Here is a 72,089-nt window from a genome sequence, read left to right as displayed (position 1 = left end):
AATGTAAATAAACACACCTTTTAAGCTATTTGTTATATGTACTATATAATATTATTAATACAAGAAACACCTTTACTTTATGATAGATAATTTACATTACTTCATGGTAGGTAACTTACAAAGAAACGAAAGGTAATAAACGCAACATTGTTCTCCAGGTTGTTTTGCTCCTTTTCATATCCTGTTTAAAAAAGAATTATGAGAAACTAGAAAACTGACCAGTCAGGAAGAGCCCCGCTATGACAATTAATTTAGATAATTGAAAAAAACTTTGAATTCCATCCTCTTTATATTTACAATGATGAAAAATAAATGCCCGGCATAAGATGTGAAGAACTGCAATAAATATAAGGTGGTAAAACAAAATATGAAAACTGTAAGTAACAACTGTATTTTTAAAATTTCAAGATAATTCCTGAATGTTCAAAAACTCTAAATAGTAACCTTGTATCTGCATAAAACAGGGATAACCTCATGTCTTATAAAAAAAACTAAATTAAATGTGTATTTAAAAAAGATTTAAACAGGTGTTTTATAAAATGCAAGCCTTCAGTGAATGCAAATACATTGTATCACCAAGGGTTGACCTCAACTTCAAAACAAACATCAGTTGCAGACAAAGGTGTTCATTAATCTTCATATGACAGATAGAGATAAGCCTCTAAATTTTCTGCAGCAGGCAAGATAATTAATCCCAGGGAATTAATTTTTCTGCTCTCTCATCCTTTTCTTCTAAATTTACAATAAGATTTTTTTCAGTAATGACAGAATGGGGTTATTATCTGATAACCTGTTAAATTAACAGCATAAAGGCATAAACAAATAAAAATAATAATTAAAAAATAAAAAAGTCCTCTTTTTCGCATGACGAAAAGCTTCCTCAAAAGTCTTTGGGTTTGAAAGTAGAACAAACCTTTTATTTCAGGTCTTAACCATTGAATGATATGTTCTTTGGAAAGAGTTTCTTGTTGTCGTCTTAGCATGTCCATGTACGCACGTGTGGCTAGCGTCGTTATATTTGCAGCAAAGTCGGCAACAGTGTGGATCTCTGCTTGTCTGTATCCAAAGAGGTTTGAGTAATACAATGAATGTACCTCTATTAGGATAAACCTTTCCCTGAGAGTCACAGACAGAGCAATAATCATCTTTTAAATCATCATCTAACGATTTGTAATAATCTGCTGCCTGGTCTCAGAGGAACGCCGGTATTGTGGCACACTTCCTTCCGTCACTCCATAGATTTGCTCTGGCGATCCGGTCAAAGTCTTTAATCCAAGAATCAACATCTTCGTCCAACTTTTCGTAAAAAGGAACGGGCCTAACTAATGTCAATGACTATGGCTCTGGTGTAACTTCATTCACAATTATTTCTTCGACAGGCTCTTGCTTTTTCTTTGGCATTTTGTTCCTTTGTCCTTTAGTTATCCCACCGCTGCCACCATAATATGTGACGGGGGTCCTCCCTGTCACCGGCACTGATTGATAACTATTGTTTATGTTTACAAGTTTATTTACATATTTACAACGAACATGAATTACACAATATATAGGAATCACAGGTTATATAAAAAAATGCGTCCTCACTCTTTGACATCCAAACTCATTCTATCCTGTCTCCCACGTGTTCCCTGGGTATGGCCATACCAATTATCTGTCACTTCTCTCACCCATAACTCAATCAACTGCTCACTTTCATCTCTCAGAACTTTATCATGCACAATAAACAAATGACAACTACAGATAATAACTCAGAAATTATAGACTCGTATGTTCGCTCTCTCTCTCACTTGCCTAAGGAGCTGAAATGATACTGGGTAGGGATAGTCTCCAAGCCATCTTCGCTAGCCAAGGGTTTTCGGTCCACTTTGCTCCCCATAAACCCTTGGCGGATTTCATTACGAAAACTCGGTGACAAGATCTGTTTTATGATTGGCTGCAGCTGCGAGTAGCTGATCCAATCGCAGTGCTTGTAAATATAAACTTTAAAAGAAAACACATGTGTGATCTTTGGTAAAACATTCGGTGCTTTTAACAAATTGAGACACAAGTTATCGAGTACAGTGCCTTCCCAACGATGATCTAACCAGATCGTTTTAAAAACCTATATATTTTACTGGGATTGACCATAGTTCTACAAACTTGTCAAGGCTCGCATGATAGCATGGGAAGTAAACATGGCGAATGTAGAAGTTGCCCATCCCGTTAGTATATACGTTCCTGCTTATGGTTATTGCTTTTAAAGGTTCAGTGAGCTCTGTTTTATTTAATTTCTTTGGTCCGCAATATTCACGACAACGATACCTGATTTTATGGCATGAAAGCTTTCATATAAATCGGCGACTTTTTCACTCTCGGTTCAGGTCCATACAAAACACTATGAATAAAACATTCCGTGCTTTCCCTAGGTTATAACTTAATTCGTATTTAATAGCATCGTTAATTATGTTCCGATATTCGGTAGTCAACATGTTTTCAAGTTGTATTAATGCCGTAGTGTGTATATAACATATTGTTTAATTCGATTAAAATGTAAATATGCAAGGGACGCAACTCAAGTTGCTCGCTAGATAGCGCCACTACATCACCGAGTTTTCGTAATGAAATCCGCCAAGGGTTTATGGGGAGCAAAGTGGACCGAAAACCCTTGGCTAGCGAAGATGGTCTCCAAGCCTTCTGCTATATTTACATATTTGGTAGACTTATAGAGTGGAATGGCTGGATCTAAAGTGTGCTAGTATCAGCATACCATTTGATGCCTTTTAGTAATAACTTTATTATGTAGAACAGAAAAAAAAAATCCCTTGGGCAGAAGTTTAAGGAAATTGTAAAAAAATGTGCAAAATTATTACATTTAAGGGAGTATGGGACTGACATCAAAGTAATTAAAAATATTTTAAAAATTGTTCAACAAATAGCATTGCATTTTTTCTAACAGAATATAACAATTTTTGATAGGTTAATATGGTTTCCATGGTAACGGTATCCATACATACCCTTGTTGGAAATACTTCCGTTCATCAAAATACACCACTTGCAACAGAAATGAAGCAATGCAACATAGTTGATAATCATTTTATTTCATTTTTCTTATATTCTATTTATAATACATTGACAGAAGAACAATTTATTTAAAAAAAAAATCTGACAGCATCCTCAGCATCATACAATGTGCGACCGAATTTCCTCTGCATGGTTCAAATTTGTTGTTTTTTGTGTTGACCTTCAATCCAAAATGGTCAAAAAATCTGTTTTGATATAATTAGAAGTTTTATTTTTGAACTTAAACAAACTATACAAATGTTATCCTTTCACTGGAAAAGGAGAAACTTATATGTCAATGACTTAGATAAAAAGATATTGCAGTCTGAATTTACTCTGGTCTGTTTTTACAATTTCGCGCCATTTTCACTTGATCACTATTCTAGTGTAGATAAAATAATCAATACCAACCTTTTGTTCAATAAACATTGAGTCAATTAATAATATCTTTACTACAATGCTAGTTCTTTATAAAATTCACCAAAAAAGTAAAAAATTATTCATTTAAATCCCAAATTTCCTCTGCTTAACTTGAAATTCCTCTTTTAAAATACAAATTTTTAAACCATTTGCACCTTATAACAATATACCAGGTAGGGAAAAAAATAATTCTAGTAGGTATGAACAAATAAATATTTAATTAATGATTTGCTACATGTATCTCATAATTATTTTTTTCAACTCTGAAACATAAAAAAGAATTGAAATCAGCATTACATCATACATGTACAAAATGCGCAGTAAAAATGCCGAATATAATTTTAAGCCATTTGGCAGAACAACATCCATTACTGTTACAACCATATATTATGGTATGAATTTTTTTTAATACTAATCAAGTATATATTGGACATTTAACTCCTCACATGTATATGTACAATGTAATAAATCAATAAAATACAAATAGTGCACCCAAATCAAAAGCCCTCTCAACATTATTACATGTACATATGTATTACCAATCTAGCATAAATAATGAAGCTGACAACTACCGCTCCAGAGCGAACGCTATCAACAATTTTATTATATATCTAACATAAATATTGAAGCGGACAAGAGCACATCCTTGGCTTATCCTTGCAACATCCGCTTTTATTTGGGAAAAGATGTAGTATTAAGTATTAACATCTTTTGAGATACTGTTTGACTTTGAAAGTTAAAGTTGTGTGTTATTTTTTCACAAAGTATACATGGTTCCTTAAGATTTCCTTCACATGATTAGCATCCAATGTTTTATTTGTGTCAATGTTTGTCCGAAGTTTGGAAATCATTGTGCTATCTTCATCACCAACTATTGTCTTTATACGAACAAACCCATCATTCACATCCTTGACCATCTCTTCTATCATGTCACTCTCCATGGCCTTCATAGATCTTTCCGTTCCAGTTGATACTGAAATCATGTGGAGGAGGTGTTGATTTGGAATTGAGAGACAAAGAACATGTGCGACAGGATTTCGATTTTGTTGAAAAGTTTTCTATTTTTCCAGAAAATGTCCCGACCATAGATGAATGACCTGATAGACAGGAAATAGCATCAACTTAAAAACTTATACATAGAGAAATATCTAAAAACTGTTGTGACATTCAAACACAAGGATTTCTTAGGATGTACAATTTATGGTTCACAAAGACTAGGGCTGGGACAATTCAGGGTCTTTCAACTACCATACATGTAGTTCGATTTCCATGGCATTCAAAATTATATAATTTAGAATTTACTGATATAATAAACAAACTTTGTTAAATAAATGAAAGACTTTCAATTGGCACACTCATGCTTAGAGTATTAAACAGAATAAAATAAATGACAAAAAATGAATTGCACAGTGATACTCTGGGACTAAGGATTCAGTCAAAAGATATATGGAATAATACATTAACTTTTACCTTACTGTATGGGGGTTTTAATTTCTTGATATGAAAGAGTATAACCTTGAAATCCATGAAAATTAAACCAATCACAGTGATACACTGTACCAAACCAAATTACCCAGTAGTTTTTGTACTAGTAATTTATCAAATACCTGATAAACTGTCATGACTTCACTCTCTCTATCTATTCTGCCAACCAGCATATTTCTATATATATAGCTATCTTCATTGGGAGATCAATACAGTCTAAAAATGGCCACGACCATCGAGCACTCTTAAATGCGTATCTGCTTACATCTCTAATTCCACCAAACTCACTTCTTCCTGGTCAACATCTGTAATATTAAGTTATATAATCAGGAATTTTGGCACCATGAGAGAATATTAAATGGAACACCAGTTGGTTGCAAAGTTGATCAGTAAAAAAAATATGCATATGTACTTGATATTATAAAGGCATAAACAGACTCTGAGGTTAACTCAGATTTAACAAAGTGAACATAATAATATTTACTAGGAGAGGGATAGTTAATATTAGACAATATTACACAATGACTTCTGAAATCTTTACTTTTAAATTAGATGTTCTCCAATCAGATAAATGCAAATATTTCAACATGAAGAAGGGCATGGGGCTGTGCAAAGTATATTTGAGGGAGCATTATTGTGAAAGACTGAAAGTCACACAAAAACTCCAGACACTGTTTTAACGAAAAAAAAGACACCATCTGAGGTTGACATTGTACTTGACATTTTTGTCACACCTATTTGATATTTATTTTGCTGTCAATATGTCAATTATGAGTTATTGGTATACCATAGTGTATATCATTACAAAAAGTGTTCAATCTGTCTTTCTATTTTAAAATACATCTCCTGACGTCATTGGTTTCCAATAGTCTAACTCTTAACGCCACACATAATGGCTGTCAGTTTACAATTTCTATCTAAACTAAATCATTTTTAACCTCATTCATATATAGCATCAGAAATTACTGATACAAAATCAAAGTCCTCATCATTTGCAGTTTCTACTTGTAGCTTATAGTCTGTCCTGAGTTATTGCTTCCATCACTTTTTGAATATTTTTTAATAAAAATACACATACCTGTGAAAGAAATGCTGTTGAAGTCGATAAAAGGGAACATATCCAACATATCTTAATTGACATATTATCATTTTTCACTCATAAAAGTTAACAGGAACGAAAACAAATTTCTTACGGAGATTTATAATGGGAAATGTTGACATCTTTTCTCCATTTGGAAGTACTCCGGACACCTTGCACAATTTTTCAACGTTATCATCCGGGCTTATTAATGGCTGATGCAAAATCTCAGTACACTTTTTATTTTGGGATGTGTATTGAAACCCGAAGCGGTAGAGGAGGCGTTTCAAAACATATAATCTGGACATTTTTCATAATAGTGGATGAACGTAGTTTGAACTCAAAGGTATTTATGATTATCGAAGTATCAAGCGAAAAGCAAAAACTCGGGACAGAGTATAAATATAAATTGAATGCACATAATTTGACTAATGAATGTGCATAGAGACGACAGGAGATTTCGTATGTGTGGTATGACATCATTTTAAATCATGCGTTGAAAATCGACTACTGGAAACATCTGATTATCTGAAACATTTACATGTGGAGACATGATACAAATTCTGATATATGTTAGAATTAAGTTTAACTATTAATAATGAGAGACATAAAGAATTCTACTGTGTTCTGATATGTGTATTGAACCATAGTGGCATACTGTCAAAAACTTGTATAAATGATTATAATTATTTTTTTTATTAAGAAATTACATCTCAGGTGCTTGGGGCTTTACTAACGAATACTTTGATATGCATAGGTATTGTACATACCAATGCTTGTGTATTACAACGCCATAGCATTTATATAAGAAAAATTCAATGATGTCCATACCAATTTTACTTAACTCTAGTCTCAGCAAGATTCGCCGAAACTGAAAATCTGAAGAAACGTCTATCAAAAACGTTCAGTCTCGACGAACATATGATAATCCTGCTGAGATTACCAAACACTTTTACTCTATCAATAAATGTAGGTCAGACCTGGACAAATCGCTTTTGCTGGCGTCGAGTCATCTTCCTCCATCTCTGATGAGAATTTTTCAGCTGTAATATCAAAATATGTGATTGGTCTGCCCAAGAGAGCGTCCACGTTCGCACTAGACCATCCTTTTTCTGAGCTTTAGTAACCTTTATGTGGCGATTGGCATTCTCAGCGTTCAAAATCAAATCCACGTTTCCTTCGCATTGCCGAAAATTATTTCAGCCTACAATAATGCTATTAATTTCACTACACTCTGCATAGTTAGAATAATTTGTGTCTCAAGACACAACAATTAAAATACCTCCCTTGTCCCATATACCTGTAATGAAGCAAAAAATTGCAGAATCGCTCCAAAACGATTTTCCAAAAGCTTAATAAAGCTGCATTGAAAATTTATAACAAACCATTTTGAGGCTGTAAATACCATTCATTTAAAATTTTATTATACCCCCCGCAAACGAAGTTTGGAGGGTATACAGGAATCACCTTGTCCGTCTGGCCGTCTGTCTGTCTGTGCAAAATTCGTGTCCGGTCAATATCTTTCTTATGGAGAAACATTGGAAGATTTTATTTCACACAAATCTTGCTTCTGATCTAAGGGTGTGCCATGACCTTGACCCAAGATTATTCGAGCAAGGCCAGGTCACTGGCAGAAATAGTTCAAAATTCCGTGTCTGGTCCATATCTTACTTGTTGAGAAAAATTGAATGTTCTTACTTCACACAAAAATTGTTTATGACCTAAGGGGTTTTAATGACTTTAAATAAGGCCATTTGGCAAGGTCACTGGCAGAAAAGTGTAAAATTCATCTCCGACCCATATCTTTCTTATGGACAAATATTTGAAGTTCTTAATTCACATAAAGATTGCTTCTGACCCAAGGGTGTGTCATGACCTTGACCCAAGGTCAATTGAGGAAATTAAAGGTCATTGTTTCAAAAATGCTTATTTTCTGTTCGTGTCATGTCTTGAATTAATGGAAATAATTAGAAGCTAAAATTCTAATTCACAAATTCACAAAGCTTGCATGTTTCATGCTACATAAAATCGTTTTAAGATTACCATGTCTCTCTGAAAATTGCCTGCCCCAATGTATATCTTTTTTTTGAAAAAAAGGTTTGGGAAAAATAAATTCAGAAAAAAATCAGTCTCAGTATACAAATAATTCAAAATGTTTATATTAAGTGGCTGCTTGACATGTGGATTTGATTCGAGTCATGTTTGTGAACATAAGGATGCAAATGTCTTCATGCATTAATAGTGAAATTGAAATAAAATGGAATTTTAAGAATAGAAATTGGTTTGTGTACTCATATTAGCATTAGAGCAGTTGTTATTGATAAAAAATGGACGACGCTCAACTGTCCGTAACTTCTCATCCCACCGTTCTTACACGTTTTCTCATATCTAGGTTGAAATGTGTATTTTTCCTGTGAGAGGTACATCTTTGGGAAATCAGGATACTCCACCAATTATAACTGCTGGATTTGTACCGTTTGGGGTATTTTCCGTCAGTATCGGGCGATTACTAGGGGAATTAGCTCAACATTCGCTGTACTTTCCACATTTATTCCATTTAATAACACAATCATATTAACAGTTACTCTCCACTCCGTATACATTAGAAAGGGGGAACTCGCTTATTAATAAATCTAATTTAATGTTAACCTACATATGACAGTGAGGGAAAACGTCTAAACGGATCAGACTGACAGACTTTTGACCTCTAACTATCGAACTTTAACTCTCTACTGTTCAACTAACTTAGAATCATCTATAAAACATATATACTGGCGTGAACATCTAAATAATTGACATGTATAAATCATCCAATCGGAGAATATTTCTTTATCTCTAAGCTGACCCTCGTCCAGGTAAACGCCCATTTATCCACCTGCGTTAATTCGCTAATTGTTATATAATTGCATTAACTCTATTAGAGTCAAACACACATTTGTTAGCTGAAACCATTGCCCATCAATCATGCATTTCTAATAAGTATATTTTCCCTAAAGCTACACTTAATTATTTTGATGTCCTATTTCTTTGTTACAGCTAAGACGTATGATAAACATTAATTTACATATATCACATTACAGTCAGAAGGAATTTCACGATAATTAAGAAGAGTAAATAACGTTAATTGACCAACAAGCTAAAACTATAGAAAATGTTCGCACCATGTAAAATTTACATTTCACAAGGTGATACTATCTTTATTTTTTTTGACTGTTTTTTGGATAAATGAAAATTGAATGTTTTTGTCTGTGCAAAGAACAGATATGAGTTGTGGCAGATTTAAAAAAAACGTAGCTGTATAAACGACACATTGAATGAAGTTGCTATCAACAAAAAATAGATAAGGTGACATGTTACTAGTGCCCCCAAACAAACGATTCTCTTATCTTAAATGGGTTACGACGTTGGATAGAAAAGACACTTTATTGATTACACGCACCCTTTAGCCGAGTCGTTGTAATCCTTTTTTATATTTTTCCGAACCAAAAGTGAATTCAGTTATCAGTTTTCAACAAGGACAAACAAGTGGTCCGGTTTATCTTGGCGCAGAAGTAGTTCAGGAGTGTATTTGTATCATGTGATATATTTTCAAAGGTTAAATAGAATATATACTTTATTTAAAAATAGGAATGGTTCCAAACTTAAAATGACATGTTGTTTTAACTAACATATGTTCTGACTGAATTATTGAACTAAAGCTTATTATTATTAAAATCATATCTCTTCTTAGATCTGTTAAATTCTCTTGATTGTCTCTTTGCTTAATGTAGCCCATAAGTAACATTGTTTCTCAGAATATTTTCTTTAATAAATTTTAATATGAGTTGTATTCAGTTATTTATTTTACTGGTGAATGCAGGTAAAAAAGGCGGTTCCATTAGACTATCGGTCCCAGGATCATGAAGCAAACTTAAACTTGTGTCAATAAGTGTACATTGGTTTAACGTTCCTTGATTAAAAACACTGGGATAATTGAAATGATAATAAATTTTTAAGGATATGCCGTTGTTACATACAAATTTAAACTTCATTTAATAATAAACAATCTATTTTAACTCAAGTCTGAAATCGCTTTGCGATCCTTACGTCTTGTATGCTTTCCCGGAAAGGTTACTCACACCTACCTACAATATCGCTTCATGTTTTCCGTTAAGATTGTCTTGTGTTTTCTTTCCACATAATCGCAAGTTTCCGCGAAAAAGAAATGATTCCAAGAATTAAGATAAGTTTGGTCTTTAAATTCGAAATGTATGTCAAATATCCCATTGCTTTTAAAAAAGATCAACAGCAGACAGTTTTGAGATGGTAAGTATATTTTTTTTTCAATTTTTATCAACCATTTAAAAAAATCAGAATAATTCTAATAAAATTTCATTATCTAAAATTCTTCAATCTGTTAAAAAAGTAACAAAAAAAAAGGTTTTTGATAGAAGCATGTCTAGCATTCCTGAATTCCTGACAAATTTTTGCGTATATCATTTAATTTTTTTGTATCGTTGATAGTAAAAAGTATATCTGCGTTTGTATAAATCTGGATTGCCTAAAATAAAAATGAAAGAGTAGACAAAATATTATCCAATAAGTCAAATATTGTATAGCTGGAAATTAACCCGTGAAATTGATTTTCGCTACATTCGTTAAGATAAAAATTCCGCGAAGCTGATATCCAGCAATCTTGCAACTATAAAAGCGGGATGGACTTTAAAAGACTGTTATAATAACCATACAATTTAAAGTATGAAAGGGTATTACATTAAGCGGTGTTTTGTAAGGCCATTGTACAAGTAGTTATATTCTTACTAGTATTTATTTATAGCTCATGGTTAGCTTAAACTGTTTTACTCACTGTTTTAATGGCATGTTTTATAACATTCAGAACTTAATAATAGAACAATTGGTAAGCTTGAAATATTATAGAAAACCGGGTTTTTTTTCATTTGAGCTGTATCCATTGGTATCTAAGTTGAACATACAATTATGCATCTGATGACATCTTAGACGAATTGAAAGAATAAATTATATCTTTTAAGAAACATTTAACTCATTTAACACGTGTTAAAATGACCCTTGTTCTAATTATACAAATGATATCAAAGTTCCGCGTGCAAATCTGCGTCCATTGGCAACTCGAATTGATTGGATGAATTTTACTTTTAAATCGTGTTAAAATGACCTTCGATTAATCTAAAAACATGACACTTAAGTTGCGCTTGCAATTCTGCTTCAAGTGAAATCTTATTTGAACTGATAAGAATAATTTGGAATTTCCTTCAAATTTAAACTAATTTTAACCGTGTTAAAATACCTAAGACCGATTTTAACTATAGGTATTGTGAACAAGCTCACAAATAATACCCCTATCCCCGCCCTGCTAATAAACTCATCATGACTAAAAGATTTTCTATAATAGAAAAGGATGGATGCTATCTATTCAAGATGGAATATCCCTATGATAAGTGAGACAACTCCTGTAGAAAATAATCTCACATCGTTTCTATTAACTCACAGTTGGTAAGGCATGTAGCAACAAGGAGGGCGGTGCTGGGCCCCAGTTTATGTTGGAAGGCGACATTTATTTACTTTCAAATATAAAAAAAGAAAATTTGAACAGAACGAACTGAGCATCAACTTTTACAAAGCAAGAAGCTAATCATATTGTTAAATTTTTTATGAATATCTCTCCCCTTCCCCAAATGGTTAATTAAAAAAAAATTGTTGTACTAGTTTGAAACTTATAACATTTCAAATGTTTAGAATTGAATAAGGATTTTTTTCTATTCTGAGAGAGCAGATATGGCAACAAATTTAAAAAAAACAAAGCAATATTACATTTCATCAAAACAATTTTTTCCTATATTGAGAACAAATCAATAACCGGAAGATCATTCATTTGATCCCCTTTTTGTGTTTTGATAAAATGTTCTGGTTTACATATGTAGCATTTCAAAAAATGTGGATCCTTTTACCATTCTCTAATCCAAATTTAAAAACAGAAAACCTTTTCTGAAAAAAAAATGTTGAAATATATTAAGTACAGTATTTAAAACATGTATGTAAAACCTTTAATAGTGTATGATACATCTTCGCTAGCCAAGGGTTTTCAGTCCACTTTGCTCCCCATAAACCCTTGGTGGATTTCATTACGAAAACTCGGTGACAAGCTCCGTTTTATGATTGGCTGCAGCTGCGAGTAACTGATCCAATCGCAGTGCTTGTAAATATAAACTTTAAAAGAAAACACGTGTGATCTTTGGTAAAACATTTGGTGCTTTTAACAAGTTGAGACACAAGTTCTCGAGTACAGTGCCTCCCCAACGATGGTCTAACCAGATTGCTTTAAAAACCTATATATTTTACTGGGATTGACCATAGTTCTACAATTTATTATTCGTATTTAATAGCATCGTTAATTATGTTCCGATATTCGGTAGTCAACATGTTTTCAAGTCGTATTAATGCCGTAGTGTGTATATAACCTGTTGTTAAATTCGATTAAAATGTAAATATGCAAGGGGCGCAACTCAAATTGCTCGCTAGATAGCGCCACCACATCACCGAGTTTTAGTAATGAAATCCGCCAAGGGTTTATGGGGAGCACAGTGGACCGAAAACCCTTGGCTAGCGAAGATGTGTATGATACAGAAAGATAACTATTGCTGATAGAAGCAATTTTTGTTACAAACCTCACCAACAAACTGTTAATCTGAACTAAAAAGCAGCGCTTCATTGTGTTTTGTTATATGAATTGGCAATGTATTTAACTATACATTATTTTCAAATACATTTTATTTTTTTAATTTTGTGCTGCAATGGTAAAATTTTTGCCTTTCTAATCAGTATGTTTAGTTTTCTTCATATTATGATTAGACACTTAATCATTTTTTTAAAATCTAGCAGCACATTGTTTCATTTGAATCTATTGATATTGACGATGATGAAAATCAGTATGAATATAGTAAAATTACTACATGTAGCAGAGGGATATTAGACCTTGACTGTCCGTGTTCTATCGATAACAACTGCATTATTATTTTTTTAATTGTTAATGCTAATATAAGTACATAAACTTATATACACTGTTAATGCATCATTATGATGAAAAAACATGACTGGGGTCAAACAATAATCCAACATTTCAAGCAGCCATTATATGTTTAGATTTTTTGGTGTACCGAGCTCGATTTTTTTTCCATACAATTTAGAAAAAGAAATCAAATGTTTCGGAGCAGGCAATATTCAGAGGGACAGGTATATAATTTAATAATAATTTTTTTCTAAACTGACACGAGCAAGCTCTGTGTCAGATTTACTGTCTAATCATTCCATTAATAAAGGCATGACAAGGACAGGAATTAGGCATTTTTATTAACAATGACCTTGAACTTGCCTAAATGACTTGGCGTCTTGGTCATGAGACACCTTCAGATTATAAACAATCTTTTTGTGAAATAAGAACTTCTAATGTTTTTATATATATAAATATATATATGGTCAAAATATGAACAAGATATATACTTTATTTTGAATTCAAATTAAGTTTTTTTAAAGAACAAAACGTATGTTTATTTTATCCTACGTTTATTTATATAAATAAAATTGTTTAATGCAGTTGATTTTGTTTACTTTTAATTTAAATGTGTAAATCAATTTTGTAACATTGCTGACATTGTAGATTTTAATATTTTACGCGGCTCTTTTTCCGCCTTGTATGTGTTCTGTGTTAAATTATAAAATCATGGAAATCGCTAGCACTAATAGTTTCATAATGTTAACTGACAACAGTTTACTGTATGTTTGAAAAAAAGCGTAGCTGAATAAAAAAAAAGGTGGCCCTATTCAAATAGGAGTGGGGTGAAAATAAAAAAAAATCTGCGAAGGTATCGTTAACCTTTGTAAACTTACCCCCTAAATTTGACATTTCATTTACTGACATCTCAAAAGAAGTTCTACAGATGGGAACTTTGTTCTCTCGTAGCATTTTCCTAATGTTTTTGAAGCAGCCCCCTATTTTTGTCAATGCCACATTGTTCATTGGATATCTTATCAAGTTCCTGCAACAATACATTTTAATCTGATTTCGTCAAATAATGAAATCATGCACTAGTTAAATGCTCTTAAGTAAAATCAAAAGTAAAGTTTACTTTTAAATTTAATAACAATGTAGTGATTCAAAATGTGCACACATGTAAATATAATGAATTGGCTCATGTGTTACATGGACTATTTGTCGACACATGAATAATTACACAATCACGTCAATGCAATGAGTTGGCTCATTAATTTGTTGCATGGAATTATACATGCAGCTTAAATGCCACGGGAGTCTTTTAATAAGTTGGACACTAACTTTTTTTAAATTAAAAACTTCCCTGTTTAAAGCGTTCTTTAAAATTATCTGTTATAATGTATCTACATGTGTTTTATAACAAACTGAGCAAGATATGTTCTCATTGCTATTAATAGAGAGATCTTGTACGCACTATTCACATGCAGAAACCCTTTGTCATTTAGTGACTTTTTTCCGAACTGAAGGATTTTCAAAGTTTTCTCCGTCTCTTCCAAGCTTTTCAAACATTGGACTTTGGACTTTTTAAGGTGATATTGATAAATTCCGGCTACTGATTTTTACTCCATAGATCAGATCAATCTTCCATACACAACCAGACTTAAAGATTTTTATCTGTTGTTCAAGTTACTGAAAAGTTCATTGCTACTAGGATTCTGCTACAACTGCTAAGAAATATGATCTCTTTGATTGCTCTCGAACAATTAGAGGTCTTTCCACTTTAATATTTTTAATTAATTGCTAAGTTGCTGAAGAATAATTATACCTGTAATATATTTGTACTAGAAAATGGGAAAACCAAATAACCATAAATATTTCTAAAGATATTTTTGTGTATCTCAAGTCAATGATTTAAGAATTCTCTGTTGTTTATCGTAAATATCTTTCGAACTTCTTTTCTGAATATTTTTTATGTGCTTGCCCTGTGAATGATCTTTACACAAACATATAAATAGAAAACCTAACAATAAAAGAGCGTATTCTTGAGGCTATCTGTCTTTCTAAAATATGAATGGGTTGACTGTAAAAACAATTTCCACTTGAGTAACCAAAGGACCTTGATGTGATACCTGGCTGACCATATTGCCTACATTATTGCGCAATTCAGCAAGCTATTGAAACTCTTACTAGAATTCTGTATTTCAAAAGAGATCTAAAACTCATTAACTGACAGATATCCAAATGACCTTCACCTTTGGCCTTTATGTCATTTTGTTAGGCCAAGGTAGAAGCTCGCATTTAAAGTGGTCCGAAGTCTCTAAGATAAATATTTAAAAAACTTGTGAGTGATTTGATAGAAATGAAAATACTTTCAGGGGCAATAACTGCTAGAAGGGGGCCTTAGATCCTTTCGCTATGAAAAGATTTAAAAACCCTTAAATGTACAGAAGACATTGAAAAAGTTCCAAGTCTCTATCTCTTATGGTGTCAGAGGAGTAGCGATAACAAGATCACACACTTTTGCAATATGACACTTTACCGATCCTAGTTTACTTTGACCATTGACCTAGATCTCTACTGCAGCCAAAATGGTCTTCGAAGCCATCGCAAGTACTTTCGTGTCTCTACCTTTAGTCGTTTCATTTTTTTCATAAAAATATAAATATTTGAGAGACAGCCGTTCTAAGAGGGGACTGCGACTACTCGTCAGACCGACAACATCCGCAAAGGTTACAAACGCACATGTGTCGCGGCTTTCGAGGAGTAGGGATAACAAACTTTTAGGAGCGCGCGTCTACAGTTTGGAAACGCGACGTGTTTCAAGACGCAGGGTCAAATGCCGATATCATTTCTAGAAGGTGTACGACGTAAATGAAAGCGTTTCGATAATTCGCAAAACAAAAATATCTTTTCGCTTACGGAAGAAAAAGCATAAGAATAAAAATAAACAGAACAATATCAATAGGCCTTTACACTGTTGTGGAAAAACCTAACCAATTACTAAAACAAGATGGCAAGAAAAACAATGGCATGCATCTCTTTCTGTCCAGAATGATATGTATTTTATAGTAAGATTCTTACAAAGTTTATTTCTAATTAGTTTTAGGTTATTCATAAAGAGGACCCGTAAGGGTTATTTATAATTTTCGCACAAGTTCAATGTATGAAAACCATTTCCGTTTTGTTGCAAATCTGTTAAACAATGTAAGAAGCATATTCTTTTAAGCTGTTCAACATTTGTTGAAGATAGAGACGACATGCTTGAAAAATGAAATGAAATTTGGAAGTCAGATGTAAAGTTATAAGCAAGATACAGGGCTCTCAATTCTTTGTCTTCTAAACAAGGATCGTGCCTTGTTTTTTTAAATACATTTAATATAATAGTAAAAAAAAACTGTTTCGAGCTAATTTGTCTATCATATACTTCATTTTCAGTTTCTTACGTTTAACATGATTATTTAAGGACTAAATTTGACATTTCCACTTCAAAATTCAAGCTTACTTACAAAGCAAAAAACTGTAAGCTCTGTTAGCTCCCGTATATTCAAGGAATGACCCTTCAATTAAGGTTGCAGATTAAAAAAACCATACTAAAGCATTAATCGGTAAATATTTTTTTTACCATGTCGTGAGCATGCCCCTTTTACCATGTCGTGAGCATGCTCATTTAAAAAGTGAATGCAATTGAATGAAAACTAAGAGAAATACTTTAATAAAAAAAAAAAACCCGTCAAGTAGTCAGAAGGTTCATTCGACCGAAGGCCTACAAGTCCGAAGGTTCAATAGTCCGAAAGTTCTGTAGTTCAAAGGTTCACGAGTCCGCAGACCCACTAGACCGAAGGTAATTTGAATGTATCACGTGAAATCAGTTTAAATAATCTTTTAGGAATTAATTCCATCCAGGAAGTTTTTATTGCATATATGTAAGAATTTGTCATAAGCGTTAAATGCCAAAAAGTAGATAAAGTTATTCAAATTTATACCATTCATATTAATTAAATTTGTTTGCTTTGAATTAAGTTAACTGCAAACAAAGTACGTGTATACAAGTATCATTTCTACATGAGACTCAAAGTTCATGTAGTACTAGGTTGACAGTTTGTTATGGTCATTTTTCATTTATAGCCCCCCCCCCCTTTAAATTCTGTATTTTAAAATTTTAGATAATTAAACCCCAACGCTACTTCTAGAATACAATATATATTTTCCCTGATCGAAATATGTTATTCATTCACTTTCTTTTATTTTTTATTTGAGTTTATGTAAATACTTAACAATTCGTTTTGTTTCAATGCTTTATATGTTATATTTTAGCTTTTAATGCGTAATTATTATTCAGTGTACTTTTGTTCTTAATCAACATGAACGCATTTTAAAGTAACAGTTACAGGATAGAGATGTGTCATTCCGTCAACAGTTATCAAAGATTAGAATATTATTGAAAAGTTTTATATCTAATGCAGTAGGTTTATTTTTTTCTTAGAATCCTCCAGATGTAGGCATCGTCCTGTTGTTTATTGTGCTGCAAAGATTCGCTCAAGGATTTGTTTGTGATAAAAGTGCTGCACACTGCTACACCTCGCTTGATATAGATTATGCTTTCACAATGAATGATCCCGATACCGGCCCGGTATTTGCGAAAAACGGCAAACTTTACTCGGCCAAGCAGCCGGATAAGGAGGTTGCTATTGAAAATGTAATTTCGGCCGACGGCTGGAACACCACATTGAAGTTAATCACTGCTAATCAGTCGATGCCCGGACCACCTATCTTTCTATACGAGAATCAGAAGATTACCATTATTGTCCAAAACAATTTATTAAACGAAGCCATTACAATTCACTGGCATGGAATAGATCAGTTGGGATGGCCAGCAATGGACGGAGTCGCTTTTGTTACACAGTGTCCGATCTTACCTGGACAATATTTTAATTATACTTTTCAACCCCGTTTTAGTGGAACGTATTGGTATCATTCTCATGTTGGCAATCAACGAGATATGGGACTATTTGGGGCGTTTATTGTTCTTGAACACAACGAAGTTATTCCAATAAAGAACCAGCATCTTGTCATGCTGCAAGAATGGAACCACTTGTATGGCTCAACCACAATGTTAAAGGCAAACTTAGAAAGAGCATTTATTCAACCACACTCCATTCTCATTAACGGCAAAGGAGATTTTGAAAATAACAACGCACCATTACAAGTATACGAAGTAAACAGACATTTCAGAGAGAAACATTTGTTTAGAATAATAGGAGTTGGTTCAAAGGGACCCCTTCTATTTTCAGTTCCTGGAATTCCTTTAAAAGTCAAAGCAACGGATGGATACCCAGTCCGTGATAAACAAGTTGATAAAATCATCATTTATCCTGCTGAACGTTATGACATTGAACTGAACCTTGATAGAGTGACCAATTACAAACCTGAATATAATATAACTGTACATAGTCTGGAAGGAATTTTTCTCGAAAAACAGAAAAATATTATTGGACGTGGTTTAATTAAAATAACTTCATCTTCCACATCTGTGTATACATGGGTTCCGACCTACGGATTAACAGTTTTAAATTGCCCATTTGAATTATATTTTCGTGAGCCTACATATGTGTATAGATGTATTCCTGTGAGTAGCTTAACATCACTACCTTCTAAAAAAAAATTTGATTTGCTGAAACGCAGCCATGAAAGTTTCACATACTTTTTGAATTTTGGTTTTCCTGGCAAAACTGAATACAGTTCTATAAATGGTCGTAAATTTATTTGGCCAACTGTATCGGCCCTATCGCAATCGTCGGAACTGGATACTTCTTGTGATGAATGTAATAATGAAAATTCATGCAAATGTACCCACTCTCTTACTTTGAAGTCAGGTGCGGAAATCATAATGGTGTTGTCAAACATTGGTAATGGTGCAAGTATATCACATCCAATACATATTCATGGTCATACTTTTGAAGTACTTAAAATGGGGTTTCCTTCCTTGTCGCCTCAAAATTCCTCTCGTCTCGATCACAATAACGACTTAGTATGCAACTCGCAATTAGCCAACGACGCAAGCGAATGCAATGATGCTAGATGGCGGAATTTGGTCTGGTGGTTGAATTATACTTTAATTCCTGGCATAAACCTCTACAATCCAGTACGAAAAGACACTGTCATCGTTCCATATGGGGGCTACACAATTATAAGGTTCTGGGCGACCAATCCAGGTGTCTGGTTCATGCATTGCCACATCGATAAACATATGGTAGAGGGAATGGCTCTGATGCTTAATGAGTCTTTTGAAAATCTACATGATTTGCCAAAGGACATGCCAACATGTCATAGTTTTAAGAACCACCCCATTGTTGGAGATGAACCACCCCGAAAAGGTTTGTTAATAAATATATTTAACAGTTTAATGCAAAAAAAGCATTCACATATTTCAGAATATGATTTTCCATTTAAGTTTAAAAATTGTAGAATGCACTTAAAATTTATTATCGCTGAACTCCCCAATAAGGTGATCATTAAAAAAAAATATACAAGATTTTTGTTTTGTTTTTGTTTGTTTGATTTTTTGTTGTTTTTTGTAACATTACCAACGGGTAGGCGTACTTGAACGTGTTGGTTACAAGTTAGAACTACGCGCACCATCTAACATTACTTTTCTTGTTTAGTTGTTGTAACGTGTACCTGTATGTGTAAATGTTTTAATGTAATTCTTAATATCCTCTCCTACTAAGATTAGAATTTTTGTCCCATTCGAACATTTGGACTTTTGCATGTGTTAATTTTATTATACATCATTGTTTATATTTGTATATTTCTGTTTATCACAGATGAATAAGATAACAGAGGCACTGCATGTTTTGAAGAAGGAGATACGTGTATTCAAACTCCGAAAACATGATACATTTTAATGATGTTTTTTATATCAGTATGCGCATTACATATTCAGGCTAAAAAAACATATTTCTTAAATTAAATAGAAAGCAGGAAAACAAAACCTACAAGTTCGACCTTACGGGTACTTTGGTACATACGTCTAGAAATTCGTCACTAAACAGAATGATGAAGTAATGTACATATTTTCCTTTCTACACGTGCGCGTACACGTTGATTTGTTCAACCTCTGTATTGTCATAAACCAACTACTGGTGAAATCTGGACACTTAAACCAAGAGCAGTCTGATTGTTTCTACTAATTTAGTATTTTTTCACAAATGCCGTGCTCTCAATTCCAAGGTATGAAAAGACATAGCATGTTTATTGTTATTTTTCACCTACGTCTGAATGTAAAAAGAGAGAATTTTTTCATATGACAGACATCCGAGTACTAAAACTCTTAGACCTGTTTTAGATTCATTTTTGCATTTTAAGATAAATTTTAAATTCTAAACCCCAATACAAAACCTTACTAATACGCCTGCTATTTACGATTTTATTTTTTTAGATATTTATTTATAAAGAAAAAGGGGCAGCGAGAGACAGAAAAAATGTAAATTTTCGCTCTAGCTGAAAAGGACAGTAATTTGTAAACTTTTTGGTTTAAAGAGACATGCAAGTATTTAATGAACTTTCTTACTATATTGCACACAATCATGCAATGCACAGAAAGATAAAGTATATTTCCTAAAATAGAACTTTGACTTAACAAAGCAAGGTGTTTAGTCGAAATAATATAAAATTTGAAATACAATAAATAATTGTTTAACCTTGTTTAGCTTAATGTGATATATTTTAGAAAGAACCAACTGCATTCTCAGGTAACCCGATAAACAGTTTTTCGAATAAAATATTATTTTCCTTTTCTCATAAGCTTACGTAGTTTGACAATTTACATAAAAAAAACAGCTCGGGAGATTTAAATTATCCAAAAATGACATCCACCGCTTAGCAACTACATTTTCCTTTATTGAGAAGCAATAACAAAGCCGTTAACCCGTCGCTTAGCTTTGTCCAAAAAAACCTTTAAATGTTGTTCGGAGGAATGTTACTACGATCTTTTTTTTTAAGAATGAATTTACTAATTTCATACACAAGAACAATATTCATGATGAAAAAACATAAAAGTTTTAAATGAATGACATAAATTGAAAAAAAAAACTTATGAGAGAGAGGTTTATGTAAAAAAATGTTGCCATAGTTCCAATCTGTTATTAAATTCATTCATTTGGTTTTCAAAATCGCAAACGTGGAACACTATAAAGTAATTCAAACAAATCAAATTTTTGGTAAACAGTATACTGTCAAAGAAGGCGAAAGAAGAGAAAGTTGGCAGAAGATAGAATACCTTTCTACAGACATGCTCAAAATAACTATGACAAAAGGTAAACCAATCGCAACTTCTCGGGCCTTTCCGGCAAGCTCGAAAAAAACCCACCTCAAATGTATTACCTAGGCGTCCATGACAACCCCCCTTTTTATAAAACTTGATATAAATACAACACATTTTACAATCTGTTGAGATGTGAGCAAGACTTCATTAAAATAAATGATATACACTAAAGTATAACACAGAAGCGACATACAACACTGTCTAGCCGATATTTAATTTAATGGGAAGCGACTCCATTTTGTATAAAATTCTAACATCCGGTGATGTTAATACATTCGAGATGTTTTTCCGACCCTGCCGGATAGGCCCGGGGAGATGCGATTGAAGGTAAACGACAACTTTTGCAATTTCAGTGTCCATAAACACAAACCGGATGTTTCATATACGCAGTTAAACAAGAGGCCCATGGGCCACATCGCTCACCTGAGGAACAATAGGTATGAAAAAATCAGCTTAATGGAGTCATAATACAAACTATCTGGACAATGTACAATAATACATGTTGATCCTGTATGAATAAAATCCCTTGGATATTCTTATGTTTATAATCATTTGTCCCTTTTCGAACAGGATGATTTTATAGTCATATCATATGTTGAGTATTGCAGTTCTCAAAAAGATCCTTAACAATTGTTTATATATGGGATATAAACGTACATAAACTCTGAACCTTCTTGTGAGGCCAAAGAATTGTCCTGTGGCCAAAGTCTTAACAATTATAAAGAATCATCTGGCTGATTAGTTTCTGAGAAGAAGATTTTTAAAGATTTACCCTATATATTCATATGTTAAACTTTGACCCCCCATTGTGGCCCTACCCTACCCCTGGGGATCATGATTTTCACAACTTTGAATTTACACTACCTGAGGACGCTTCCACACAAGTTAAAGCTTTCCTGGCTGATTAGTTTCTGAGAAGAATATTTTTAAAGATTTACTCTATATATTCCTATGTAAAACTTTGACCTTACATTGTGGCCCCACCCTACCCTCGGGGGTCATGATTTTCACAACTATGAATCTACACTACCTGATGATGCTTCCACACAAGTGTCAGCTTTCCTGGCTGATTAGTTTCTGAGAAGAAGATTTTTAAAGATTTATTCTATATATTCCTATGTAAAACTTCGATCCCCCATTGTGGCCCTGATCCTACCCCCGGGGGTCATGATTTTCACAACTTTGAATCTACACTACCTGAGGATGCTTTCACACAAGTTTCAGCTTTTCTGGCTGATTAGTTTATGAAAAGAAGATTTTTAAAGATTTACTCTATATATTCCTATGTAAAACTTCGAACACCCATTGTGGCCCCACCCTACCCCCGGGGATCATGATTTTCAAAACTAGGAATTTACACTAACTGAGGATGCTTCCACACAAGTTTCAGTTTTCCTGGCTGATTAGGGTCTGAGAAAAAGATTATTAAAGATTTACTTTATATATTCCTATGTTAAACTTTGACACCCCATTGTGGCTCCACCCTACCCCCGGGGATCATGATTTTCACAACTTTGAATCTACACTACCTGAAGACTTCCACACAAGTTTCAGCTTTACTGGCTGATTAGTTTCTGAGAAGAATATTTTTAAAGATGTACTATATATATTCCTATGTAAAACTTCGATCCCCCATCGTGGCCCTGACCCTACCCCCGGGGGTCATGATTTTCACAACTTTGAATCTACATTACCTGAGGATGCTTTCACACAAGTGTCAGCTTTCCTGGCTGATTAGTTTCTGAGAAGAAGATTTTGAAAGATTTATTCTATATATTCCTATGTAAAACTTCGACCACCAATTGTGGCCCCACCCTACCCCCGGGGATCATGATTTTCCCAACTAGGAATTTACACTAACTGAGGATGCTTCCACACAAGTTTCAGCTTTCCTGGCTGATTAGTTTCTGAGAAGAAGATTTTTAAAGATTTACTTTATATATTCCTATGTTAAACTTCGATCCCCCATTGTGGCCCTGACCCTACCCCCGGGGATCATGATTTTCACAACTTTAAATCTACACTACCTGAGGATACTTTCACACAAGTTTCAGCTTTACTGGCTGATTAGTTTCTGAGAAAAATATTTTTAAAGATGTACTCTATATATTCCTATGTAAAACTTCGATCCCACATTGTGGCCCCACCCTACCCCCGGGGATTATGATTTTCCCAACTAGGAATTTACACTAACTGAGGATGCTTCCACACAAGTTTCAGCTTTCCTGGCTGATTAGTTTTATGAGAAGAAGATTTTTAAAGATTTACTTTATATATTCCTATGTTAAACTTCGACACCCCATTGTGGCCCCACCCTACCCCCGGGGATCATGATTTTCACAACTTTGAATCTACACTACCTGAGGATACTTCCACACAAGTTTCAGCTTTCCTGGCTGATAGTTTCTGAGAAGAAGATTTTTAAAGATGTACTCAATATATTCCTATGTAAAATTCGATCCCCCATTGTGGCCCCACCCTGCCCCCGGGGGTCATGATTTTCACAACTATGAATCTACACTACCTGAGGATGCTTCCACACAACCTTCAGCTTTCCTGGTCTTATGGTTCATGAGAAAAAGATTTTTAAAGATTTACTCTCTATATTCCTGTGTTAAATTTCGACCCCCATTTGTGGCCTCACCCTACCCCCGGGGGTCATGATTTTCACAAATTAGAATCTACACTATTTGAGGATGCTTCCACACAAGTTTCAGCTTTCTTGGTCTTATGGTTCATGAGAAGAAGATGTTTAAAGATTTACTCTGTATATTCCTATGTAAAACTTCGACCCCCCATTGTGGTCCCATCCTACCCCCTAGGACATGATTTTCACAAATTAGAATCTACACTATTTGAGGATGCTTCCACACAAGTTTCAGCTTTCCTGGTCTTATGGTTCATGAGAAGAAGATTTTTAAAGATTTACTCTATATATTCCTATGTTAAATTTCGACCCCCCATTGTGGCCCCACCCTACCCTCGGGGTCATGATTTTCACAAATTAGAATCTACACTACCTGAGGATGCTTCCACACAAGTTTCAGCTTTCCTGGTCTTATGGTTCATGAGAAGAAGATTTTTGAAAATTTCTCGAAATTTTTTATAAATTCCTAATTATCTCCCTTTGCAAAAGGGCATGATCCTAATTTTCACAAATTTAAATCCCCTTAGGCTAAGGATGCTATGTGCCAAGTTTGGTTGAAATTGGCCCAGTGGTTCTTGAGAAGATGTTGAAAATGTGAAAAGTTTACAGACAGACGGACGACAGACAAAATGTGATCAGAATAGCTCACTTGAGCTTTCAGCTCAGGTGAGCTAAAAAAAAAATTAGTTGAACATAAAAAATTTAGTGGACTAACCGTACATTTGAAATTTGGTATAATATTCACACGTGTATATAAATTCATTGTACGAGAAAAATATTCGCAAGGATTGTATTTATCTGAAACCTATTTTTATAGGTGGTCCAGTAAGTTAGCAACATCGCACACATGTTCCTCCATAATATTGAATCTCTCGGGACCCAGTTGCGTGTGACCGCCCCGTGGTGTAATGACCACCGCTATCCCCTGCATTTGATTTTTTTTCATATAGTATAGTAAGCGCCTGCCAGCTCCATGCTCCCCATCGTCATAGTATCCTTCTTGGATCCTTCCTGAGGAGTCAGAGAACCGATACACAAGTATTCTGTGATCAGCTGATGCCGAATATGGGTCCAAAATTACTTGTTTGTAAAGGTTTTAGACATTACTAGATATAAGACGCAAAAAAAATCTGCTATGCAGCCTGAAGGAATTACATCAGAGGTATTTTAATGAAAATAAATCCAGGATAAGTTACTCACCATTTTGCAAACAAAAACCATTTTGGGTTGTTCCACATCTCAAACGATAGCTTTAAAGACGCGCGACTCCTATCCGTGGAAGTAGGATGCATAAATTCAGCTTGCGATGTTCTTATGTATTAGTTCACCGTGTTAAAAAAATAAAACAATCAAGATAAATTCAGCTTAATAATTTAAAATTTTAACCGCACAATCATTTACAGTAAATTCTAAATTTGAATTCTCTCTATCATTATGTCTTGCTCTCATTGCCAATGTATTGCAGAGAAGTCTTTAAAGTTAATGATGAATTCAGACATACAAGAAAACAGGATTGTATTAAATAAGATGAAGTATGGTTATACCTCTAGATTTGGTATGAAGTATGGACATAAGCAAAAATGCATAAAAAATAATGTTTAACATCGTTGTCAATAGATGCAACACAGATTTTAAGAAATACTCCAGGTCAAAGTATATTTGCGATGATTTAAATAATATCGTTTTCCGGCCGTATTTTAACAACGTCCTTAACATTGCTGCGTAAGTAAAAATTGGCATACTAAAAATCATTTATATACATTTTAATTAAGTATATCACATAAAGGGACGTACAGCTTGTGAATTGGTTAACTGCAAATCGCTAGTAGATCGTCGGCAATATTCGATATATGTGATTCTTGAATAGATAAACAAACCTTTTGGGTTATGGCGCATTTTGAATACTTGCAGTAGCATTATACCTAGATATTTTGTATTTATATCATGCGCACGATCATTAAAGATAAATGCGAGGAATTTTTTTACTTCTTGTTTTTAAATGGTTTCAGACCTGGCAAATTACCCTTCATCTCTGGGAGCTAAACAAGGGGAGCAAATGCCTGACAAAGCCACAATAAGACTCCTGTATGACGCTGAAAAATGCATACAAAGACTATCATGACGAGTACAGTAATCCATTCTCCTTACGACATTTTCAGCGAATATGGAAAGAACGCTGTCCAGACATGAAGGCTTCTGAGTTAAATGATTAAATATTTAGAATTGAATTATTTTTTTCAGTAGTTTTCTTGAAATGAAACATCAAAATTTTCATTATGAATGAGAAAATCAAACCTTTGACATTCTATTGATGTATTTAATAAATTGTATCTTTTACCAGTTTCTTAACCTGATATATTGAAATTAAATAAAGTTTTATCGCAGTTTTAGAAAAATTACAATATTTTTAATTTTAAAATTTTTTTCATTTCTTTCAGCGAACAACATTCACTGAGTGTAAAGAGTGTTCCATGTTCAAGCAGCTGAAGCTTAACAAGCTGACAAAAGAGCAGATGGTAAAGGTTCAACAGCAGAAAAAGGCTCACTTGTTGATGGCACGGTATGAATAAATTAATTAAAATGTTTTATACTAAATGCTTAGATTTGTGATGTTTTTCTTTGAAAAATCCTTGTTTGGAATAATTTAATTTTAAGAATGTGGGATAGTGAAATTCCACTGAGGTAGTGGATTCATGGGTCTAGGACGAGGTTCTAATCAAAACGAAACTGACAAAAAACCAGGATTGGTTAAGGTATCCCACTACATCAACACTTACATTATTTTAAGATACCATGTCATTAAAGATATTCATAACCCATCTACAAAGGACATGGGGTGCTATTAATTTACCCTTTTGTGGCAGTCTGTGACAAAAACAAAAACAATTTGTTACATTTTTCTCAGCAACAATTCATAGCAGATGCTTAAAATATGGTAGGATTCATCTTTGTACCAATCGGATGTCAACTTCCTGTTAAACGGCAACTTTTGTTTATTTTTAGCCTAGATTTCTAAACAAATTTTCTTCAAAGATTTCTCAGATTGTTGCCATTGATATAAACTTCTTGAAATAAATAAATATATCCATTCAAACCATCGTGCATTTATAATTTTTCATAACATGTTGTAATATATTGATATAATATTTCAAATCGTTAGTATTCATTTATCCCCACCCCCTTCCTTTTCCAATGAACTGCGTTAAGTTTGTCATTATAAATACACAAATGCATTACAATTCATATATGTACCTTTTTTAGGGAAAGGTTTTTAAGAAAGGGGTGGTGTCCCTAAAACCATTGAAGGTGAAGTCGGAGGTTGTGAGACTGCAGCAGTCTCTCATCACCGAAACGCTACGTAGGAGAAAAAAACACTTTATTCACCAAGGTTTGTTATTAAGACAATTGCTTATAAAACATATCAACCAAAATTATTTAAGACTGCATATTAATATTACACATGCGCGGATCTAGAGGGGGGGTTGGGGGGGTCCCGACCCCCCCTGGAAAATGAAAATTTATTAAATTTACATAGTAAAATTATCGCGAAAATATGCCTCGGACCCCCCCCCCCCTGGAAAAATTTTCTGGATCCGCGCATGTTACACGTGTAATAAATTCATATAGGCACACGAGCTGCATGTCGTGACGGGGGCACCTGTCAGAGTTGAGGTACATGTACCCAACTCTGACAACAGGTATCTTTACCGGAGTCATGGCTTGCCAGCAGAGGTAATACCTGTGTTACATTTTAATCAGCAATTTGCAACAAAGATATTAATAAAAGAGGTTCTTAAACCATGTTAGCTATAGTATGTAATTGTACATTTTTATGGCTTACGGCCATCTAGTTGCCGGATAATCTTTACGGCAAAGAGTTCAGTTATCTGAACATGCGCGACAAAAAATAGTTCTATTCGAATGTTGCAAAGTTAACTGTTTGTTGTTCATAATAAATATCTTTAAGCAAGATTATATGTTCCATATGTTATTATCACTTATGTTATTGTAACCAATATGAATTGACTTTATTTAAATAAAATCCAACGCGAATGAATATTAACTGCAGTGTTTTCCTTAGGCCGTTTTTGCATAGAGGTATAGGCCCCCGCCATGCTTTCCGCTATGCATACTTACATGTATTGTAAGCAAAAAATCTTTTCCCAATTATTTCAGATCCTAACAGTGATAAGTAAATGTAAAGTTGTCGTTATTTCGTTCAATCTTCATAAAAACGTTTGCACTCGCAGAGAGCGTCGATAACTTCGATCGACATCGATCTCAGCAAGGGGGGAAGTGTTTAACGGTTAAAGAACTGAACTTATGATTGAGATATATTGAAACTGGGATTATAAATCGGTAAAAAATGCATAAATAGAGGGGCAATTAATACTTGTTTTAATATAATGTGCCTTCTCAGACACCTCCGCCATTATCGAATGTTGGGGATTTTCCAAGATCTAAAAATAGCACAATATTCCCTCGATGGAGTTACCTTGGTTGTGCTATGATTGAACTGTTTATTTGTCGTTAAAATATTGGAAACTTGAGACCAAATGTACTCAAATAAGAAAACAATATACAGTTAAGCTTGATTGCAAGTCATATACGGAAGCGATGTCACATTACCATAACATAGAAACATCGTATAGCATGGTATAGTATGCCTCTGAAAATGACTGTGTACACATGTCATGTGAAGAGAGACTGACTGCAAAGTTATAGTGCAGTTATCAATTTTAATTAAATTTGGTGTCAAATCAAGTTTGCTGTAATTGCATAGTTCTGCCTGTTTCTTGCCCAACCCCCCCCCCCCCCTTCCAAAGAGTTTATCTCTGTACAAAGGGAAAAAAATAAAACAGAAGGTGTTAGAACTGCCTTGTGAATCTATATTTCTTATAAAAGCTTGTGAAGGTCAGCCTCTTAAAAAAGTAGAAAAAACCCCAGAAAAATATGAATAAAATTAATATACATTTATGAAATACAAATAAAATGGAATAATACTTGTTGGTGTAAATTTCATGAAAATTCATTAATTATAGTACATAACATTCAGTACATTTCATCATTTGGTTATATTATTTTTACGCGCAGTGATTTTGCGCTGGCTGTGGCGCTGTTACGTCGCACCATGCACCAACTCTCGCGCAAGTTCATAGTGCGTAGGAATACAAGGTATACTGATATTTGAGAGCATGTTGGTTTTAAGTGTTTTGTCCTATATAGTTGAATGAATTTACAGTTAATGTACGTACTTAAGGGTGTTATTTACTCAGGGTTTGAGTTCTCAAATTCCGATTGTTAAAAAGTTCAATGTAATGAGTAAAATTTGTTCTAAACACAAAAAGTATTTATGCAATGAATTATTATTGACAAAACATTCAATAGTTTTACTTTATTATAGAATTATACTCAAACAAAAATTGACTTTTAGCCAAACAGAGGAAATTCGGACTAAATTTTGCAGATTTTGTTTTCTGCTAAAAGTTTTTTGGCAGTAGTCTAATATTAAAAGTTAGGATTTTATATTTAAGTCTACGTAATTTTGCATATTTTCTGTTGGTTTTACCTCACTTATTCATTAAAGTAATCTTATGGCACGAATAATAATAATATTGAAAAATGCTTAAAAACGATAAAAGACATCATATCTCAAAATTTTGATCATTGACCTCATATAAATTTTATGCCAACAGAATAAGGTTAATATAAGTAGTTCATTTTCATAAATGTTTTTGTATTATCATCATTCAATTTTTTGTAAAATTGAATCAAAAATGGGTAGGGATTTGAAAACTGATAGAGGAAATTCGGACTGAATTATTTTTAAAAATTGATGCTGAAATCTTAATGTTGTGTACTTATTTAGTGCAACTACCATTCGTAAACTGTATCTTATTTTTTAAAGTGTTTAATTATTTGTAATATTTTTATAATTAAGAAAATCTCAATCGTAGTGTAAAATTTATGGGATTTTTCTTGAATTTTCAATAAATATTCAATGGCCATTAACTCAAAAAGTAGGTCATTGACCTACTTTTCTGAAAGTGAAAAATAACAATACAAGCAAAGGTCTATAACACACAATAGATGGTTTTTCATTATCATCAGTGGATTTTTTTTTCATTCTGAGTAAACGTCATCCTTAAGTCGTTGGATAAAAGAAAGAAACAAATTCTCAGCTATGTTAAGGGCGTCCATACAAAAATAGCGATATTTATCACATAAAATGTTAGCCTTTGAACAATCTTGGTATTCTACTCCAAACATTTGTTAAACAAAGTGATATTTTATCGATTATACAAATTAAATAATTTGTTATCGGATGAGCAATTTTTGAGTCTCTTGGGAATGCCCTGTCACGTGATACTGCTAAAAATAGATGAACCAGGAACAATACGAAAAAATGCAAAGTACAAGGGCATAACATACACAAATATAGTTATTTCTGTTTCTAACTTGTAAAATGAACCTTCAAAATTTCGAAAAGTGCTGGGAGCTTAAAATATTCAAGTAAGAACAATTATTAAATTCAATGTAAACAGTGTATGAACAGCAATTTACTGGGATTTCCCGCAATTAACGCTTATTCATATGAAATGAGTACCGACTTCATACAGCTCCCAGCACTTTTTGATATAATAGGGATACAATGGTAAGACATGGAAATTTTCAATATATTTGATCAAGTGTATGCCCTTGCACTACTGCATTTTATCTGACCCACTTCACTTTCAGCGTCATTTGCGTGAAATTCAAACGCAACACTGACTAAGATCATGATTTTAATTTTCATTCTTAAAATAATTTAACGCTGTGAATTTCACTAAAATAATGTTAAAATGTTGTTTCTGTTCACACCAATCATTATTACAAAATTGTTGAAATTGGAAAAAAATAATTTCATCAGTTGCCTTTATTTGGGGGGGGGGGGGGGTGTGTAAGTGTTGAGTTTGTAATTTACACATTTATATTTCATAATAATTCATGTTACTATGCTGGTGAATAAATTCTTTTAATTTATAATCAGGTTTACTTGTAATCATAATTGATATTTTAGTACTAATTAAAGAAAGCAAGAAGAAACAATATATCATTATTATCAAGAATTTATTTTGATAATCAACTTTACAAATACTATAGAGATTGCATTTCTGTGACAAACTGTTCAACAAGACTAGTGTTTTCTGATTTTTAGTATTTTTCAGTCATAATGTGTAATTTATGGAAATTGACAATTCTTCTTGCACACTACATGTTCTTCTCTTCTGTCTTTTTGATGTTTGGAGGTAGTCCAGCTGATAAGAAAACCAATACCTGAAATGATGAATATATATATCAATTTCAAATTTCATTTCAATAGATATCAATGCAAATTATTATAATAGGTTACATTAGTATGATTATCAATATGATATTAAAAAACAACCAACTAGGCATGAAGTTGAAGTTAGTGAGTAAAAGAAATATTTATATAAATTTGTAGTACCTTCTTTTAACTTCAACATACCAAGAAGTGTTTTCAGTGGACCATCTACTGCCTAAGTAACCCTGAAAATGAATAATTTGTCATAATTAGCAAGCTATTGTGTTAAAGATAACATGAAAATGAAACATTACTCTAATATGTTTTACGGTGCGACCGTTGGGGCGAGCACAGCATGTGATCAAACAATTAATTATAATAAATTAATAAAATAAAATTAACAACGTGAAATTTGAATGCCAAAAAATAAAACATACATATTTTTCAGTAAATTTTCATTATTCATAGTTTATAAGATTTGTTATAATTTATTTATATGTAGAACAATAGTTTAATCTCAGATACAATGTTGTTAAATAATAAAGATTTTAATATATAAATATTCATTGCACTGCATCTCCTCTTTTAAAGTGATTGTGATTATGATTGATTGATTGATTTCCCCCTTTTTTTGCAGTAGACATTTTTTCTTAAACTTACATATAAAACTTGACTCATCATAGAGCTCCCCCCATGCTAATTTTTTTTTCATTTTTGTCAATTTATACATAGAAAATCGACTTACCATGGATTTGCCCCTCCACTTAAAAAAACTAATTAATGTTTAATTTTATTTTTAATTTACGCTTAAAAATATTTGCTTATCATGTTAAAAGAACATGGTGTTGTCCCCCCCCCCCCCCCCCCCCCCCCCCCCCGCATGTAATAAATGGAAGTGAAAATAAAGAAACCATTGAACTGCTAAAGAGCTAAAGGATTAGAATTTTCATGATTTATATTTCTTTTTGCTTGCAAAGATTTTTTGGATGAGGCTGCCATCCACCCACCCACCCCCTTTAAAAAAAGGCGCTGCTACGTATAACGTTACGTTTCAGGAAAATACCGTAATTATAGTGAATAAAATATTTGTGAGCATTCATCCAAATTAGTGCAATTTACAACTGTTTCCTGTATCTGAAGAAATGTCCTTATTCGTCAGCTGCTCTTTATCTTAGCCTTTGCAAGATTTTAAGAGGATTTTGGTCATTTCAGCAGATTTACAATAACTTCAATTAGAGTAATTTCCCCTTATCAGTGCTTATTGTGACGTCAAAGCTGACGTTGGTTAAGTGTCGTCTTACTCTTTAACATCAATTCTCTGTAAACACCAAAAATACGTGGCCACGCACTATCATAGAATTGAATTTTATCTCTCTGACTTGAAAGAGTGTTCCATATGAAGACTCTCTGTGGGTATAGTTTTGACAGTTCATACTCAGTTTCCATGGCAACGACATTGAAACATTTTGCTTCTGGCCAAAATGACATTATAGAGTACCATTATATAAATAACTCGTATGCTCCCTAAATGCATGTAGGTTTGATCATGACATAGGTTTAATTTTATAAGCAAGTAATCAATGCACTTGTACACATAAATTGATTTCAGTGAAATGTACAGATAACAATACCATTGGTTTTTGTTTCATAGATTTAGCTTATAAAATAGTGAAAAACAGGCACATTAAATAATATCAATTTAATTTTAAGCAGGCAATTGAAAGCGGGAATAAACATATTTGTAATAAGATAAGACCTTGGTCTAATAAATACAATCAAAATTGGCTTGGGTATATTCACTGGCTTTAACTTACAACTATTTGAAGTTACCGCCTTTCCACAAAATCCAACTTAAAGTTACTTCCCTTTGTTGACTCTTCTGTATTGAAGTACAAAAAAAGACGTCACAACAACATGGCAAAAGCAGACGTTGGGAAAACATAGATCAAATGGGGTGGAGAAAGCATGTGATTTAAGTTTTATGTATTTAGAGATAGTCTCTAATGAATTGGTGAATATGAAATGAACCATGCTCTATTGGGGTTTAGCTTAATTACCGATCTGTGCTGTATTCAAACCTCTTGTAAACACGTGACTGTCGTGTACAAAATGATCAAGTGAAAAGGACAGCGTTTTCCTCTACATAAGGTTCGGTAATCTGACATACGAATCCAGCACTCAATCAAGGAAGCTAATTAACCCCAAATCTCTGGAATTTACATGTATATGTTATAAAACCTCATGAACAAGCGAAGAAATGGATCATAAAAAGGCAGTCTATGGAAATAAGATGCAGTTCATGGCAGTCCTTATTCCAATTGGTCATGGTATGTATATTCACATCCAAATCAAATAACTTTCAACCAATCTTTTAGTCTGTTCAAGCTTCCATCGCTTGTTGATTTTCTCAATGAATACACCTCAGGTCTAAATGTTATTGTACAGAGTAAATTTTAAAAATTAGGCATCAGATTCCCCTGGCAAACAAAAATATCCCTCCCCCAAACACCCTCTCCAATTATTAACAGTATCACCCAGGTTCTTCATGTTATTCACAATATGAAATTTCAGTTGTTAAGTTGTTTTTATTTTTTTTTTTTAATTGATAATTTTAGGTTGTCTGTATACTGATACTTAAATTAAAAGAAAATAGAAATACCCCCCCCCCCCCCCAAAAAAAAATGTGCTTCACCTTTTTGATTTATATTTTTGTTTCGCATCATGTTATATTTCATACCTATAGTAAGTTGTTTTTGGGTTTTGTTTTTTTTTTTTGGTTTTTTTTGCTGATTTGAGCCATCTTATTATCAAAACCGATTTGGTTTGACTTTTCCTATAGCGTCACGATCATTTCTGTCAGCTACGTCATGCATAAATTATACACGCCGCCGGTGTGAAAACTATATGATTGGTTAACTCCTATTTTTAGGCCGATTTATCAGTATACGCTTATGCAATGCCAGAGCTGAAGGATTTCTCAGAACAGTTTATTTCCCCCCAATATTATTCATTCAAAATCTACTATCCCGTATGTTTAAATTCTGTGCTAAACTCTCTCTCTCTCTCTCACTCTCTCTCTGTGTAAACGGGCGTTAAACCATAGCCTCAAGCCACGGTCCAGAGTACGGCGTTATAAAAAATATAATATTTAAAAGTTGCATGTGCTAAGCGTTCATTTCATGTAAATACCGTAAATGTATAATGCACATGTATTACCTACTAACTTGCCAGTAAAAGTGATAGGTATGAATTCCTCGATTTCTACACCTTTCGATCGGCAATCGACAGTCAATAAAATTATTGAACGATGGTGTGAAAGAACGAGACGGAAGTGGAGAGTGCAAGGAGGTTTGTACATGTGCGTCTTCATTAGGCAAGTGTCCAATTCGTTTCTCCTCTGTTGCCCTATCACTTTCGGTGTAAATATATATATTCTAAAATATCCACAAACCATTTACTGCAGATTTCTTTATTTTACCTGTCTCTGAACCCCCGATCACCCGCTCCATACATGAACACTGGTTTGTTTACATACATAAAAAATACAGGTATTAACTTTACTACTTACATTAAAAAACAAACACAAACATCAAAATGCCTGACAGCCAGCCGTGGTTGCTGGACGCCTTTGATTTATTAAATATTGCTATCTATATAGACAAACTTGCAGAAAAACATCATGATGAACTAGCATATATAAATATATGAAAACTGCTAGTATACCGATATACATCAAAAATAAATATCAGAGTCATAAAAAATATCTCCCTTTACACAATGCATCAGGGCCGGCCAGGAAAAAAACTAGAGATAAAACGATAAAAATCGCAGTATAAAAACTCTAGAAAACCTGTGTCTGTTGCCAGGTGCCGCTGGATGCAGGGAGGTTGTGAACAGACCTCACAACATATATGGTATATATTTTACATAAAGATACTTAGTAATAAATTTTTTATTAAATTTTGTCTAACTCCTGACGCGCGGCGGCTAGAAGTGAATACCTGAATAACACTTGTCTAAAACCTGTTCTACTCTCCAATTCTATTGGCTACTAATTGACCCTTCCATAATAATGCACCGTTCCGTAAATACAACATTTTCCCGCTATTACTACCGAAACGCGGGAAAATACAAGTATTAACATCTTTGGCCGAATCAGTCTTCCACCTGCCATGTCTTTTCAAACATCTATCATCAACGTTTGAACTTGCTGCCACAGTTGCCCCACCTGACCTAAGAGAATGAATTCCTATGTTTACATGCTCTCCTGCAACTGATTTTAACATAGACAAACGATTGCTCCTAGCTGAAGTATAACTAAGCCTTTTGTTCTTGTATATTAATTTGCATACATTTTTTGACCTAAAAATTGGTCTAAATAAGAAAAAATCTTTGTCTTCAATAGTACCTAATAAATCTAAATATCTTAAGTACATCTTTACTGGACACGCAGAGGTTACACCATTTGCGATAAGCACCTCATTTCCCTGCCTGTATTGGTCAGTTTTTGATTTTTGAATGTTCAACACAATATATTCGTCATACACATGAACATCTTTAAATTTTAAAGAACTTACTTCATCAAATCTGAGAAAACCCGCAAAACAAAATAAAATCATTGTCAAATTTCTAACAATCAATAAGTCACTATCATCAATATATTTATCACACAATTCAATCAGAACATCCTTGGAAATCGGCTCTTTTTTATTGATAGCCCGACTAGCTTTACGCTTCGTTGCCTCCTGTAGAGATGTAACGTAAGAATTTTTTGTTGGATCCGTAAAACCCGCACATTCATGAGCCCACTTAATCGCATAAACAGCATTATTCACTGGATGTTGAGATGATCCGGTCTGGAGCAGATGCGTCAAGTATAGAGCCACGTGTATTGGACTTGCCGGTAAAGCACTGTGTCCTTGCGCTTTAATGAAAACCTCCCATCTTCTATAAGCGTTGAAATAAGATCGGTTGGTATTATCACTTTTACTTGAAAGAATCCAGTCACTAAGAGAAGGACATAATTCTGATTAATAACTTCCAGGTTCAACGCCATGTTTTTCTGCAGTCTTCATAATTCTGTCCTGAAGTCCTATTCCTGTAAATATATTTCCAATATCAAAACTCTATTTTCAAAAAAATCATGTTAAATGCTAAATTCCTTTTCCCAAATATTCCATTGTTTCCCATTCCTCTACAAATTGCATGTACATTATGCATCTTGGAGTGTGTTTTTACATATGTATTAAAATTTCCCTTCATATCAATTAACATCGCCCAAAAAGGAGCTGACTTCCACTCTGGAATTACCAAGGTGCAATTGCATTTTTCTTTTTCAATTTTTCTTACCACCTTAGGAATCAACATTGGCGGGGGTACAACCCAATTTAAATGATTTGTCCATACCTGTGAAAATGCATCAACGGCACTCAATCCTCTACACCAGTGCTTAGAATTAAAACTTTTACACTTGCTGTTATTTAGATCTGCGAATCTATCGCATGTATGTGGCCCCCAGATATTGTCAAAATACTCAAACACACACTGTTTAACTGACCAGTCGTCACAATCCGACATTCTACTCAAACAGTCTGCCCTTACATTTTCTTCTCTAGGTACCCATTTACATTTTACCTTTATTTTTTGTTCGTCACAAAAAGTATGCACTGACATTGCAATGTCCTGTAGCTTTCTCTTTTTGCTACCCACCTTCAGAATGCGCTGTACATTCTTATTATCCGAATACACTTCAACTGACTTGCCTTCAACAATATCAACTGATTTTGTTAAAATTCTCTTTACCGTCTCAAGCTCTCTCCAAGTAGAGCTTTGTTTATTCTCCCATTCATTCCATACTCCATAACATTCCGACTCAGTTTGTTCAAAATCTGAACCCATAGTCAAATGACCACCAAACCCTGTGTCTGAGGCATCGCAATAAACAACAATAGAGCTAACATCCTCTTTTGTCAACTGACTTAATGTAGCACCAGATTCATTTATTCCATCCAGAGATGTAAACCAATATTTGAGTTCATTCATAGCTTTTTCAGACAACACTATGCTAGAATTCCAACTGGAGCGATTCATAATACAATAATACAAATATCGTCCTTAGTCTAACTACACTACCGAACACTGTTTGCATTGAGATTATTTGTCCAACAACAGATGCAATATTTCTAACATCAAACCAGATAAGACCTGCTTCATAACTTTCGAAAACATTCGAAATACAAATTTTAAGCCTATTTACCCTTGTTGCTGTGACCATAATTTTATTGATTTTTGTATTCCAGACCAACCCTAACCAGACTAACTCCTGTACTGGATCCCAGTGACTTTTGTCCTCCGCTATCAAAAAACAAAGCTTATCTAAATCTCCCTGAATTTCGGAACTTTCCACCTTTGCTTCTTGGAATGTTGAAGCACCTCCAATGCCATCATCTAGATACAGGACAATTTTATAACCCTTTGTCCTCCAGAACTTTACAATTTCTCTCATTAACTTTGAAAAAATGTAACCAGCAGTACTAATACCAAATGGTAAAACTTTAAACACATAATATTTGTTATTCCATTTGAAACCTAAATACTCCTTGTCTAACTCATGCATCATAATGTGGTGATACGCACTTTTCAAATCAAATGAAAAAATTAAATCACCTGCTTTAAATACATTTTTGACACTTCTGCATTTTCATACTTGTGCTTGTATTTAACAGTTTAAACAAATGAGGATTGACATGTCTAGCGTCTAATACCAACCTCTGTTTTGCTTTTCCGTCAGCCACCGTTAAGGGATTAACCACCCTTGGCTTATCTTTTACCTCTTCTATACAACCTTTGTTTAACAGTTTTTCTATTTCTTGAGCTACAAACCTTTGATTCATTAATGCAGACCTGTTATTTTTTAACTCAATAGGCTCAGGTGTTGTAAACAATGGCATTTTATATCGTCTAACACATACCTGTTTGTTCCAATCGAACGCCAGTGACCTAAATTTTCCCTTAAACGACCAACAGGTGAAATACATGTATTTTTAATGCATGACTGACTTTTGTTTGTATTGCCAATAGGCGTTTCATTATTGATCTGACTTATCAAATGATTTACTTCAGTAACAATTGTACTTATCTTGTCTCCATTTAGTTTCTCCGTACAATCCTTCCTCCAGTGGCCCCTCTTGTTACATCGATAACAATGCCCCGACTTCCAAGTTGTATTGTCAGCTGATGTCTGCGACCACGAAGGCTTCTGGTACGGCCTTGCTGAATCTCAGAAGTCCTTCCTTTTCTTCGCTTTAGCCTCTTTGACTTGTCTTTCAGCCCTTGTCTGCGCTTTGCTTATTTTCTTTTCGTCCTCGGAATCCGAAGCAATTGGATTTTTTGTGTATTCGTCCACCGCCCTCCATCCGGCCTCAGAGGAATCTGCTAACTTAATTAACTTTTGTCTATTCTTTATAATGTCCAAACCTTCTGCAATATTCCTTTGGGCACTTTGAACTTTATTCTCCTTCAGGTTTTCGTTTGCTTCTTGCATTTTTGCAAAGACTTTGACGTTATGCTTGTGTTGTTCTTCATTTCCACGTTTTTTGAATTTATATCCTTCTATAATAACTTGTTCCATGCGCGCTTCTTGTTTTTCAGCAATAGCTTTCTGGTTTTCACTTATGTTGCGTTGCATGTCTGCCAGTCTATTATCTAAAAGTTCTGATATATTGCTGAGCATTTCATTATTTGCAAAACGCACGGTTTCGTTTATCTGTCTTTGCACGTTTTCGGCGTCCATTGCGTCTAACTCCTGACGCGCGGCGGCTAGAAGTGAATACCTGAATAACACCTGTCTAAAACCTGTTCTACTCTCCAATTCTATTGGCTACTAATGGACCCTTCCATAATAATGCACCGTTCCGTAAATACAACATTTTCCCGCCATTACTACCGAAACGCGGGAAAATACAATTCTTGATCCGCTTTCCGAGTACGGTTAAAGGTTGTTTAATAGGAGAAAGTTTTGGGCGGGTAAAGATACAATTATTAACAGTAGTAAACTAAATGAAGAATTATTTAAATGGATAATTATTTGCACAAAATGTGGTATGGTATGATGTAAATAATTTAAAAAAATAGTGTTATTTTTATACGCGGCAAATTGCCGTAAAGTTTTTTTGTACATGTAAGTATTGTATGCACTGTAGCTTTATATTTTTTAACCCAAAATTTATACACAGAGCTACAGCTATATATGTTATGTACCGTATGTATTGTTTTATCACAAGTGTACACTTTCGAAAAATAGCCCAATTTCGACAGTCACGAGTACCCATGTGAATTTTTCATTCTCTGATATGTTGTTGTTCTGTCCGTGCATAATTTAGTCTTAGTTAACCAGCAGCCAATCGGCGGTAAGCTGTATCCACCAATAAAAAAACTGTGGTTAAGGTGCGGGTATTGTTTATGTATGACGTAGCTGAAAAAGTTGAACGCGACGCGATCGGAAAAGTCAAACCAAATCGGTTTTAGTAATAATTAATCAAACAGTGATGGAAATACAATTTGGAACAGGCAACTTAATTTAGATTATAAATATACATGTAAAGTTAACAGCATTAATCAAAGTAAAGGTAAAAGTAATTTGGGAATTTGTTTAAAATGATTCTTTTTGTTATTAATTTGCTGTGAATATATTAAAATACAATTGTAGGATTATGTGTATGCTGCAGAAACAAATAAATTTGGCTCTTATCATCACAACAGAGTCTGTCAAAAGGGAGACATAAAACAGAAAATGTGAGTTGATGATATTAAACAAAATTAATCAAAAAGTGATGTCACATGTAGATATTCAAATCAACTGATAGTATACACAGGGCGAAAAACCATCTTTAAGCAAGTCCTTAAAGGTGGCTTAAAGGTGACTTAAAGGAGCTTAAAGGCTATACAACCTATAAGCCGCCTTTAAGTTACCTTTAAGCAAGTGCTTATAGGTCCTTAATGTCCAAACTTCTTTAAGCCACCTTTAAGCATCTTTAAGTGGCATATACGCTCTCTTTACACTGCCTTTACACTGTCTTTAAGTGGCCTTTAAGTCAATATTGATCAAGCTGAACAATAAAAACATATATTAAATGCAAAAGCTCTTTTATAGAGATGGGAGGGGGTCATCCGAGTGATAATATAATTTCCAAGGAAGGGGGGGGGGGGGTTCCAGGCGGTTTTAATCGTCGCTCCATTAAACACAGATCACTATCATCAGCACCGCTCCGATGGACACAGATTGCCGTTATAAAATTCTTTATAATTTTTTGGGGGTTTCAAAATTATTGTAGGGATGAGCGCAGTCTCTGTATCTTAATATGTGCATAAAACTAATTAAAGTATGTTTGTTTCCTATTATAAATTAATCGGTGGAAATCTCTCTCTCTCTCTCTCTCTCTCAGTTCATCTGGTTATTAAACAAAATAAAGATAATGAACCAAAAATGCATGATTTGATTTGTTAATCGGTTTAAGGTTTGTATTTTTTTTTTCAATTTTCATTATTTCTAACTATAGATCTGCTAGATACATGTTAAAGATGAAAAGACTCTCAACTGCCTTTGTTATATCGGGCAGGATATTACTGCTTTGTTTGTCTAGACATAGTTTTGTTCGTTTGTGTATATCTAATTAGAGTCTATTGTTTGTCCAACTTAAGAAAACCCCTGGAACTAACACAGAATATACAAGATATACACAACAGTTGTGTCGTGTGCCCAGGTGCATGTTTGTGTATATCTAATTAAAGTCTATTGTTTGTCCAACTTAAGAAAACCCCAGGAACTTACACAGAATATACAAGATATACACAACAGGTGTGTCGTGTGCCCAGGTGCACGTCAGGGTTTCTAAAGGCGTTGAATCTTAGTATGTACGAGTATACGATAAGTCTAGTGAATAAAAGTTAATTTACATTTGTAATTCATTTTCAAAGTATTATTTCCTAGCTCTGGGTTTCAAATATGTTACGTCTACAAATTAACGATACATGTATGTAAGAGTAAAATCTTGAGGCTAATTAATTAATGTACCGGTGATCATAAATAGGGGTTGATTATTTAAATATATGTATAAGGGTAAATATGTCAAATATACCCGGCCTGGCACATCATACAATTGTATGTACAAGTCATTTGCAATTGCCACATGCAGTAAATACGTCACCGGTAATTGGTAATTTTGTTTGTCATAGAATTGATAGTTTAAAAATCATGTACATACAATTACATGTAAATATTTAAACATATTGGAACGGCGCCGCGATCATGAAAACCGGGAAATTGCGGGAAATTGAACAAATACCTTAATAGTATCAATGCATTTAATAAAAGAAATGATTTCATTTTCTTTCTTACATTTTTATAGCTATAAATTAGATGAATTACGTATATCTACTCTGTTTAAATTTATTAACTAAGAAAGCCTACTATAGTGAACCTAACGGTTTCCATTTAGGTATAATATATTTTTGTTCACTGAAGACCAAGTTCCGTATTTCATTCTAAATACATGCATGCATGTAATTTATAAATTAGATATAATTGATTGTTACAAACTGAATGGTTTGTCAAAATCTTTTCAAGTAAACACATTCAATACAGTGATTCAATATCCACTGATATATAGGATATAAAAACGCTTATAAATATGTAAGTTGCCGTGGTGCAGAGGATGTGTGGTGATGCTAGTAAACTAAGGGTCCCGGGTTCAACTCTCACCGCGGCCGTTTTTTTTGGTGTTTTTTTTTTCATTTTTCTTTCTAGAACAAAAACCGTTTTAATACCTTTTCTTTCATAAAGTTAATACATTTTGTTGGAAATTAAGCACAATATTGAATAAAAATTTTTTTAATGGCTTAAAGGTGGCTTAAAGGTAGCTTAAAGGTGGCTTAAAGGTGGCTTAAAGAAGTTTGGACATTAAGGACCTATAAGTTGTCCTTAAAGGTGGCTTAAAGATAGTCTTTAAGCTGCCGTTAAGCCATCTTTACGCTTTCTTTAAGCAACCTTTAAACAATACATATAGCTTAAAGGTAGCTTAAAGGTGGCTTAAAGATCGTCTTTAAGCTACCTTTAAACACCTTTAAGCTATCTTTAAGGAGGACTTAAAGATGGTCATTCATCCTGTGATATTATCGATCATGCAGGGATCAACAGTTACATTTGTCCAGTTGCTGTGTCCAGCTGATCTTTTTATTTGGACAAGTCAATCTACACAAACACTTGTCTGGTTTACAATTCATTTTTCTCGAACAATTATGATTGATAGACCTGATAAAATGTCATGAAAAATAAAATATTTTTTTTATCACTTTAATGGAACAGATCAAACTTTTAGTATAAGAGAAAAGAAACATGTTTCAGTGAAGGTTGAAAACCTATATCCAAACTATATATACATGTAGTAGCTTAGTTGCTGAAATAAATGTACTAAATCTACTTGTCAGTGTCATATCACTAGAATACACCAACAGATTGAGTAGAATATTCTTCTCTTGAGTGATATTATATACAATAGTAAGATATGTTTTAAACCTTGATAATTTATTTTAAATATTAATACTGACCCAGTACTGAGATACACTGTATTTGATAACACCAACAATAAGGATAATTTTTAATGAAATATTTTGTGACAGTAAATAATGTGGAGACCAACCATACTCTTATCAATTTCTATCATTTATTTCATATGCCATTCATAATAGTTTCCATACTTTTCAATGACAAATTACAATTTATAATAGCATTTACACAAGTAAGCAAATTGCCCGAAGAACAGGTTAATATTTTAGTTTATAATGGTAAGCCCTGTTATGCTTTATCTAATTCAGTTGCGGCTATTAGTATTAGTGCATGCAGCTATAGACTAAATTCCAAGTAAAAATAACATTAATCAATATAAATTTAAAATATGAGATAATAATTAAAAGCCATTTCCTCTTTTTCACTTTTGAAATTTTGTACATGTAAACATAAATACATCAGGATTTTGCTTTTTATTTGAAAAAAAAAAAATTCAGTCACATTTGAACATGTCTGTTGTGGTATTTTATGCGAAATACATATTACATGTTCCTGTAAATGATTTTATTGAATGATCCATACATATCATATTTTACTTTTTCAACATTGCAGAGTGTTGAGGAAAATGATGAGAACAATCCAGTGAATACCCAGACCAACAAGATAGTCAGACATACAATGCTAGATGAACAAATAATGAACAAACTGAACTCGCTAAAATATTGAGCAATTCAACATTAATTTATTGTCACTTTGTTGTGTATTTTTATTTTATTTTCATGATTTGGAATATATTTTGAATATTAATTTGAAGAATTAATTTATTAGTTTTTAAGTAAGTGTTGATTTTTATTTCTGGAGGTGCATTGAAAAGATATATCATTTTCCCCTTGTGCTGATATTTGGAGTTATCTGCCCTTTATCATACAAAAAAATCAATTTAAGCCTTCTTAAAGTGGTTAAAATCATAAATATTGTTATCTATTCAAGCAGTTAACCTAATTCATTGATGGAAAATATCTAAAAACTGAATTTCATGCTATTATTATTTGTTAAGACTCAATTAATAGACTTTCTTGCTTGGAGTTATCTGCCCTTTGCAAAAAATATATAGAAACAATTCTTATAAAGCCAAATTAAATTATCCTGATACATTGAATTTTAAATATTTTAAAATATTTAATAAGTTTTTTATTTATTTAAGCAGAAAAAGTATTTTAAAGGAGTTTTATGATCAACTTATTGTTTAAAAAATATTTTTTAAAATTTTTTAGGGGGTTGGGAAGGTGTCAAATTAAGAAATTTTGGAAGTAAAATAAACAAAATCGAAAAAGATACCCGCTCTAGTTTTTATAAATAATATTTTATATACATATGATGTTTTAAAATTTGCAATTGATTTATTTTTTCTTTGCCTGCAATTTTTGAGAGACTTTCAAAAATACTGGGTGAAAATTGAAATATCAAAATTTAGAAATTTTGGCCATCTTTGAGCCACCAGCTTTAAAATAAACAAGGACATCGAGATTTTTTTTCTCTTGCATCATGTACATCTATATTTGTACTATGTATATTATGTGTGAAATATCTTGAAAATTTATGAATAAGCCCATTCTGTGACTTTGAGTTTACCTTATTTTCCAACTCAAAAACTGTGTAATTTGGCCCTAAATGAATGAAATTGGTTACCATGGCAACCAAGGTCATGGGCATCATTTTGATGGTGGATAATGTCAAACCTTATGAGTATCAATCACCTGAGAAAGTTTCATGAAAATCTGAGATCATGCGTGCCATGACCCTATAGTAAAACTTTGGTTTTTACAGAGAATTGATCTTAAAACTCCCCTGAGAAATAAAAGTATGCGAAGTATACTGTTTTATTTACTTAAAAAGCATGATGTTCTTAAAATTACACATCTTATAAGCTTTTCAAAGGTTTTACTCTGATTCTCGGGAGGACGTGATGTTGGAACGTGAGGTTGGAAACCATTGGTACTATGAATTGTGGGTCAAAATTTACTGACTCCGAAAAAATATATCGGATCAATGTGTAAACGTTTGTGACGTCACACGATTATTTTTGATTGAAAGTGTACTGAGGTGAACTTTAGAGGTAACATTGACTGTATGTCGCTTACATCGTTATTGTTTTGTCTTGCTGATTCTCGTGAGAGTGTGAAGTGATAAAAATTGCCATGATTACAGGGAACTACTGGGACGATTAAAACGATGCATTACTGGTCCGATTTACTGACGCCAAAAAAATCCGTTGAATGAATGTGCAACTAGTCCGAATTTTCTATTCACACACGCCTTGCCGGTAGAGCTCGCTTCGCGCCGGCGCTGCGCGCCGGCGAGCTGCGCTCGCTATTATTGGGCATATTAATGGCGGTTTCAATTTCAGTGATATTACAACAGGCATAATCAAATGTTTATTTTTTTAAATGTGTGGAAATTCAGTATGAACACACTTTAATTTTGTCTTAAATAAAATTAATTAGATCTTCATAAAAGAAGGGCAGGCTGAATGAAATAACACATTTCGATTTACTTAAACAACATTACAATCTTGTCTGTGTTAATCATTCCAGATCCTCATAGTAATCTTTGTAGTGCTAGCACATACAGTGTTTGGCCATGGCCTTTTTAATGTGTACTTTGAACATGGAAGAAATGCGATCTAATATTATCGCGATATGAGACCAGTAAAAAGCTACAATGAGCCTCAACGCTCTCTATGATCAAAACTAGCGAATTACTTTGCCTGACTGAGTCACCAAACTGATGTTTGAACACAATATTACATGAAAAACAAATGTAAACAAGTAAACAAAATCGAAGCCGAGGAATTTCACTTCGTTTTTGTTCCATCCAACAATATTATAAATAATATAAAACAATATCTAGGGCAGGTACAGATAATTCCTACCTTGTTCAGCTGAATCCTATGCCGATTTCTGTCCACGCTGGTTGTAAACGAGTTAAATTCCGAGATATATCACTGAAGTCCACGTTTATTCTGATCACAGCTGCAAGCGCCGATGTGACGTAGTCAGCCTCGACACGTCATCAGACGACTTAGGAATTTTATGATTTTCGCGAGATATAAAGAATAGTTTATGATTTTATTTCAGTACACCTTTCTTGAACCATTCAAACCCAATAATTAATCATATTCATTTTGGTAGATGTTTGTTAATTACCGAAATACCCATATCTCGTAAAATCTCATGAATAAGGTGCGGGGCTTATGCAAATTTTTCTAAATCACACGTGATTCTACCCGATAAGCTGTAGGATTCATTTATCTCAATGAACGCAAGTACTTCAGGCGGACGTTGTATACGAGTCAAGGAATCCCTTATATATGTTTCCATGTAAAAAGGCATATTTAGACCAAAACATAGAGGCCAAAATTTGCTCTGCTACAATTAATTACATCAGCATTGTTGCGCCTTACACCTGCTCTAAATACATGGATGGAGAGACAGAAAGTAAATACCACCTCCTGCATAAATTCATACATTGGGGTAAGCTGAGACGAACGAAGCCATTCGTAATACCCCCTCAACGATGGATGAATGTGGGTACTCTCACACTGTTGTACATAGGGTGTGACAAGCTTGGATGGTATTCTTACCACCAAATTCGCTTTTTGCCGTTCCCAAATGCACTAAATCGCCATGGAAATGCCGAGGATACCTAATGTCTTAGAACACCACGAATTGATGACCAAGTTGATTATTAACCTACAAATGACAACTGTTTACTCCTTTGTAACGTAATTATGGATTTTAAGGGACCAGAAGTAAGAAATTTCAATCTTCAAAACAAGTCATTCTTAAAAATAATGTGCTTAAGAATATGAAACAATAAGTTTTTTTGTTAACCGGTCCCTAAATGGAGTAATAGGGTCGGCCCCTAAAATGATCTTTTCCAGATAACTCGAGAACGGTTTTTATATAATATAACACTTGTTGAACAAAATGTGTTGGACATGGCATGAACTTACTTTTGACATCAAGAAAAAGGGGTTGCCCCTTCAAATTCAAGATCCAAAGGGGTATATAATCCTTCATCCATTGCACTTTAGACCCCACTCCGCATTTCCTGATATGTTTCGTTAATGAAGATAGAAGGCAATTTCTTTTTCTCTTCTGAAAATCGGACGGAAGACCTCCTCGTTGCTCGCAACGAGATCGTGTCTAGTTAAGGTCTTCCGTTTCCAACGGAAGACCTTATTGTTTTTGCTTTGTTTCTTTTTCCCTATTATTAAGGTCTTCCGTTTTCCAACGGAAGACCTTATTGTTTTCGTTCGGTTTCTTTTTCCCTATTATTATTAAGGTCTTCCGTTTCCAACGGAAGACCTTATTGTTTTCGTTCGGTTTCTTTTTCCCTATTCTTCTTATTATTATTTTTCTTTTTTTTTCTTACAAATTTTGTGTACAGGAGTTCTCAAAAACTACACAACCGATTTACACGAAACTTTCAGGTCTGATAGATAATGATCTGAACCTTATTGGAAATTTTTTTTAATGATATCGTCACTTCCGGTTTTGAGTTATTTACAATTTAACGATTTTCAGAGGGTCGGCTTGTCCAGGGGTAAACTCCTAAACGATTTAAGATATTGGGTTAAAATTTTCAGGGATTGTAGACAAAAGGTTGTAGATCTGACATGTGGTATATATATTTTCCTGTGATCAAAAGCGCCGAAGCTCGCCCGAGCTCGAAATTTACGGTTAAAAAAGCGTCGTGATTTTTCGTGGTTTTTTTTCAATATCTCTTTCCTCGGCTGTATTTTGTTATAACATGTAGAACAAAAAATCTTTATAAAGTCAAGAGCTTTCATGCGACACCACAAAAAAGGGGCTGACCCTTGAAATAAGGGGCTGAGGGGGCTCTAAAGTCTTTTTGTTATAAATTTTTACTGTGAAATATTTTGTGATACGTTATAGAATCAATTATGTTCATTCTAACGTTATTCGCCTATACATGGCAACCATTTACTCCTATGTTACGTAATTACAGATTTTAAGGGGCCAAAAGTCCAAATCTTTGATCCTGAATATCTCATAATGAAGGAAAATTCTATAAAGCAATATTGAACAAAAGATGCTCAAAATATTTAGCTTAGCAATATGCAACCATAATTTCTTTGTTATGCGGTCCTTAAAAGGAGTTACAGGGTTGGCCCCTAAAACGACCCTCTCCAGATATCTCGAGAAGGGTACAGAATTTGTAAACACTTGTTGAACAAAAAGTGTTTGGATTGACAAGAGCTTTCATTTGAAATCATAAAAAACGGGCTGACCCTTCGAATTCAAATAAAGGGCTGAGGGGGCTCTAAAGTTTTTTAATGATAACTTTTTACTGTGAAATATATTGTGATACGTTATAGAAGCAATTATATTCATTCTAACGTTATTTACCTATACATGACAATCATTTAATCCTATGTCACGTAATTAGGGATTTTTAGGGGCCTGAAGTCCAAAACTTTGATCCTTAATATCTCATAATGAAGGGAAATTCTGAAAAGCAATATTGAACAGAAGATGCTCAAAATATTGAGCTTAACAATATGCAACCATTATTTCTTTGTTATGCAGTCCCTTAAAGGAGTTACAGGGTCGGCCCCTAAAACGTCCCTCTCAAGATATCTCGAGAACGGTACAAAATTTGTAAACACTTGTTGAACAAAATGTGTTTGAATTGACAAGAACATTCTTATGAAATCAAGAAAAAGGGGCTGGCCCTTTAAATAAGGGGCTGATAGGGCTCTCAATTCTTTTAATGATAACTTTTTACTGTGAAATATTTTGTGATACGTTACAGAAGCAAATATATGTTAATTTTAACGTTATTTACCTATACGAGTACATGACAATCATTAAAAATTATTTTTTAAAAGCCACATATATACAACAATATGCTATTTCTTTTAGAAAAAAATCCATCCAATTTTCTATTATCCCTGGACCATGCACGAGGTTAACATTCATTTTATTTCATGGGTTTGTGACTTTTTAAAATAGTTTGAATATATTTTAAACAGAAGGGACACAATTCTTTTTTAGGACGGAAACAGAAAAGACATAAGGGGAAAAAAATTCCGACAGGGTCCCATATATATATAGTGTAATGAAAATGTTTGAACTTTCTATAGACGACCCCATAGGAAATTGGGGTGGCAAATATATTTTTATAATTTATCTGGTAGTAAAATATCTACGCAAGAAATTTTGTAAAAATATCTAGGGTAGAAATTATTACAGTCGGTCTCGTCAACATGTTTCATTAAAATGCAAACTATTATTAAAATCAATTCAAAGTCCGATAACTCTAATTTTGTTTACAAGCGAATCTGCATCGCGGACAATGTCGATTTAATTATTGACTATTCGGACGATGCCAAGTTTATTGACTCTCAAGACAGCATCTTTTCATATATTTTTTTAAAGTTGGCGATTTGTCTTACCTGTAGATATATGTGAGAATCGCTAACAGTTTATGGAAAAATAAAAACTATTATCAGTGTAAATCTATAACGTTACGTTTTCTAAAATATTTAGGGGTCGTTAAGTTTAGTATAAATATTATTGTACAGACTTGTTTGCAGGTATTAACTATAATTGATTATATGATAAATGATTGGTTTATTTTAGTATATATTATATATACAACTATAATAAAAAGAAGTGGGCTATACGAAACGAAATCCTATTGTACAGGTTAATTCAATGGATTACATTTTTCGTACGGGTTATTTAAAAAAGATGATGTCATGATCTAAACTTAGAAAAGTTGGCGTCGGTTTAGAGAAACTACGCAGATTCAAGATTGCTTGGGAACATCGTGAAATATTAGACAGTAAACAAGATATTTGGAAGAAATATAAGCTGCTAGCATTGATTTATTTGCATACATTAGAGTTGCATACGAAGTCAATTATATGTTCAGTGCATTACAGTGTCAAACGTAAGTTTATTTTAAAAAAGTGTATCAATTGAAAACGGTTGCTTTACAGCATAGGCACCCGAATTAATCAATCAGTCGCTCAATAAGCCAGCTATAAAAAGTTGTACCTCCTCTAGATATAAATAGAGATGTAATTAAAAAGTCTACCTCCTCTAATTATGAATAGATAGGCCTATGTAATTTTCAAATTTCAGATATAACAAGTGTCGCACTTGTGTATTTATATCTAGAGGAGGTAAACTTTTTAATATTTTGCTTATTGAGCGACTAATTGATAAAACATGTGTATGAGCGACTGATTGATAAAAATATTTATGCCTTAGAGTTAGAAATAGCATATGCCTATGATATTTTGTAATTTTCATAAACATTATACATGTAATTTGCCTGTGTTCAAATTCTACCACCAGTCTACTGTTATATTAGTTAATATTTAAAACATGCAAACATAATATAAACTACATATAAAGTACATTTACTTGTATTGAAAATGTTTGATCTGTGGATGGTTCGTACTGTAGACACAGGCTCCTGAATAGTAATCAATTGGTCGTTCATACACATTTTTCAAGTCTTAATTGCACTTATTCCAAGCTAATAATTGATTTATTTATAAGTATGTTGATATTTAGTATATCGGTAGAATTAATACTGGCGTGCGACCAGTTCTTGCCAAGTACCATTTCTCGCCAGTACATTGTGACGTCATTTTTTGTATATAATTTTATGTGTTGATAAAATGACGTCGCAATGTACTGGCGAGAAATGGTACTCGGCGAGAACTGGTCGCACGCCAGTAGTGCTACCATATTAAGTATTGTTTGTTTTGGTGATTTATATACCCTCATTTTTTAAATATTTCCTTCTTTTTAGCATCTGGTTGGCAAATTGAGTACAAAGTTAAATATAGAATAAGCATGTAAGTCTATACTAAAACTGTGATATATGGGTGCCTCATGGTCCTGAACTCAAGAGTTCTTGTACATCAGTCATATGTTAAAGCATTGGGATCTTAATTGATTATTTACTTGTAATGCAGTTTTTCTTTTCATCAAAGAATCAATCAGGAAAACTTAGTAGATATAGATTGAGTTTATATCTCTGTATTAATTTTTAGAGTCATAGCCACAGAGGCAGGGTAGTGGATGGGAGGAGGCTTTGGCTGATTTTATTATTCTATTTATCTAATGACATCTAGCAGAGAATGCAAGTGTAAACCGCTATTAAGGATAAAAATGAATTATTAAGGATTTGTAAGACTTGTAACAATAATGTGACACATCGATCGTGTTGATTGTTAGGGCCCACAATACACGTATCATATCAATACAGGTATAGCATGATACACAGCTGTATGACTCAATTTCCATAGACTTTGAAGAATATTTACATGGTATACATTATATGAAGACATTAATAAATTAAATATAAAGTGGGTAATAATTTGTAGGTTTTAAAGAATTTTATTATGCCCCTTTTGAAGAAGGAAGGGCATGTTGCTTTTCTCCTGTCTGTCACTCGGTTGGTCAATCCACTAACAGTTTACGTTCATTTTCTTTGCAGAGGATGCACTTATTAAATAAAATTTGGTATACAGTTTGATCATAATAGTATCTAGGTCAAGTTTGATCTAATGTATGATCGAGCAATTTTCGATAGAATTATGCTCCTTGAACATAGGAAAATTCCAATTATTTGCAGTTTCCATTAAATTTCTTGGCAGAGGATGTACATATTGAAATGGTATTTGGTATACAGGTATTTTATTATAATATCTAGATCAAGTTGTACTGAAGGTATAATTGAGTAATTTTCAACAGAGTTATGCCCCTTGGCATTGAAAAATTTCAATTATTTGCAGTTTCTGTTGAATTCCTTGGCGGAGGTTGTACTTACTGAAATGAAATTTGGTTTACAGATTATTCTTTATAATATCTAGCCTAGGTCAAATTTAATTTTGGGTAAAATGAAGCATTATTTGATAGAGTTATATGTCTTGGACTTAGAGAAGTTGCAGTTATTTGCAGTTTCTGTTCATTTCCTTTGCAGAGGTTTCAATTATTTGCAGTTTTGGTTGTTTTTCGCTGCAGATGTTTCCAAGGGAGGGGTGCACAAGTGTTTGACAAACATCTCTTGTTTTTTTTTACAGTTTGTTGATTGATTTTGTAAATAGCTGACATATTTGCTTTATAGAGGTGGGAAACAAAAGATATCAATGTATCTAATAGATAAGTGTATAATGTAACTATATCGTGATACCTATCATGAGGTAGATGCATGGTGATAGGCAAGCCTAGGATTTGTCTAGTTGATGTTCATGAACAGTTTTAATTCATTTCAAATAGATTGATTACACTACACTGTAAAATTATTATGTCAGAAAATGACATACACCAAATTCATGAGATTCAATTGCCAGCTAGGATATCATACAAAAAGAGAATTTTTTCTATCTCAAACATATTTCATTGAAATGATTTATTTATTAAGTATTTAAAAGACAGTCATGACATAAGAAAGAAATGCATATCTTTACCAGCTCTGCAAAATATTTGTCACAAAATCATGTTTTAAATATTGAGATATTACTGTGGAATCATTAGATTTCGTGGTGGCTCAATTTTCGTGGAATTCGTGGGTACCTCTCAACCACGAATTAACATCCTCCACGAATTAATAAATTAGGGTAATAAAGTTATATTTTCTTTGTATGTTTATTAAGAGAATACACAAAATTACGTCCCCATGGACCTGTAAAATTTAAGCAATCCACGAAAATTGGCCCCCCACGAAATTTAATGATTCCACAGTATACTTTTTTAATTGTACTATAATTTGAATAACATTTTATTGAAATTCATTGAGTTGATAAGATTACTATTAATTAAAATTAATTTTACATTATCAAAAGTATCAATCTTCAAGATTTTAATTTTTTGACAATGGATTTATTCTACCTACTGGTAATTTATTTTTTATAATGATTAATACCTTCACACTTCACTAATCTAAATTTCTCATGATGTGTTAATGAAATTGAATGATAAGTTGGGTGTAGATAAGTATTCTAGATATAGCTTAATACAATGTATCCAGTTTTGATAATCCATCCCATGAGCATTTTATCTGTTTCAGTAATATTTTACAAGTAAGATTTAATATTTGAAGGTTGCATCATAACTCTTTATTTGACCGTGTGCTTTACATCTATCAGACTGATTGTAGTTTTATAAATTTTAGGATTTATGCAACCAAAATGTGTTCTGTATAAAAAAAAGGAGAGAAATCTTTCACAATATGTAAAAGTTGCAGGCATAGCTTAATCAAAATCAATTAATCCTTATCATGCATGTAACATAGGGATGTAACAAATTTGCATGGGGTATAATGTTTTAAAGCTGTCATTCTTTTTTTTGTGTCTTTTTTTTATTTTGAGTAAATGCAACTTCACCTAAACTGTTGCATGGAAATAAGTAAATTTTGTAGTTATTTTTATAATTTTTCTCTGAATTTTGGTCCTTTTTTAACATAGAAAATCTGTCATATATTGAATATAGAAATGAACAGTTTTTAAGCCAAACTCTCCATTTAGTGTTGATTAGATTTCAGCAAAATTTTGTATGTATCATATTAGGACACTATATTAAAATGTGCATTTTGATACTGAGTATTAGGAAATTTCAATTCAATTATTTATTTGACATTCTTTGCTTTCTAATTCCCTCGCACAACTTCTTGAGAAGGGGATATAGCATCGCTGCTGTGCATGTGTGTGTATGGAGGCCTATGTGTGGCCATTTCAGCCTTTTAAGCAAAATTCAAAGAAAACCCTGGCATGCATGTTTATCAAACTTCCTACACTTTTTAAGCATGGTAAAAGGACAAATCCTGTTCATTTTCAAGTAATGCTGTTAAATATTTATTAAAATCTATTAAAATATCTTTAAGGTGGCTCTATACACCAGTTTTTGATAACGCAGTACGCAAAAAAGTACACCTGGAAGCATGCAATTCCGGTATTGGCTGATTTAAACTGATTATTTTAGGGACCACTCTTTTGAAAAAAAAATTGTAAAATAGATTTAATTTGATAATTGGAAAATTCATTATTTACATGTAAGGTGATATGGGACACCATCATGTGTCATATTATTTATCAAAATAAATCAATTGAATCAAGTATAATTTCATAAATATCTTTTCCCAATATTGTCATCTTAAAGCGTAGCAGAGTGGCATAGAGGGTTCACCACAGACCTGTAAGACTTAGTCATGAGTTCGAATCCGCTGGGGATTTTGAAAAATGTTACCTTTCCAAAATTTTCTAAGACATATTTTTTGGTTAAATATTATGAAAGAAAATTCTAAACTGGTGAAAGGATTTCAATTATAATGTACTTTAATCCACATTGATATCGACAGATGTTCCTTAGGGGAATTGTGTGGAGACCGCTCTTTTGAAAAAATTGTTTTAAATGAATAGTAGTAGATTTAATTTGGTAATTGAAAAATATATTACTTACAAGTATTGTGGTATGTGACACCTTCATGCTGTGTCGTATTATTTATCGAAATAAAGAATAAAATCAAGTATAATATTTTAAATAGTTTCTTTCCCATCATGGACATCTTACAGTGTAGCACAGTGGATTAGTGGATTCACTACAAGCCTGTAGGTCAGGAGTTCGAATCTCGTTGTGGACAGTAACATTTTTAACTATACAAAATTTTCTAAAACATATTTTTTGGTTGAATACTGTGAAAGAAAATTCTAAATTCGGTGAAAGTATTTTAATCATAGTATTCTTTAATCCACATTATTTATCGACAGATGTTCCTTACCACCTTAAGGGGATGGTAGAGGGGCTTTGAATTTCTTTCAGGTTGGGATACATAAATCCTATTAGCTAATTTTCCCCCATATCAATTTGACTTAGTTTTGCATTAAAGCGAATATATATTCACTTTTATAGGCCTATAATAAATTATGTATGTATTTATCATTCTAACATGATATTTAGAAATTAAGATTTTCTTCAACTCAGAAATGAAAAGTCTCCAAGGTGTTTGGGCCTTGGGACTTAGGAATGATAACTTTTATCTGAGGAACTTTCATACCAAATAAGATTTAAGATATTTTTTGTGTTTATTTGCAATGATTTTCATTCAATTTTTTTATTTTACATTTATTTAAATACATTTTCTTATAATATCAAGCAGCTTTTTCAGATGATTTGTCAACAGAGTAAGAAAATATGAAAAATCATGTTTTGTGGAAATACTAAAAAAATTGCAATAGTACCTGTAACATTTTTTAATGTTAAGAAGTGTTATATTTTTTTAGGTTTGCGAAGGAAATATCCATCATATGACTAAAAAAAATTTCTCAATTTGTTAACAGTTAAATTTTAAAACATTATTTTACAAAAACACGAAAAAACATTAAAAAACTCTTTTAAAATATGTATAGTATATCCCTATTATCATTTTGATATTTGATAAAAATATGTGTTGTTGTCTTCTATTAAAAATTGGAATAAACTGTAGTTGTATAGAGCCACCTTAATTGCAACACTTAAAAAAGACATTTTCTGTACGACTTAACAATAGACATTTCCTGTTCACAAAAGTAAACATTTAAAATCAACAACTTGATTTTTTGTTGGATTTAGACATTTTAACAGTTTATAGGTAAGAAGCAAACTTTTTTTTAGAAATTGGGAGGTAGAAGGATGTTCAAAGTGTAAAACTGAAGCGAGCAAGAGATTTAAGTTCATCCAAATTTACATGTAATAAAAAGAAGCAGCTGTCCTAGACGAATTTCAAGCAAAATTTTTCGAATTACTGTGAGAACAACAGGTTTTCAACCCAGAAAAAGACTCTGACGAGTATCCACATTATTAACCCGGAATTCATTTCATGTTAATTGCTGTATATACGTTACTCTATTAAAAACATTCGGGTTGAAATTACGATATGTTGGCTCGAATTTTTCCAAAGGGCAGACTACAAATCGCTAGATCTTTAGCTACGTTTAATAATTATTATAAAATTGCGTAACTTACCTCACTGAATATTTAAGAACATTTATGGTGTGTTCTAGATTCTGTTTTCTCTAGTGATAATAGGATATTGTAAAATCATGTAAATGTAAACACCACCCCCACCCCCACCCCCCAGATAGTGCATGGGGATGGGAAAAAAGAAATATCTTAAGTCACAGAGGTTTTGAGAATATAGATATTTTGACTATTCAATTTCTTGTATATACTAAATAATGCACCCCCCCCCCCATGATATTTTATTTCGCGACGGGATGCTCCACTTGGCTGTGCCCTTGTTAAATTAATTAAGATTGTTGGCTGTATGTTGCATTAAATAATGAACAGTTTAAAAGAGCAGGTACTTCTTGACAGTACCACAAAATTTAGTGAATGTTTATAGGATACAGTGTGAAGATGTGGTTATTAGTTCCAGGAAATTTTGATTTAATTGTTTACCTAGTAATTGTGGTTCTTTTGAGCTAATAATTTTATTCATATTATTTTGAATTTACTGGTAGTTATGAATATTTTGTAAGTTAAATTCCTCTTAATCCATCTAACCATTTCATGGAATTTTAATAGTGACACTTTGTAAGTAAATGTATTTAGAACACAATCTGTAATCCTGCATATGCCCTGAAAATTCTAATTCTGTTTTAATCTGAAAGATTTGCGCTGTTTTCTATTTAGAATTTTGGTGATTATCTTACGATATTATCTCATCATGAAATTTGCTGAGAAGTAATATACTGTTGTTAAATGTGTATATAAGTTTGCCTTAAAAAGTTTGGGATTGAAAATCTTTTGGTATTTTCCACAAATCTTCTCAAAAACCATTTCACCAAAAATGCTGAAACTTGTGTGGAAGCATGCTTAGGTGGGGGGGGGGGGGGGGGGTCAAATGAACCCACCATGGAGGTCAAGTTAGTTATTGCTTAGAAATATATAGAATAATCTTTCAAAAACTAAGTGTTGATCGCTGGGGCTAAGGTGGATCCAAAATGAATGGGGGGGGGGGGGGGGTCAATTTTACATAGGAATATATACTAGGAGTAATTTATTTGATCAGAAAAAAACTGCCACTTTTTTAGAAATATCCTCAGATAGAAAAGATTAAATCTTGTTCATGTTAAGACCCCCAGGGGTAGGATGGAGCCACAATGAGAGTCAAATTATGACATAGGAATATACCGGCTTAAAATAAATATCTTCTCAAAAACTGTTTGATCAAAAAGCGGAAAGTCCTCAGGTAGATTAGATTCAATTTTGTTCAAATATTATTCCCCCAGGTTAGGGTAAGGCCACAATGGGGGATCCAATTTTTACATAGGAATATTAAGAGAAATCTTTAAATGTCATCTTCTTAAAAACTGAGTGCCCAGGAATGCTGAAACTTGTATGGAAGCATATTCAGTTAGAATCATTTGTAGTTTGTTCAAGTCATGATCATTAAAGGTAGATCAGGCTGTAATGGGGGCTCATGTTCTAAAAATCATTTGCAAAGGAAAGATATCATTTTAGCAAAGACAACCTTAGATAGTAAAATTTCAAATCACAATCTTCAGGAGAAGGGTAGGGTCCCATTGGGGGGCCCATTTTACTGAAATTATTTACAAAAACTCAAATGTTATGATTTATGGTTTTACTTTAATGCAAGCATATTTACTTATTGTTCATTCTTTAAAATTGCTTATAGACCTTGGCCCCTGGACAATTCTTGGGCCTCACCAGGGGTTCAAACTTTGATGTAGGTTTAATTCTTTGATATGAACAGTTTTTAGCTCACTTGAAATCCTTTAAAATACTGAACGCATCAATTGCAAATTCAAGCGTTCTCTATTTTAATAATCACTACCAATATCAAACAAAATAACAACAGTGATCAGTTTTAAAAAATTGTACACACTAAAAAAAGCAAGTGGCCAATCTTTCTGAGCAGCTTACTATTGTGTCATCTGCCTTTATGATGCACCACATAAACAGATAGTAGCCTATGAATAGCAGTTTTAAATTGATGAAAATTAGAAATTTTAGATAAATGGAATATATTTAGTTCAAGAATTTTCAGCACAATATTATGATACATGATAATAAACAGTAATTATACCCCCGCAAACAAAGTTAAGGGAGGTATATTGGAATCACCTTGTCTGTTCATCTGTCTGTAGACACAATTTTGTACCCCTTATTGATTTTGTTACTTTTGCATAGAATAGTCTGAAAATTTTCACATATGTTAAACACCATCTGAATATTTGCACCTGCAATTTATTAAGATAAGTCCAGATTTTATGACAGTTTACATTTTCCTTACCCTATATATTGTACACTGTTGTACACTGTTGTTCAAAACTAAGACTCTAAGAGAGGTATTTACTTACAATTTTTTTGAGACAGCTCCTTTTTAGCTCAACGAGACGAAGTCAAGGGGAGCTTATGCTATACCCTCGGCATCGGCATCCGGACCTGGTTAAAGTTTTTGTTGCAGGTCCTGTATCTAAGTTATTACTTGTCCCATCTTCACCAAACTTGCATCTGGACCTACTTATGGACTCGAAAGACTTGGATGCTGAATCTGGGTCCTAAATTTCAGATTCTGGAGGAGGTTAAGGTTTTTTGAGCGGTTAAAGTTTTTGTTGCAGGTGTCCTTTGATAGCAATATCAAAGTAACTGCTGATCCTAACTTCACCAAACTTGCTTGGATGGTGTGTCTTATGTTACTGATGCACCACACAGCTTAAATGCTTAATCTGAGCTATAGGTTTCGGATACTGGAGGAGGTTAACATTTTAATAGCTGTTTAAAGTTTTTGTTGCGGGTGCCCTCTGATGATTATATCTTAGCTACTACTGGTTTTAACTTCACCAAACTTGCATGGATGGTGCATCTTATGATACTGATGACCCAGACAGGCTTGAATGCTAAATCTTAGCCATAGATATCAGATGCTGGAGGAGGTAAAGGTTTTTAGAGCTGGTTAAACATTTTTGGAGCAGGTGTCCTCTGATGATTATATTTTAGTTATTACTTGTCCTAACTTCACCAAACTTGCATGGATGAAGGGTCTTATGATGCTGATGTACCTGACAGGCTTGAATGCTGAATCTGAGCCATAGTTTTTGGATGCTGGATAAGGTTAAATATGTTGGAACAGGTCACATGTTTAATAGATAGTAGTATTATTTCAAACTTGCATAGTTGATTAAACTATAATATGAATGAATCGCAGAGGTAGCTTCAGATGCAGAGCATGATCTCCATTATCAAAGATGCTAAAACATATATCTTAGATACTACTTGTCCTAACTTCACCAAACTTGAATGGATGGTGTGTCTTATGATACTGATGCACATGACAGGCATGGATACTGAATCTTAGCCATAGGTTTCAGATGCTGGAAGAGGTTAAGGTTTTAATAGCTGGTTAAACTTTTTGAAACAGGTGCCCTCTGATAATGGTATCTTAGTTATTACTGCTCCTTTCTTTACCAAACTTGCATGGATGAAGGGTCTTATGATACTGAGCTTGAATGCTGATCTAAGCCATTGGTTTCGGATGCTGGATGAGGTTTAGTTTTTATACCCCCCACACGAAGTTTGGGGGGATATATAGGAATCACCTTGTCCGTCTGTCCGTCTGTCTGTGGAATCATGTCCGGTCCATATCTTTCTTATGGAGAAATATTGGAAGTTCTTACTTCACACAAAGATTGCTTATGACCTAAGGGTGTGTCATGACCTTGACCCAAGGCCATTCGGGCAAGGTCAAGGTCACTGGCAGGAAAATACAAGATTCGTGTCTGGTCCATATCTTTCATATGGAGAAACATTGGAAGTTCTTACTTCACACAAAGATTGCTTATGACATAAGGGTGTGTCATGATCTTGACCTAAGGTCATTCGGTCAAGGTCACTGGCAGAAAAAATACAAAAATGTGTGTCTGGTCCATATCTTTCTTATGGAGAATTATTGGAAGTTTTTACTTCACACAAAGAATGCTTATGACCTAAGGGTGTGTCATGACCTTCACCCAAGGTCATTCGGGCAAGGTCAAGGTCACTGGCAGAAAAAGTGCAAAATTTGTGTCCAGTCCATATCTTTCTTATGGAGAAACATTGGAATTTCTTAATTCACACAAAGATTGCTTATGTCCTAAGGGTGTGTCATGACCTTGATCCAAGGTAATTAGGGCAAGGTCAAGGTCGTTGGGAAAAATAGTGCAAAATTCGTGTCTGGTCATTATCTTTCTTATGGAGAAACATTGAATGTTCTAACTTCACACAAATATTGCTTATGACCAAAGGGTGTGTCATGACCTGACCCAAGGTCATTTGGGCAAGGTCAAGGTCACTGGCAGAAAAAGTGCAAAATTCGTGTCTAGACGGTGAAATAGATTCATACAATATTTTCTATAATTGCAAAAATACACGCATTATGATTTTTATCTAAGTGGGGGATATCAATTGTGAGCTTGCTCACAGTACCTCTAGTTTGGAACTGGCGACGTGTTTTATAGATGATAGCTTGCATAGTTGAATAAACTATAATATGAATGAATCGCAGAGGTATCTTCAGATGCAGACCCTGATTTCTATTATCAAAGATGCTAAAAAAATCTCCCTACCTCACTCAAACCTGCTTGATAGATAGATGTGTTTGTTGTTAAATGATATAACATGTTTCCTATGATTAAGTATTGTATAATATGATGCACTATTTGTTTAATGCAATACAATAAATATCATGTTATATTGTAAAATATGATATGATATTGTATCAATTTTTTAACCGGGTTTTCCAACGGAAAAATCTGTTTATTAAAATGGTGAAAATGGCGGGCGGGCGGGCGGCTGCCAAAAGGGTACCCTCATTGTACGGATAACTCCTCCAACAGTTTTCAAGATAGGAAGTTGTTCTTTTGCAGATCAATTGTACATATATCAGAGGTGTGCATATTGCTAGGATTTTGATTTCTGATTATTTATCGAAAAAAATACCAGCTTTTGAACTTAGTCATTTTTTGGCAAAATATTTCATATAGGGTACCCTCATTGTACGGATAACTCCTCCAACAGTTTTTAAGATAGGAAGTTGTTCTTTTGCAGATCAATTGTACATATATAAGAGGTGTGCGTATTGCTAGGATTTTGAATTCTGATAATGTATCGAAAAAATACCAGCTTTTGAACTTAGTCATTCTTTAGCAAAATATTGCATACAGGGTACCCTCATTGTACGAATAACCCCTCCTACAGTTTTAAAGATAGGAAGTTGTTCTTTTGTAGATCAATTGTACATATATTAGAGGTGTGCATATTGCTAGGATTTTGATATCTGATAATTTATGAAAAAAATACCAGCTTTTGAGCTTAGTCATTTTTTGGCAAAATATTGCATATTGGGTACTCCACTTCACTGGATACGGTTGGTAGTGTTTATCGATTCAGGGATTGACATGGATTATGGATACAGTTCAAATGAAAGAAAACCCGGTTTGCTGTCACATTGACAGCTTTTCACTTGTTTGCGTTATTGCCAGTTTGAAATGGTTAAACTATCTCATCTTCATTTACACATTGATTTTTAAGGTTTTTCTTGATGTTTAAAAAAAGATAAAACAAATCAAAGTAGTTTTTGTTCAGTCGCTGCCCTTAAAGGGACTTGGACACGATTTGACCTAAAACTTTTGAATTTTGTTTTTCCATTTTCAATGTTTATACTGATAAATATAGAAGTTTATAATGCTATGTCAAAATTTGAAACTCAAATATCAAGTTATAAGCAAGATTCAGAGTTCAAAATTCTTTGTTTTGTAAACAAAACTCGAATATTGTCATTTTTACATATGTGTTGTATAAGTGTAAGTTTTAGTCAAATGTAATGTTCTTTTGTTGATAATAGTATTTGAGAAGATTTTGAATTAGTTTAAATTGTTTTTTACTTGTCATGTTGTCTAAGAAATGATAATTTTCTACATTACATCTTTTGTAAACAGCTATAAGACTCGAGCTTTGTTTACATAACTATCAATTCTTACCTCTGTATCTCGCTTGTAACTTGACTTTAACATTTAATATTTTGGTCAATCATTTAAAATGCTCCAATAAACCATTTTTTACATAAAAAATAAAAAAAAAATTTTGATCTTCAACCGTGTCCAAGTCCCTTTAAATTTGACAACTTGTATGGATTAAACCTTGTTCTGTATTAATGAACGTAACTATCTGAGAAGTTCCGAATGGAGATGTGCGTAAAATTTATTTCTAGAAAAACCCAGTGAGCAAGATCTACTGTAATTAGTTGTCAAAATATTTTGATTTGATAGTAATGCTGATTTGATCACAGTTGAAACCATTGTTGCTCAGATAAGCCATGTGGACAATGTGCCTTTTGTTAAAATAAAAACCACCAAAAAAAAATCCCAGACACAAAAACATCCAATAAAATTTGATTTTTCAGATGCCAAAGAGAAAAAGAACAGTCGACAATAGACACAAACGTGAGAAAGACAGAGATAGAAAGAGGCAGCAGAGAAGAAAAGATGAGACTAACGATGTCCCAGTTGACCAACTTATGACAGATTCCTCTGTTCCTTGCGGGACAGAGGAGGAAGCTGTGTCAGCTTCTCCCAGTAATTTTCTGGGGCTTGGTTCTATGGGGTTTCCACCTAAAGAGGAAAAACCCCTGGCCAGGGTGCAGGCCTCGCCTCGAGTGAAAATGCATTCACCTGCTCCGAGGTTGCCATCTCCTCGGGGAAGTCTGTTTGTCCATGAACAGGACAAGGCACCGTCCCCTGACTCCCTAAAAAGGGTTTGTGCTCCACCGAGGGCACCTGGACCGGACACCGTGCACGTGTCTGGACCAACAGGTCAGGCGCAGCTGGAAACCTCTATGTATGGAGGGACCAGCAGGAAAACAAAAGATGAGGGCAACTTGACGGTAAACAAAAAGGAAACTCAAAGGAACTCTAATAGAAATACCAATGAAAACAATGAGAATCAGAGAAATGAGAATGAAATGAATGAGAAAAAAAATATTTCAGATAAAGATATTGAAGGAAAAACAATGAGAAGAAATTCACATCAGTATTGGCAGAGATTATCTAAACAAGGTAACAATAACATCTCTTATTCAGTTCAAGGTTCTTTTCATCAAGCTGATCCGTTGTTTGAAGATAATGCTGGAACACAGTGCGTTGCTAATTGTCTAGCAGGGTTTGCTTATCACAAATTAAAGAATGCTATTAATTGGACAACAATCGATATGGACAGAATTTTAGTAACAGGCGATGAGTTGTACACGTATCTGCAAAGAAGCTCCTCAATCAATGACAGGTACCTGCTTGTTGAAGAATTGCCACAATTATTTGAATGTTATAATCGATCATATACATTCCATGCAAATGAATCACTAGCAAGTGTCATTATGGCTGATGATAATCTGAACTATGAAGAATTTAATGCATTACCACTAGATGAAGCATTTCAGGTTTCCCTTGCAGACAATGATGGCTGTTTTGTTTGCTTTGGTGGTAACACTTTTTTGATTGGAAAAACAGAAAGTGGTTTCTTTGTTTTTGACTCTCATTCAAGATCTTTTAATGGAATGTTAAGTGTGTCTGGAAAGAGTGTAAGAGTTTTATTTGATAATCTCTTTGAAGTGTATTCACACATTCAAAATCTTGTTCTTTCAATGGGATATTCAAACAGCATTGAATGCAATTTGACTGGTGTGACCTGCACAATGAATTGTATTGAAAATTCCAGTCACTTGCTGAAAATGGAAAGAGATGATGGTGTACTATATAAAAAGTCAACAGAAGAAAAAAATGTTGAAACAAATCATCAGAATGATGATGTTATATTCATTAATCAAGAGCATTTTCAGTTTAGTTTTTCCCCTTTGAATACAAACTTGAGGAAAGAGCTATGCCAGATAGTGAACGTTCCTTGCATCTGCATTGGCAATTTTGATGACACGCATTGTCCTAAAACAAATTTGGCAACTCCAAGAACAGAAAAAGAAATTATCGGAGATGGAAACTGTTTTTTCAGAGCTGTTTCATTCAGCCTTACAAACTCAGAAGATTTTCATAATATTGTGCGCAATGCTGTCTGTAAGCACATGATGGAAAATACGAAATTGTTTCATCCATTGTTGAATAATGAACATTCTGTTGAAAGTCACATCTCGTCTACTCAAATGTCACAAGAAGGAACATGGGCTACGGAAATCGAAATATTTGCTACAGCTCACTTACTGAACACTGATATATACACATTCTCCGGAGGATGTTGGATCAAATTTGCTGTCAGTGTTGTAGAACCATCTGCGCAAAAAAGAACTGGGGCGATTTATTTAAATCATCGACTACAAAACCATTACAATGTCGTTCTTTCAGTGAATGAAGAAGAATCGGACTTGACACAAATGCCAAATCCTAGAATTCCTCATGAATATTTTAGGCGATGCAGAAACCGAATACAAATGAGAAACACTAGGCAGTCTTTGTCAGGTACTAAACAGAAACACAGCGATGCTGAGAAAAGGAAATTATCTTTAAGGAAAAAGTACAAGGATGATGTACTTTATAGAGATAAGAAACTGAAAGCAGCTTTTGTTAGATATTTGAGTGATGAAGAATTCAAAGCCAATGTTAAAACTGTTAGCAAACAAAGGTATAATTATGATATTGAGTACAAGACGAAAACAAAAGAAAGGAGCAGAAAAGAGAGCATGAATAAATATGCAACTGACCCAGAACATAAACAGAAAGTAAAGGAAAGAATCATTGAAAAATATTCAACAGACCAAGATCAAAACAAAGCTTTCAAAAAAAGAAGTATTGAGAAGTATGCGAAAGACATCGAGCATAGACAAGAGGTGAAAAAGAGAAGCATTGAAAAGTATGCGACAGATAATGTTCATAGACAAAATGTGAAAAAGAGAAGTATCGATAGATATAAACTTGATGAAGAGTTTAGGGAAGGAATAAAAAAGAGAAACATTGACAGGTATGCAACTGATGAACAGCATATAGATGAAGTGAAGAAGAGAAGTATTCAGAAATATGAATTAGATGCAGAACACAGAGAACATGTAAAAGCAAAAAGCAAATTAAAGTACAGAATGGATGAAGTACACAGGATGAAAGTCAATGCTGCTAGCACAAAGAGATACAGAGAGGATGAAAACTTCAGAAAAACAAAACTTGATGCAGCGGCAAAAAAATATGAATCTGATGATTCATTCAGGTCAAAAAGGAAAACGTACAGTAAAAATCAGTACGATTGCAGTCCAACGAAAAAAGCACGAATAAAGGAAAGAATAAAAAATCAGAGAACTGTTCAACGAACAAGACTTGAGAATGAGGAAGAGACAGTTAAAATATTTAGAGAGAAGGCTTTGCAGGGCATAGACTATTCATGCTGTTGTTGTGATCGGCTCTTATTTAAAAATCAGGTACAAAAGTGTGAACGAAAATCATATACTGGCAATGAACAGACAGCAAATGTTGCAGAGATTTGTATTCAAGAAAAGTATTGCCACCAATGTATGGAAACATGTCCAGAAAATTGCATAAAATCCAAGTTATGGATTTGTTTTACATGTCATAGGAAAATTTTGAATGGAAATATTCCAGCAGAATCAGCAGCAAATAAAATGACCTTAGAACATATTCCAAAGCAATTTCAAGAATTGAATAGTCTTGAAAAACACTTGATCGCGATACACATTCCGTTTATGAAAATCATGGCCCTTCCACACGGTGGACAACAAAACATTCATGGACCAGTTGTATGTGTTCCATCAGATCTCAAGAAAGTAACAAGTTTACCAATGAAACCAGAAGAAGACATGTTACTAAGAGTTAAACTTAAGAGGAAACTGAGTTACAAAGGATATATTGAATACCAGTTCGTGAATCCCAAACATATATTTGAAGCTTTGCAGTATTTGAAAGGAAGCAATCACTGGTATGAAGATATAACAATAGATACAAACTGGAATGAAACTTTGGACAAATGCCAAACAACAACTGAAAATGAAGAACAATTATCAAATGATGCTGATCAACAGCAGATTGCGACAGATACTTGTTTACAGCCGGTTGATATTGCTCAGGAGGTTCTTGATCATTATTTTGATGATATTTATGATATTGCTCCAGGTGAAGGAAATAATCCTATAAGGATGTTACAAGAACCAGGCAATGAGGCAAAAACATTTCCGTACCTCTTTCCGACTGGAAAATTCTCATGGAATGACGAGAGGGAAACAAGAATTACGCTCTCAAGATACTTTAATAATCGCCTCATGAATACTGATGACAGATTTGCAAAGGACAGTAGCTATATTTTCTTCAGTCAGTTTATGTCCGACTTGAATCAAGTTATAGAAAAGACACAAATATCTATTAGAAAATCGGTCAGAAGACTAGAAGGTGAGCAGAAAATGACTGCAAATATGGTACAGAATCCCGAAATTTTATCAACGTTAATGAAAAATGACGAGGCTTTACGATTCATGCAACCCATACGTGGAACGCCAGCATATTGGTCAGCCGCACAGAAAGATCTGTTTGCTATGCTTCGTCAGTTAGGAATTCCTACGTGGTTTTGCTCATTCTCCGCTGCAGAACATAGATGGAATGATGCAATTGCAACAATACTAAGACAGCAAAATGATAGCAGAGATCCTAGTAAGATGGACTGGGGTGAAAAAAATGAGGTGCTTAGAAGTAATCCTGTCACAGTTGCTAGAATGTTTGAGCATAGATTTCATGTTTTTCAAACAGAAGTGATATTTTCACCATCACAACCCATTGGAAAAGTTTCGGATTTTTTTCAGAGAGTCGAATTCCAACAAAGGGGATCACCCCATATGCATTGCTTATATTGGGTGGAAAATGCACCAAAACTGGATGAAAACGGAGAGGAAGAAGTGTGCAATTTTATTGACAAATATGTGAGTTGTGCAATACCATCTGACTATGAAGATTTGGAGCTCAAAGACACAGTTTTAGCCGTACAACAACACAGCAAAAAACATTCAAAGTCCTGTAGAAAAAAAGGCACAGAATGTAGGTTCAATTTTCCTAGACCACCCTCTGCAAGTACTTTTATCAACTCTCCATATGAGGAAGACAGCATCGAAGACAATGAGGATGCAACTCATTTAAAAGAGGAACACTTGAGGGCTAAAGATATCCTTTTACAAGTTTGGAATGAAGTGCAAGATGAAACAAATGGATTGGAAAACACAGAACAAGTTTTCGAAAAGTTAGGCTTGACAGAGTCTCAGTACATAGAAGCACACAAAAGATTAGCAAAGAAAACTTCAGTTGTTCTAAAAAGAAACCCATCTGAACTATGGACTAATCAATATAATCCGTGCCTTTTGAAATGTTGGGATGCAAATATGGATATTCAGTTTGTCTTGGATCCGTTTAGTTGTATTGTCTACATAATATCCTACATATCAAAGTCCGAAAGAGAGATGGGAATGGTGTTAAAACAAACAAAAATAGAGGCAGAAGAGGGTAATGAAAGTGCCCGTACAACCTTAAAGAAAATTGGCTCTGCGTATCTGAATCATAGAGAAGTGAGCGCACAAGAAGCTGTGTATCGTGTATGTAACCTGAATATGAAGGAATGCTCGAGAAAGGTTGTTTTTATACCGGTAGGCGACAACCCAACCAGGCTCACAAAACCTTTGTCTCAAATAAAGAAGACACGCACAAGAAATGATAATGAGAATGATCAGGAAAGCGATGATGAAGACATATGGATGACGAACATCGTAGACAGGTATGAAAGTCGGCCAAATGGACCTTTGTTTCAAAACATGTGTCTTGCAGAATTTTGCTCAGAATTCAGAGTACTTGCAAAATCACAGGTCCCAAAGACGAAAAATGAGAATGTATTTGAATTGCAAAATTCAAAAGGGTTCATTCAAAAGAGAACACGTACTAAGCCTGCAATAATAAGATACCCAAGATTCGATTCAAAGAAAATGCCGGAGAAGTATTACCAGTGTCTATTACAACTTTTCTTGCCATACTGGGGAATTAACCAACTGAAACCACCAGGTTTTGATCAATATGAGACATTTTACGACAATGGACACGTACGAGTCTCTGGAAAGCTCAGATTGCAACCAGTCAAATCAATAGTAGACACAAACAGAGCAAGGTATGCCCAAAATGAAGATGTAATACAGGATGCACAGGACCACTTTGAACAAATCGGGGAGCCAGAAGATGCTTGGGCAAATCTATGTCCAGAGACAGAAGTTATAAGACATGAATGCTCTGCAGAAAGAAATGTTAACCTGGATTTGAATTCTACCGAAGAACTCCCAGACATGCAGCCTCAAAATAATTCTGACGTTCTATACAAGGTTCAACAGAATGCACAGTTAAGAGACGAGATTATTCATGTTCTACAAAATTTGAATGAGATTCAAATGAAAGTATTTTATTTGGTGCGAGAATGGTGTTTGAAAAAAACCTTCGGCGAAAAACTTGAGCCACTGCACATATTCATAACTGGTGGAGCAGGAACAGGAAAGAGTCATCTTATTAAAGCCATACATTATGAAGCATCACGTTTACTTGGAAGAAATTTGACAACCCCCCATAGTATTTCAGTACTTCTTTCAGCTTTCACAGGAACAGCTGCATTTAACATCGGAGGAAATACTCTTCACCATTTGTTTTCACTGCCAAAATATATGCCATTGCCATATGAACCATTAAGAGAACAGAGTCTAAGTGAAATGAGAGTTCAACTTGCAGATCTACAAATTCTGGTTATTGATGAAATTTCAATGGTGTATAAAAGATTATTATACTATATTCATGAAAGACTAGTACAGATTAAGAAATGCAAAGAACCTTTCGGTGGAGTGTCAGTAATTGCCGTGGGAGATTTTTATCAGCTTCCCCCAGTGAAACAGCGCAAAGATGAACGTCTTTATAAGGACACTGCTCTTTATCCATTTGATTATTGGGTAGACCTTTTCAAAGTTGTGGAATTAACAGAGATTATGAGACAACGTCAAGACATTCCATTTGCAGAAGCACTGAATACACTTCGAACAAGAGACATAAAACAACCATTGGAAGACCAAACCAATTCTATCCTACATGAATGTATACGAGAGGGACCAGACGATGTCCTTCATGTCTATGCAACGAATGATGAGGTTAACGCCTATAACTTGACAATGCTCAGAAAAAAATGTGAAGACCTTGTTGAGATTAATGCTCAAGACTTCACAAAAGATAGAACTTCAGGAAAACTCATCGTGAGAAACAAGCCTTTGGCAAGGTCTAGAACAGACAGTCTACCAAGCACATTGCTATTGGGAATCGGTGCAAAAGTGATGCTAACAAGGAACTGTAATGTAGGTGATGGCCTTGTGAATGGAGTTATGGGGATTGTATCAAAATTTGTGTATAATCAAAGACTTGCAGAAAATACTGTTGTTGCAGTAGAAGTAGCATTTGAAAATATGAATGTTGGGAAAAAATGTGGGAAAAAAACTAGTACTGGAAATTTAGTTCTAATTGAAAGGGTTCATGAAGATATTATGGATCAGAAAACAAAAAACGTTGTTCGGCATCAGTTTCCGTTAAGATTGTCATGGGCCTGTACAGCGCACAAAGTACAAGGATTGACGGTTGACAAGGTAGTCGTTAATTTAGATCGGACATTCTCCCCTGGGCAAGGTTATGTTGCGTTAAGTAGGGTTAGATCAAAAGAAGGCTTATTCATTGATTCAAATCATCCTGAATTGATACAGAAAAAGATATACGCAGATCCAGAAGTCACCGCATCGTTCGAGATGATGCCAAAATTAACGCTCCCAAACCTTGAAACATCAGAGAATGACATTAAAATTTATCTTCACAATATTCAAAGCCTTGGCAAACATTTCAATGATCTGATAAAAGATACTCGATGCAAAAATGCAGACATTATCTGTCTGACAGAGACTTGGCTAAGATCTGGACAAAACGTGAATTTGTTTGAAATAAAGGATTTCAAACTTCATCAAACAAACAGAGGAGATTCCTATGATTGCACAAATGCACTGGTTACTCAGTTAAAAGCCTCAAAGGGTGGCGGTGTAGCCGTTTACATTAGAGAATCAGCATCTAGAAAAATAGTTAGTTTACTTCCTGTGACAAATGTAGAAGGAATCTGTGTAAAAATTTTACCAGAAGATATAGTAGTTGTCACTGTATATCGCCCGAATTCTCTGGAGGTAACGCACTTTTTGATGCAACTCGAAAAAATCATAGCATATTACAGATCTCGGAGTAAATTTCTTGTTTGTCTAGGAGACTTTAACGAAGATGCAACATCACCAGGTCCTATTCAGACTTTTATGATTAATCAAGGCTTTCGACAGATCGTTGATTTTAAAACAACAGAAGGGGCTACTATTTTAGACCATGTTTATTTGCCAAATTCTTTAATGGCAACAGTAGACAGATTGTCAACTTATTACAGCTACCACGATGCGATGATGTTGACCATCACACGAAACACATAGATATTTGCTAAATATCAACACCTGTTCCCCCAAAAATTGCACAGTCAATCTTTAGATACCAAGTACATGTTTAATTCTAACAACGTAGTGCTGGTTGAACAAATTGTTAAATTCAAAATCATCATTAATGAGATGTGAAAGTACTGGCCATGTTACCATAAGAGCGTCCCTTTCTATGGACACTTACACACTATGTTGTTTATAAATAATATTCTAAATATATTAACTAGTCCTTTCTTCTTATCTTTATTCCACAACAATATCTTGATCCCTTCCGACTGATATAAAAATGTTGCCCTTCAAATTACCGACCCAGACAGCAATAAAAAATCTAATAAAAACTTCTCACTGTAATTTATTTTGAGATATGTAACAGAAACAACAATGTTCATCATAAAGATTTAAATATATACAATGCAATTGGGTAATCCTTTGTCACTAGAATAAACGAGACCACAATGGCCACAATGTTGATATTTAATAGGACTCTATATATCTTTCTCAATTAAATTTGTATGTAAAAGACTGTAATACATATTTCATACATTTATATCCAGTTAGTACTGTTACATCTTTGTGTATACATTGTTTTTTATGCGGTCCCTAAACGAATTTACAGGTCCGGATCCTATAACAATCTTATCCAGAAATCTCAAGAACTCAAGTAAATTTCTCGACACTCATTGCACACAAAAAATTTAAAACCAAACTTCCTTTAAAATAAAATGAAAAAAAAGAGTTTTTTCTTCTCTTTTTTCCGTACTAAATTTTGACCACGCGATTCCACAAAAACGGCTCAACTATCGTTTATGAAACCTTCAGATCTAATACATAGAGATTTAAACCTTATAGGTTTGATGACGTCACCTTCCTGATTGAGAAACTGATATTTAGAGAGATGGCTTGTCCCTAGAACTTATCCTAAACGGTAAAAAATACTGGGTTCAATCTTTTAAGGATAGTAGACAAAAAATTGTAGATTTGTGATTTTCCTTTTGATCTGGCTTGAAAGGCGCCAAAAATCGGCTGGACCCGTAAATTGAGATTAAAAAAAACGTATTTTTCCCTGGTTATCTTTGTTTATCTCTTTTCTGACAAATATTTTCTAACAACATGTTATGTACAAAGAGTTTATATTTAAAAGAGCCTTCATTTGGTATTTGGTATTTGAGAAAAAGGGATGTGCTCCTTAAATTAGGGAACCAACGGAGTCTAAAGTCTTTCATCTGTAGACCTTCATATTTAGTGAAAGGTTACGGAGGCAAATATGTTTATCTTAGAGTTTATATCCAAGCAATGTAATGATTTTTCACGTGTTACATTATCACGGATATGTAGGGGTCAAAATACAAACTTTTGATCACCCATATCTCAGACTAGTAAATATATTGAAATGCAGCATAGAAAAAAAGATACTCAAAATTGTACTTAATAATATGCAATCTTCAAAATTTAGTTAAATGGTCCCTATAATTAGATAAGATCAGCCCCTAAAACGTTATTTTCCATATATATCAAGAATGGCAACAAATTTACGTATTGAAATTTTTTTTTTGCAAATATATGACCTTTTATTGGAGATCAAGAAAAATTGGCTTGACTCTAAAATTAGGGGATCTAAGGGCTCT

The 72,089-nt window shown here is 33.7% G+C and overlaps 3 protein-coding genes and 1 long non-coding RNA gene across 4 annotated transcripts; 3 read left to right on the top strand and 1 right to left on the bottom strand.

Moving 5' to 3' along the window:
* Positions 1–17,516: 17,516 nt before the first annotated feature.
* Positions 17,517–26,568, top strand: LOC136276048 (uncharacterized). The gene is made up of 2 exons (XM_066086785.1): positions 17,517–19,533; positions 26,437–26,568. The coding sequence occupies exons 1-2, from the start codon at positions 17,635–17,637 to the stop codon at positions 26,566–26,568; spliced, it is 2,031 nt and encodes a 676-aa protein (XP_065942857.1). The 5' UTR covers positions 17,517–17,634.
* A 6,261-nt stretch (positions 26,569–32,829) lies between these two features.
* LOC117687249 (uncharacterized) lies at positions 32,830–43,701 on the top strand. The gene is made up of 3 exons (XR_010709215.1): positions 32,830–33,631; positions 40,012–40,097; positions 43,480–43,701. It is a non-coding gene; the product is annotated as an uncharacterized lncRNA (long non-coding RNA).
* On the bottom strand, positions 35,333–37,809 carry LOC136273566 (integrase/recombinase xerD homolog). The gene is made up of 3 exons (XM_066078233.1): positions 37,616–37,809; positions 37,067–37,380; positions 35,333–36,330 (listed from the first exon to the last, which is right to left on the bottom strand). The coding sequence occupies exons 1-3, from the start codon at positions 37,807–37,809 to the stop codon at positions 35,333–35,335; spliced, it is 1,506 nt and encodes a 501-aa protein (XP_065934305.1).
* Positions 43,702–62,355: 18,654 nt separating the features above from the next.
* LOC136276047 (uncharacterized) lies at positions 62,356–69,779 on the top strand. The gene is made up of 4 exons (XM_066086782.1): positions 62,356–63,007; positions 64,298–65,170; positions 65,711–69,310; positions 69,706–69,779. Exons 1-4 carry the CDS (start codon positions 62,356–62,358, stop codon positions 69,777–69,779), a joined length of 5,199 nt encoding a protein of 1,732 aa, XP_065942854.1.
* The last annotated feature ends 2,310 nt before the right edge of the window (positions 69,780–72,089 follow it).

The sequence above is a fragment of the Magallana gigas genome, chromosome 1, assembly GCF_963853765.1.
Source record: "Magallana gigas chromosome 1, xbMagGiga1.1, whole genome shotgun sequence".
NCBI classification, from domain to species: Eukaryota; Metazoa; Mollusca; class Bivalvia; order Ostreida; family Ostreidae; genus Magallana; species Magallana gigas.
The sequence above is the reverse complement of the archived record's forward strand: the minus strand, read 5'-3'. Positions and strand labels throughout refer to the sequence as shown.

Excerpts from the sequence above, each read along its gene's own strand:
- LOC136273566 (XM_066078233.1), bottom strand. The coding sequence starts at position 37,809 with ATGAGAGAAATTGTAAAGTTCTGGAGGACAAAGGGTTATAAAATTGTC. Across the intron at positions 37,381-37,615 it reads CCAGTACAGGAGTTAGTCTG|TTGGAATTCTAGCATAGTGT; the intron begins GTTAGGGTTGGT and ends GAATCGCTCCAG. Across the intron at positions 36,331-37,066 it reads ATCAGTTGATATTGTTGAAG|AATTATGTCCTTCTCTTAGT; the intron begins GCAAGTCAGTTG and ends GTTATTAATCAG.
- LOC136276047 (XM_066086782.1), top strand. The coding sequence starts at position 62,356 with ATGCCAAAGAGAAAAAGAACAGTCGACAATAGACACAAACGTGAGAAA. Across the intron at positions 65,171-65,710 it reads GTCAAAAAGGAAAACGTACA|ATCTCAAGAAAGTAACAAGT; the intron begins GTAAAAATCAGT and ends GTGTTCCATCAG. Across the intron at positions 69,311-69,705 it reads AACAAGGAACTGTAATGTAG|AAAAAGATATACGCAGATCC; the intron begins GTGATGGCCTTG and ends GAATTGATACAG.
- LOC136276048 (XM_066086785.1), top strand. The coding sequence starts at position 17,635 with ATGAATGATCCCGATACCGGCCCGGTATTTGCGAAAAACGGCAAACTT. Across the intron at positions 19,534-26,436 it reads TCGCTGAACTCCCCAATAAG|CGAACAACATTCACTGAGTG; the intron begins GTGATCATTAAA and ends CATTTCTTTCAG.